This window comes from Papaver somniferum, chromosome 2 (assembly GCF_003573695.1).
Source record: "Papaver somniferum cultivar HN1 chromosome 2, ASM357369v1, whole genome shotgun sequence".
NCBI lineage: Eukaryota > Viridiplantae > Streptophyta > Magnoliopsida > Ranunculales > Papaveraceae > Papaver > Papaver somniferum.
In genome coordinates, this window is record NC_039359.1 from 121,262,911 (window position 1) to 121,334,999 (window position 72,089).

At 36.0% G+C, this 72,089-nt stretch overlaps 1 protein-coding gene and 2 long non-coding RNA genes across 4 annotated transcripts; 1 reads left to right on the top strand and 2 right to left on the bottom strand.

The window, feature by feature from the left end:
- Nucleotides 1-317: 317 nt before the first annotated feature.
- On the bottom strand, nucleotides 318-4,662 carry LOC113353871. 2 transcript variants are annotated; one of them, XR_003361586.1, is made up of 8 exons: nucleotides 4,444-4,662; nucleotides 2,872-2,931; nucleotides 2,552-2,613; nucleotides 1,859-1,906; nucleotides 1,662-1,776; nucleotides 1,454-1,525; nucleotides 910-1,025; nucleotides 318-619 (listed from the first exon to the last, which is right to left on the bottom strand). It is a non-coding gene; the product is annotated as an uncharacterized LOC113353871 (long non-coding RNA). The 2 variants fall into 2 exon arrangements; XR_003361585.1 differs by having other exon boundaries at nucleotides 1,859-2,110.
- Nucleotides 4,663-12,843: 8,181 nt separating this feature from the next.
- Nucleotides 12,844-13,521, bottom strand: LOC113353872. Its single transcript, XR_003361587.1, has 3 exons — nucleotides 13,498-13,521; nucleotides 13,275-13,396; nucleotides 12,844-12,896 (listed from the first exon to the last, which is right to left on the bottom strand). It is a non-coding gene; the product is annotated as an uncharacterized LOC113353872 (long non-coding RNA).
- Nucleotides 13,522-17,690: 4,169 nt separating this feature from the next.
- On the top strand, nucleotides 17,691-19,139 carry LOC113351860 (aspartic proteinase nepenthesin-1-like). The gene has a single exon (XM_026595776.1). The coding sequence runs from the start codon at nucleotides 17,691-17,693 to the stop codon at nucleotides 19,137-19,139; it is 1,449 nt and encodes a 482-aa protein (XP_026451561.1).
- Nucleotides 19,140-72,089: the final 52,950 nt, after the last annotated feature.

The following is a 72,089-nucleotide window of genomic DNA, read 5'->3' on the forward strand; positions in this document are numbered from 1 at the left end:
GGTTGAACAATATTCAAAAGTGTGTAGCAAAGAATCCATGCAACGCAGGTGCAAGGATGAACAGAATGCCGAATACAAATTTTACACCTGTAAGTTTTATTTAAATAATATACATAAATCTATTAAAGGTTGGTACACTGCAAATTTCTTTTTGAAAGTAGATAACACTTCAAGACTTGGTACACTGCAAGACTTGGGATTCACCAACTCCATGAATCTGAGTCATTCTCTTACATAAAGTTGCTACCATTGAACACCCTTAACAAAGATGACAACAATTTAATTCGTTTCTTTTTTTTAACCATCCAGTCCTTTTCATTCTGACACGCAACTGTCACATTAACAATATAAAAGTCAAAACTAATAGCTAATTTAGAGATAACCCAGTAACCCTCCAACCCAATATTCAAGTCCTTGATCTTCAATCAGGGGAGCGGTCATTTGTAAAACGACCATCTAGAAAGTGACTAACAGGTGAATGACTATAAGTGGAACAGAAAATAGTAGTGGATCGAAGAACAGCTGAACAGTTGAGCTGCCAGCATAGGAACGCGTACGGAAAACAGTTGAGCAGTGAATTGGTGAGAAGCTATTAGATGAGCGGTGAACTGGTGATCGACTGGTAAAAAACAAAGATTGTTATTTCAAATGAGAAAACCAAATTAGTAAGTAAGAATAAGGCCATAAACAATCGGAACTAAAAGACCCTCTCCAAGAAGTGGTAGCTAACGAAAAGTCAAAAAGTTATCATATTATATGTCTGCAGCCCATCATTGTTCTGAGAATGACAACAAAAAGTTTGTAGCTTGCCCTGACGTAGCGCCACAAATAGTGGTCTACAATTCCAAGGTGTCATGATTATCCTTGCTAAGTAAGCTAACGAAAAATCAAGAACAGAAAAAGCATCACCTGATTATACTTGGGTAATTGTCCACTTCTGCAGGGAGTTCCTGTGTTGATTTGTAAACGCAAGACAGTTCCTGAGTTGATATAATTAATTTAGTAACTGTGACTCTCATCCTATCCTGCAATGAGTAAAGACTTATTACTCAGAAGAGCATGAGTAAGTACCGAACAACGAAAAGGAAGTACATAATTACTGACAATAATTAAACTGTTGTCATCCAATACTCTTACCAAGTTTCGACATTCTTGCTTTCAATTAACTACCAATGTCATGACAACATAACCCATTTAATTAATTAAAACTCACCAATACTCATCCAAAGCTAAACCTGTAAATATTTGGTTCAACCACTTCCTTTTTTTTTCCAACTTCCAGTTCTTTTTCATGGTCCCAGTCATTCTCGAAATTTACACTACAGACCCTAGAGTATGAATGTCAGGAGTAGCTAAGGTAGGAGGCAAATTTAAATACGAAAAACCTTCAAGTAGAGACATCACCCCATGCACATCCTGGACTCAACCCTGACAATAATACCTCATACTTTACCTGTTTTCAAAGTTCTGCTGTGAGCTTTCCCCAACTCTAAAACCATATTTATTGAACATTCGCGCATTAATCCTGCACCAAGCCGACAATCAAAAAATGAAAAAGAATGCAGGCTTCATAGGCTAAGAAAAGGCCATATTTCAGAGGCTAATATTTCTAAGAGATAATAAAAAAAATTGTAGACTTATATGCCTATTTAAACTCTCACCGAATTTTTATTTGACTTTGTGGCAGCCTTCTTTCCTAAATGGCGTTCTTTTCAAATCCGCTTTCTTCTGCACTATATAATCCCTACTGTTAAAGGGCTTACCTAGCAACATGCACTGACAACAATCAAAAGTTAAATAAGGCTACCTGCACAATCCCATGAATTGCAAAGTCAAAATAGTAGGCCCACTCATGTACCTTTTTGGTTTCTCTTGCCGCAAAAGAAAAGGGATCGAGATCACAATCCTGCAATGAGACAAAGCAAAAATCAGTTATTCCAAATATAGGCTCTCAGGCAGAAGTAGATGATGATCATGTAGAAACCCTATATTAATAAAAAATTCTTGTTAATAACAAAAAAATCGTGGAGATGAAATAGAATGAAAAAATAGGGTTAGGATATGCCAAACGCCTTGATGCACAAAACTTAGATAAGAACCACACTGATCTCTGCAGCAATCAAAATAGAAAATTTAGTTACTTAGATCAGAAAACTCTCAACTATGATTCTGAAAAGAGAAAATAATTCCTGTACCACAAAACGGATCAACCTATTAAGATTTTAAAATAAACATTTAACAATTGGATTCATAAACTTTCATTTCTAGGCTACACAACTTAACAAAGGATACAAAAAGATCCTGATGATAACCTACTTCACATGGTACCATGGGATCCATCCCTAAACCTTTTAGTAGACCACAAAGGACAGTACTAACTTCCCTCCCAAGTACATCAACGAAAAGCACCATTCCACACAATTATATCTAAATATCATAAATTTAAGCTTGACCACAACTCAATTACGCAAGAACAAAATTTTCCAGCTTCTCCCAAAAATAGAAAAAAATCACGGCATCACATCAATCAGAAGAACATCAATTTACTTACCAACTTATTCGCATATGGCTGTACCTCCAGTCTGTAGTGTGGGCAAAAGAACCTTGATGCACCTGCATATAGGAAAAGAGTTGGTTATTATAGTACTGGTACATACCAGAATGTATGTTTAACGAATTTATCCAAGAACCCTAAACTACTACTACTTATTCTGAAGTCATTGAAGAGTGTATATGATCATAATCACTGCCTGAGAAAGTAGTACTACAAACACGAAAAATCAATTTATGACACAGAACTCCAGTTTCCATGAGTATTGTGAAATGGGTTTTTGTTATTTATCATTTATCAAGAGCAAAGAAAAATCGCACCTTAGGATTCGGGTTTACACACAAAATGGGTTTTTGTTGTTTATCAAAGAAAAATCGCACCTGCAAAATTAAACCAAACAAAGAAGAAAAAAATCTCTTTAGTTGATCAAAAAATCTCAATCTATGGCAACGGTAGAATGCTGAGCTTTAAATCCTAAAAAGCAAACTTAAAAACCTATTACCTGCAATAGATAAAAAACCTTGGTTAATCAAAATAATCGATTAAGATGAGATAGATGTGATACCGGTTCGATAGGAGAACACCGAGAGGAAGAGAGACGGAAATAATTTTAGATTTAAGTGTTTTTTTTATTTTTGTTAATTTCGTGAGGAAAAAAGGATTTAACCCCATGACCAATAGGGTCTCGCTAAGTGTCCTCTCCAAGTTTAACATGAGAACTCTTTTCTAAGCGACTGCGGCCCTCTTCTCTAAGCGATTGTAGGAATTCAAAGGTGACTCTCACCATTCAACATGGGGGCTCCATTGGCTTAGGATTTTAAAGGATTAGATGTTCACACTTTCCTGGATCTCAAAACAAAACAGGACCAAGTACTAAAACTTCATTAACTTAAACTCAAATTTTGATCAAAACAACATAATATCGATCGTATGTCTTGAAACAATCAGCAGTAACCACCATTCGGAGATTGAATATGCAACCATTTATTTCGGTGTGACAGTTCTTATCAAATGACCAAATGCGATTTATACATAATTTTATTTAATCCATATAATGTTTTCGATTCTTATCAGCTTCATGAACCAACACACAATACATACGAGCATGTACTAACCAGTGGCGGAACTAGCCTATTGCAAGGGTGTGCATTTGCACCCCCGCCCAGATAGCTCCAAAGCCAATGTTAGGCCTAATTAGATTTTTTTTAATACTTATAAGCCTATATTTGCTCTTTTGTACCCCTAAATATTTTTAGCACCCCATAGCAAATTTTTGCACCCCATCTCACAATTCTTGGCTCCGCCCCTGGTACTAACAATTAATGTTTAAAATGCCGGTCGAATCTAACCAACAAGGTCACCATACTGTTGATTTAAACCATCAGTACCACAAAATTTCTTTCATGCTTAAGTCGGTTAAGATTGATAGTTATTTGGTCCAACTAGTAACGTCATTATCATCTCTTAAACGGAAACAAATCAATCAGGGTACAATTAGAACACTAAAACTCATACATAAGTGTCTATCGTAAAAGACAATCTTAGACTTTTATGATTACAAACTTAGATCATGCCAACACTCTTAAACATCAGCACACCAAAACAACCCAAATGTGATTCTAGAATTTTATGGAACAATCGGCAGGATCATGATGATGCATATTTCCAATTATTAATCCAATTTGAAGATCCTCAATAAATCATCTAATCTCATCAATTCATATGAGCAAGCATGAATAATCCAACCGGCTCTGTTACCAACTGTTGGAATTTCATCATGCTAATAAAACAATATATAACATGAACAACATGATCTAGGATTATTCAAATTTACTACATTGAAATTCATCAAATACAAGTTGGAAAAACGTACTTGACAAAGCTGTGCTTACCTTTGAAAATTCCAATCACCAAAACCAGGAAGTTAAGTCCCTTGAAGTCTCCAATCAACAACACCAGGAAATGAATTCCATGTAGATGGGATTAGGAGAAAACTCTATTCCTCTCACCACTATCCTTATAGCTGTTTGCTTTCAGTGATGGTTGTTCTATCAACTCTCTAATATGACAAGAAATAGGTTTAACACCTCTGTTATGCTATTTACATTGGTTTCCTTTCTTTCCATCGAAGAAATTTAGTAATTAAGATAGCTACCACCCTGTAGCCGCCATTCTTGAATCTTCCTGCTCCTTTCACATTAATTTGCCGCCGTTGGAAGATTCTGTTGCAAACCGTGGGTACTGCTCTCCGGATCAAAACCCGAATGGTTATGGGTATATGGGCCACATAAAGTCCAACAGTTGTTGCTAAGAAGGAAAGTTAAACTAATTCATATTGATGGTTTAACTCCAAATGTTGGTGTTCATATTTTCACATACATGATACAGAGAGCTAGCTGTTGCAAATAAGTTCAAGAAAGATTGCGTTTCAGGTTAAGGAGAATGTGGACGTGTATATAAGGATTATCTTTAAAGCAGTGATCGGGTTAATCAAATTTTATCATTTTTGTTACGAAATAGAAAATAAATAAAAGGGATGATCAATAAACAAATTTCCGCATTATGGTTTAGATGTCCGGTGCGTAGCATGCTGTGAGAAACTAAAGCAAATCAACAACGACGATGAGTTTATAATGGGATTCTCTTTCTCCAAATTCTTCCACACTGGTAAGTCGATATCATCTCTCTCACTTTCTCCCATTCTCTCTTGATATGAATGACTGATTAGTTGTTTTGCCTTTGATGCATTTGGTAAAAGCTTTGGATGAGACGAATATGTACTAATTACTGTCACATTAATGGGCACGAGGCTACCATTGGCATATAACATACAATGCTCAGGTACTTCTATACTTTCATTACTTATGTTAACTTTGGTTTTCTTCTTTGTATAGAAGAGAAATCGAGATACAGAAGAGAAATCGAGAGCAACAATAGGTTTTGAGAGTAAACAATTTTAGCAGAGAGAAATCGAGAACCAAGAGAAACAAAAAGGTAGATGGTATGAAATAGTGATAGATCTAGTTCGTTGATGTGTTGTTAGATAGGATTATGTGTTATTGAAGGAAGAACAACTCCAATATCAGATTCGTTGCTTTCAAAGTTGCGAAATCTTCTCAAATCATGTAAGTTCTTCAAATGCAACTGTGATTTTCGTTCTATCTCACATCTAGTAATTCATTTTTCCTTTAATTGGAACTTTTGAATATATGGTTTAGGTAAAATTGATTTTAGGATTTCTGAAATTAGGGATTTTGTTTCAAACATCTAAGTTCTTCAAACCCAGTTGCAATTTCCGTTGTATATCACATGTAAGTAGGTTAATTGTTCTTTAATTGCAACTTTGAATTCAGGGTTTGTATAAAATCGATTTTAGGGTTTGTTAAATTGGGGCTATTTTTTTTAAACATGAATATATTGTATAAAATCGATTTAGGGTTTGTATAATTAGTCCTATATATAATGTATGATGATGATGGAACCCCCAACATACTCATCAAGGATCCGTCTCTTATATTTACTTCTTTGTTATCATGTGCTATGGCCGTTAGTTTTATTAGGTACATCAACTGTAATACTTCTGCTATTCTCAAAAAGAACCCAAGAAGGATCTTGTTTCATTTATTTTGCTAGTAGGTACATCAACTGCTATTCTTAAATAAACCATGTTTATTTCTTGACTGTATAGAGTCCAATCTTGATGCAGTCATACTTTTACTCTTTTAGTTGTTAGAACTAGTCTACATTTTCTGTCGTACCTTGTTTTCCAGCGCAGTAGTAAAAATGTAAGTGGGCGGTCCTAAAAAAAGTAATAATGTAGGATTAATTGCGCATGAAAACTGTGTGTATTTTGTGGCTCTATGCCAACCTAATAATCTAGGATTGATTGCTAAGTGAACAACGTTGTGCCGACACTCAGTGGTGGGTTCATATGTACAATTGGACTCATATGTTAACTTACCGTTTTTGTTGTTTAACTAAATTCTGTTAACTATTGTTTCAGGAAAGTGATACAAAGGAATTTTAGGTTGACGGTTCTAAATCAGACTGCTGGTATTGAAGCTGGTAAACCATTGTATGTGTTGAATGTCTTGGAAAATGATAGCGATAGATGAACATGTAAAGGTGGTGAGGTTGGATCCAACCCCAAGGGAAAGAAAGCTAGAGTTGAATGTGAGGTGAGTGGAAGTTCATTTACAACCACTACATCAAAACCAAAAAAGATGCCCACTGGAACCAAGATCAGAAGGAGCAGAGCAAGTGATTCTAGCAAAAAGACAACTTCAAGGACTGCTTCATCTTCTGAAACTGTTAGAAAAACTACATCAACTACAACTACTAAGCCAAAAGGGAAACAAAAAGACCCTAAGACTGCTGCTACATCAGCTGGTTTGAATGTGTCCATCAGAAACATCAACAAGGGACCTGTGAAGCAGACCATTAACAATTTCAACTATGATGCAGGTTCAACGAGGGAGAGGAAGCGTAAAATCCAGTTTGATGTGTAAGATTGATCAATGCTCATTTTGGTGTGTGATATCTGTGTGAGAAGCAAATGTGGAGATAGGTGTTGCTAGACCAATGTTTAATTATCTTTGGTTAAATGTTAGACAGTAGTACTAGAACTAGCCTAACTAGTCTGTTTGTTCTTTCTATGTTAACATCTCAAGACATACTACTAATTATTATATAAAAATAAAGAAAATCTTGATTTAATAATTTCTTTCATTTACATTGATAATTTTATTATGTTTATCATGTTTTATCATGAAGAAAAGTATTTATTATCTTAATTTTTTCCTTAACTTTCGATAAATAAGAATCATTATTTTTTTCTACTCATACAAGTAGCAGTAGCAATGGAAGAAGGATGACGAAGACGGTTTGTTCCGTATTTTTTCTATTAAATGAGGGTAAAAATGTCATTTCAAATATTAAGGTAAATAATTAACCGTCGGATTTCATAACGTGTGGCGCTCATCGACATAATAGGTGATGTGGCGCTCATTTATATGCTGGGTCGCTCATCTAAAGGTTGAGGGTAAAAAAGTGAATCTGTCAGTAAGCCCACACATGTGGGATATTAGCCACTTAACAATTTTTCTCTCTCTCTTGGATAGATTCCTTAATTTTTTCCGTTATGGGATAGATCCCCAAACGAATTAGTGAAAATGGGACATATTTCCAATTTTTCCGATGTTTCACCAGATATGTACAGATTAGACCAGGATTTGAATCCTGTCAATATTTTTGTTAAAAAAGAATTTAATGAATGAATGTTTTCGAGTTGTTTTTGGGAGAGGTAGTCTTTGTGGAGCTACCATAGAACTGATAGAGTTCATGGTTCTTCTTTTGCATCGCTTTTCGAATTCTTTGCCTGTAGGAAAGATATTATTATTTGTTGGAACGTTGTAGCACTGAAACTTTGACGAATTGTTGGAACCTATACATTAAATTTAATGAGTGAATGATTTTTTCTTAGCGCCCAAATTGTTTCATTAAATATTTCCGGCACAAATGCCATGTACTGTGTTTAGTTGTTGACTTATTAGTGCTTTTTTGTTATATATATTTAATGAAATACATGAAAAAAATAGTTTTCTTTATTGAGAAATTCCATGGCTTTTTGCATCTCTTATGAAATGCAGTGGTGATACTGGTACGTGCATGCCATTTACAGCGACTGAAATGTGGGAATTAGGCCATTTAGCATAGATCATTGTACTAAAGTTGGTGTAAGTTACATAACATCTTTGTGTTGGTAGGTTTATTACAGTAATGGGCTATTCTAGTTTGCTCCAATTAAATTGGATTGACTATTACTGTTTGATTTGTAGTGGTTATTTACAACTTCAATGTAGGCCAACAAAAAGATTGTCGATGCTAAAATTGCAAGGATTATGAATAAATCCAAAAAAAGTTTTAGGAAGCACGATGACTATGTACGGCTGCTGAAAGGGAAGTACACTGTGCCCCTTATCGGAAACAATCTGTTCAAGTAATATTTTGATATTATTTGAATTGTTCTACCCAGAGTTCCTTAACCAGTAAAGGGAAGTACACCGTCATTATAATTTGAAGGAACAAATACAACTATAAACAAACGAGCAGTGCTATTCCGCACGACCTTGCGGGAAGTTATTCCGCTCAAGCGGTTTCTTTACCGTTAGATCATGCTAAAACCCAAATCTAACAGCTTTGAAACCTTTAGGGAAAGTGATGGGTCCTTTCCTGAAAGTGGTGGTTCATTTCCTGAAAGTGGTGGGTCTTTCCTGAATGTGAATCTAACCGTTGATTTAATCATCCAACGGTAAAGAAACCGCTTTTGCGGGAAACCAATTAATTTAATTGTATCATTCTTACAAAAACAAATGTGTTTTTGCTAATTCGACGGTTCGGGAAAGGTGTTTTTTTTGTGATCGACGGCTGTCACTTGATCTCATTTTCGCTCAGACTGGAGAGAAAAATCGTAGTTCAGAATCAACCCAAGTTTTGCGCCCACATCCAACCGCTCAGATCAGCCCATCTTCGTCAGTTACAAATCATTATCATTCCAATAATATCAGCGCTAATTTACGCATCCCTCTTACGTTTCAAAATCCTCCCATAATCTTCTCTTCTTACCTCGCTCCTCTGATTTAAAGAAACAAAAACGATTTTCTTTAAAGACCCACTAATCATTTCTTCATACGTTACATGCAGCAGCATCCCTACATAAACCCTAGACGAGTTCATCATCACATCATGTTTCAGTCGCATTGTTGTATTCAGAAAATCATCGGAGTATTCGGTTGTTGTGTTCAGAAAATCATCTTAGGTCAGTCAATTTTGTTTATGACTATTTGCGGTTGATTTTTTTTTTTTGGGTACTCACTTTGGCAATTCAATTGTGTTTATGATTGTATTTGATTGATTGTTTTTTGGGTTTCTAACTTTATTGATTCCTTTCTACAATTGCCAAATCTGTGAATGAGTGGTTGCTACCAATTGAATTCCTAATAATTTTATTGTTTTATTGTAGGTTTCAATTGTTGTGTTCAGAACATCATTAGAGTACTAAACATCTTAGGTGACTGAATTTTGTTTATGACTATTTTCGGTTGATTTTTTGGGGTTTCTGGACTTCCGTGATTCAGTTGTGTTTATCACTGTATTCGATTGATTTTTTTTGGGTTTCTAACTTTGTTTATTCCTGTCTAGAATTCTAAATCTGTGAATGAGTGATTGTTACCAAATTAAGTGACAAATAAACATCTCATTTCTTATGCGTATTAGATTGTTCTGCATTATGGATGAATGGACGCGGTTTCTTATCTTGCTGACTTTACCGTAATGTGTTGTCAGAGATGTATGGATGAATTTCCAACCTATAAATGGCTTCTATTATTCTGAAATTTGTCGACACTTTCGAGTTGGATTATGGATGCTTGATTGATCCTCTGTGAATAAATTTTCCATTTTCTTTATATCATTGCTTTGGAATTTTGTTTTGCATAATGAAAAGAATATTTAGAATTTTTGTTTTGCATAAAGAAAATAATACTTTGTTTTGCATAATGAAAATCAGAATTTTTGTTTGTACAGTTGTTGATGTCAATCCATTTCATTGTAAAAGTGAAATGTTAAATGAGGGTCACCACTATTTAGATTGTGAATCCGTTTATACATCTTATACTGCAAGCGTCGTGTCCAATACTTACGGAGATTTTAGTGTGTATGCTTGCACATAACTATGTAAGAACTCTGAACATATAGATGTTAATACATAAATATTTATGAGTGAATTTCGACATCAGTACATCAGTCCTATATATACCCTTGATTTTAAGTTTTTAAGTCACTGATCTTTATAATGTTTGCACTTGCAGGTATCAGAATGCAAGACCACCTCTACATATTAGAGTACCTATTAAGAAAGACAAAACGCTTATATGATTTTGGATGCGGATAATCTAAAAACCATCTTCCGACTTATTTCCACCATATGGGATCCAACAGACCAGGTTAGTTTTACAACATTTGTCATTTTGATTACTCATTTTTTCACTGGAAAACATTTTCTTTTTCGGATTCCTTTTGAACCCCGTAAATGCAGGCGCCTAATGTGATCATGTGTAATGCCACCACCGCCCCCACTGAGAGACTCATTTAGAATGGTTGGCACTTGGTACTAACTTGCTTGCCCTTGATATATAACAAGAAATTTCTTGGTGACGGTGGTGACCTTTGGTGGGGTAAATGCAAAATTAAAGTTGATATGTCCATCGGTAGGTAAACACCATGCAGTATATTTTTTGATATTAGAGTTTTTAGAAAGCCGCCCATCAATTTTTTTAATTGACCGGCCATACGATCCTTTTTGGACCGCAAATTCATGCTCTGCTTTGAAGTCGAATAGAACCCTTCTCCACCAGCACCAATTGAATCCCTGGATACCGAGGTCCAGAAATTGGCGTGGCACACCTCATATGAGCTCATAGAAGGAAATAGGTAAGCTAGGTTTTTGGATATTCTTCGGTTATACTTGAACATTAGGTTATTTTTCAACCAGTTTATAGTAAAAAAAAATTGCACACTCCACCCTTTCTTAGGAAACTGCAAAAAATAACCCTGCTGTCTGGATAATGATATATGCTGCATCACCATCTTGCTTTGGATTTTGAAATTACTGTCAATTTGTTCCACATGAATGTTGAAACAGGAAGTTTCAACCAGCTATGCTGCCACTCGAGTTTAATGATCATATTCTTCATGTACCTCCAGTTTTGAACCAAGGTCTTTTTAGCCATGTAAAAGTTGAAGGAAGCTCGGACACTGATGAACATCATCATGTGACTAAGAAGCCTTACCATGATGAAATATGCCAACTGGATGAGAGTCCAATCGAACATGAGCACTGGCTTACCACCTTATAATTAGAATGAATAGGACATTCTTAGCATTTACTTATGACATTTCTTTGAAAGCACACTAATACGTATTACAATGAATCTATGATCATATCCAAAATTTGGTTCAATGTTATAGAGTTGGTTTTATTGCAATCATACCCAATATTCAAAAGAAACTGCAGAAAATTTAATTGTTAAGCTGCGTATTTATACATGGGATTGTTTGCTGTGCTAAAAGTTAGACTGCTATTAAAATTTAATTGGACCCATGGATACGTTATTGGCAGGAAAGCAAGAATGAGCTATCTATAACGTAAGCCGAGAAGAGTAATGGTTTCTATTAATTTTCTAAGCTTATATTCGTTAATTGTTGTTAAATTATGTTCTAAGCTGATGGAGGGGATATCAACCTTCATTATTGTTTGGGATACCGTTGGCATTTTTATTTTTTAGAGCTCACAGACAGTGGTGTACCAGCTGTACCACGATTCATCATCGTTATAACTTTTAGAACTAATGGACGTCCAATAGTATAATGCAAGGATCCGGATTCCATCATTTTGAGAAGAAAGACTTCTACTCTGGCTTGGCTTCACAAACTTAGTAACTTACAGTTTTAGTCCGTTTTTTTTTTAATTTTTGCTTCAGATAAATTCTTGAATTTTTGAAACTATAAATCTACTCAATGTAATGCTTGGTAAAGCCTTTGTATTTGAACTGATTAAAATTTACATCTCTTGGATTAATTTAATGGCAAACAGCACGAGAATATACAATTCAAACAACGAAGCTTCTGTTTGCACTTTTGGAAGCTGCCTTAGAGTTAGAATTAGGGCTGTCAACGGGTCCGGGTCCTCCCGGGTAGTACATGGCCCAGAACCGGACCCGACATATCAGCGTCGGTTCCGGGTCCTAGCGGTTCCGGGGCCGGTTCCATAATGTGTTGGCCCAGAACCGGACCCGGTAAAGGTCACGGGTAATCACCGGGTCCGGGTACCCATCGGGTAAAAACACAAACTTATATCAGATTATCAGTTATATGACTTCCCAAGTGACCATCTTTAACATACATACAAAAGTAGAGTACACTTGAGCTTAGAATCCTTAGATTAGGAAAATCAAAGTTACTTTCCTAGCTATAAGTAAGAATCTGCCATTATATATGATAAATACTAAATACAAAAGTTGGCAGACATGTTTTTATCCGATAACTGCTCCATCAGTAGATTCAGTACCTTCCTTAATGGCTATAGTCTGTCGTATTATAACCACAAAAGTTGACAGACATCATTCTATAAACTGTAGAAGCCCCAAAAGATAAATGCGTTTTTCCTTCACAAGTACATATACAAAAAAGAAGGATGTAGTTCGCGCACTTTGCATGTTCTTTGGCTATGCCTATATAATATATATATACCAAAAAGAAGTTCCAACCATCATATTTCCAATTGTTCCTGCAAGAGAAACAAAAACAGTTGATCATATTCCCAATTGACCAAACAGAAGCAACCATATCACAATCAAAGACCTTGCCTGTGATTTAGTAATTTGCTCCATAAATCTTCTCTATTAGTATTATTCATTAGGGTTATCTGATCATACGTATGCAAGAAAACTATGAAATGCTGAAGTAATTCAGAGGGTCATTGTAGCAAAATATGTAAGAGGATGATTGAAAATGAATATACATATATACACAGTAACAAGTTTCTTGTTTCTACTCTTTTCATGCACTTTATCTTGTTTTGTTTTTCTACCTTTATTTACTTTATCTCATCTAATTGGAGACCTGGGTACAGGGTGCATATTCCAAGGTTAGCTGGTTATTTTACCTTAAATTGATAGTCAGTCAGTTAGACAATGTGCGATGTTGCATCATCATCGTCTGACTCGAGCTCCTCCATTGCCTCCAAAAGAGTCTGAAGTGAAGTACTACCTAACCCATATCCCTCATCTAACACAATAAAATAGTTAGTTGACGTACAAGAACCATAGTAAATGAATCACTAACTAAAATTGATATAATAGCAAACATGAATTGAATATGTTACTTACTCTTCAGCGCACTTCTTATCCAATCTTATGTGCATATCAGAGCTTCAATTGTTTCTGGAAGCATTGAAGAACGAAATTTATCTACAACTCTACCACTGGTGCTGAAAACAGATTCAGAAGCCACCGATGACGCAGGAATTACTAATATATCACGAGCTATCACTGCTACAATTGGATACATTGGTCCATGAAATTTCCACCACCCCAAAACATCAAAACTAGAATCATTCAGATCAATACCACTTCCTTTTCTAATAGGGTGAACATCAGCTGATAGGTATTGCTCTTGATCTGTGCGAACAACGTCATGTTGTGAACTTTCTTCCAGAAATGCCGTCAAACCTTTCCTTCTAGAAGTAAAAGAACTTTGAGAAGATAAAGTACTACCACTACTATCAACTGAATCTTCCATGTTCACTTGATTTGTCGAAATGTTTGCTGAGTATACATGAGCTGAAGAAGCATAATGTGTTGCATATTCATTATACAATCTTTTCAAGACTTCCATAACTTCTAACTTCTTCTCCTCGCTGTTACCAGGATATATTAATGGGAAATCGTAATCCAATAATTTAATTTTAAACCGAGGATCTAAAATGGAAGCTATTGCAAATGTTTTACTAGTAAGTTGCCAATATCTTTCAAACTTTTTCATCATATTCACTGCCATTTTTGAGATTAATGCATCATCGGAATCACACCACTCACGAAGTTCTAAATACAAAGAACAAGCAGTATCAAAATAACGATTAACTGTCACGTATGACGTACCTGAAAAGAGAATGGTGACTTCATAAAAGACCTTCAAGCAGATTGAAAGACTACTTGCATTATTCCAGTCTTCACTCGTTGGAGCAACATTAAGAAAATCAGGTTCAATCTTCCCGAACCGGTTAAATGCTTCCCGAAATAGAAGTGCTGTTTCAAGCATCAGATAGGTAGAATTCCACCTTGTATCAACGTCTTGAATCAACTTTTTATCAGGAGCATTGACTTGCAAGCAAACTTCTTTAAATTTTTGTTGTCTTTGTGGTGAACCTCTAATAAATTTCACTGAATTTCTAATTTTCTGTATTTCTTCTTTAATTTGCAGCATCCCATGATCAACAATAATGGCAACTACATGAGCAGAACATCGAACATGGAATAATTCCCCATCCAAAAGTAATCCATTATCTGGTTTTAGCTGAGCAAGAAGTTCACTTACCACGACTTTGTTAGTTGAAGCATTATCCAGCGTAATTGAAGCTATCTTCCTATCTATATTCCACTTGTACAACTGCTCCATCAGTACCTTTGCAATGTTAACTCCTGTGTGTTGCACATCCACAGCGTTAAAAGATAAAATTCTCTTCTGAATCTTCCATTCTTCATCAACATAGTAAGCTGTCAAAGCCATATAACCTCTATTCTGAGTGGTACAAGTCCACATATCAGTAGTAAGGCTTATGCGACTCTGTACCTTACTAAAAATATCGTACAAATGCTTCTTTTCCATTTGATAAATCTTTATGCAGTCTGACTTCGTAGTGTTCCGCTTCACAAGTTTAATATTGGGTTGTAATGAAGTCAGCACCCTTCTAAAACCAATGTACTCTACAAATGAGAAAGGGAGTTCATGCAAGATAATCATTCTTGCAATACAATCACGAGTTACTTCTTGGTTAAACTTAAAGTTGTAAGCAGCTACTGACCCATCTTGTGTTTCACTAGCTTTCAAGAACATTTGGTTAATTTGCTGTTGTGCTCCTTTGTACGCCATACAACTATTTAGATGTTTCCTCAAACTGCTTGTCCCATTTTTGCTCTCCGCACCAATATTCCTCTTGCAGTGCTTGCATTCTCCGTGTGTTTTCCCTTTTATCAATACCTCTTGAAATTCAGCCCAATACTTTGAGGTTCTTTTGCGTTTACGTGTAGGTGACGGAACCACATCTGTTGTTGCCGCTTCTATATGATCAGAATCAGAATCACCAGTATCATTTGACTCACTGGCTACAGTTTCTACTTCTTTCGGCTCTGCTGAGTTTACAACTTTACTCTTCTTTGCAGCCTTCGAAACGGCAGCTTTAGGAGGCGGCATACACGGGGATTTCGAAACGGTAACTTTAGTCTTCTTTACAGGAACACAATGATCACCAACATTACTTCCTGTTTGACTTTTCATGTTGCCTCTGCAAGGAAAACCCAACAAACATCTGTATCAGCCTATCAGGTGTCATAAAGTAATCCATAACAAATTTTCAGAATCATAAAAAATTGCCCATTCACCAGTAATTCAAAATCACTAAAGTAACACCCAATACTGCAAATTAAAAAATTCTTTCCTCTTGAGTAAGAAGAAACAAAAGGGGTAAATTCAAAACATCCATTCACCATTCACAGATTCAATAATAACATAAAAAAACAAATTAAAACCTAAAATATCCAATTTCATAGACAAAATGTTACCATAATCATCATCATAATAATCCATGTTTTCAAAATCCCCAAATTCATGAAACCCTAAAACGAAAACATAACTCATAACAAAGAAACCCTAAAAACAATATAATAATAACCTGAAGAGAGGATCGATGAACCACCAATCAATCAATCAACGTTCTGCATAACATCATCAGTAGTAAACTTGGTACCCTTATCTTTATCAGCAGCAGCTCTACCTTTGGCCTTACGAGTTACGATCCAAGAGCGACTTCCTATCCTTATCAAGTCTGAGCTTAGTAATAACAGTATAACACACTTTGAATCTTTGATGGATTAAGTGATTAACGCCAACATTAACAGTAGATCGGATTCATCGGAATGGGTGGTGAAAGCTCTAACTACTTCTGCAGGCAGAGGCAGGAGAAGAAAGTAGATCGGAATGGGGGCGAGCTTCTCATCCTTTCCTTATATATGACCTAATTTCGCTGGGGATTTTACAAAATTAACCTTTATGAAATACCCGAATACCCGTGGGTACCCGACGGGTAGGATCCGGATGGACCCGTTCATAAACGGGTATATATGGGTAATTACCCGCCGGGTCCAAAATGGTTAATGGGTCCAATTTAAGGACCCGGAACCGGACCCGAATACGTCGGTTCCGGTTCCGGACCCGGGTAATGGGTACCCATTGACAGCCCTAGTTAGAATAGAGTAGAAATGAATAATGTACAAGAAATGACATCCTAATGTAACTTTTTATTAGCTAATGTACACTGATACCGCATTTAATTAATAGTAAAATCTACAAGAAATGTATTTGAACTAACATAGGTGTAAAAATATTTAGAACCGATCAACAGAAACAATATCAAACTTTTTTAAAAAAAAGTCAAAATAAATATAGGTAAAACACTGAATGAGCTAATAATAAAGTTACGTTAGGATGCAACAACATCAACTCGAATCCCAAGCCGTTACGTCACGGGTCATATGCTAGTTATGAAATAAAAACCAATCAATAGCATTATTAATATCTTTTGACCATGCAAGGTTTGGCAGTGATTGCTAGTATAATATTATATTTAAATTATTATAACCCGCCAATCAATAACTAGGATCAATAGCATTATTCTCCTAAATAACTTTATAAATATCTTTTGACCATGCAATGTTTGGCGGTGATTGCTAGTATAATATTGTAATATTTAAATTATTATAATCCCGCCAATCAATAACCAGGATCAATAATATTATTCTCTTAAATAGCATTATTAATATCTTTTGACCATGCAACGTTTGGCAGTGATTGCTAGTATAATATTGTAATATTTAAATTATTATAATTCCGCCAATCAATAACTAAGATCAATAGCATTATTCTCCTAAATAACTTTATTAATATCTTTTGACCATGCAATCGTTTGGGATTGCTAGTATAATATTGTAATATTTAAATTATTATAATCCCGCCAATCAATAATTAGGATCAATAGCATTATTCTCCTAAATAGCATTATTAATATCTTTTGACCATGCAACGTTTGGTAGTGATTGCTAGTATAATGCTGTAATAATATTTAAAATATTATAATGCCGCCAATCAACTTTACGCACGTTCTGCTATACGGAAACATTTTCAGAATCCAAAATATCTTTTAATTTCAGAAACTGTAGTAATTTTAAATGGAGCATTTTTCTTTATACTTATATGCCCAAGTACGATTCAGCATTTGCATACCAAAATTCTTGTTAGACGATCAAAAATGGGTGAAACTCTTTTGATTTTTCTTCTAACAATTACGCTTGCTCCATCTCTAGTGCTTATAAACTCTGTCATTGCAGTAAATTCAACTGGTGGGTTTTCAATAAGGTTGATTCATAGGGACTCCAAAGAATCACCTTTGTATCCAGGTGATCATTTGACACGGAAGGAAAGACTCGAGAGACTTATCGAACAATCCAAAGCTCGTTCTCGTTACATCGAGTCACAAATATTACTCCAAGGCAGTGCAACAAGCTCGATCAATCCCGACTTTGTACGCCTTCCTGTAAGTTACGAAGCACAAATGTGGTATGTTGCAGAAATAGGTTTAGGCACGTTTTCAAATGGTAGAGGAGGACGACCGTCGTTCATGACTTACTATTTGGTGGTTGATTCGGGTAGTGGATTTATTTGGCTTCAATGCGATGGTGCCAATCCAAGTTTCAATCAAGATGATCCTCTGTATCCTTATCGTCGTTCACTTACATTCCAGTTTCAGCCTTGTAGTACCCCCCCTGAACCTAATTGCAATAACGGCTTTCTTACTCATTCTCTAAATTATGGCAATGGAGCCGTTGCAGATATTACTCTTGCCTCGGAAAAATTCACTTTCAACTCGGTTGAGATTAATTTAGGCATGGGCTGTGGTTTTAGCCAACGAAATTGGGATGGTCTCTTCGGTACGAATTATCGAAGAGGAAAACCGGATTCTATTGCCGGAGTACTCGGTTTAGGATCAGGAGGATGGTCTTTGGTAACTCAATTAGGTCCACTTTCACAAAGTAAATTTTCATACTGCTTGGAGGAATTTAACGATGAATTAATTCCAGGACTAAACACATATTTAAGGTTCGGTAGCGACGCAACAATTCGAGGCGGAGGTCCAGTACATGTGACTTCCATCGTACTGCCTGGCATTGAGACACCGCTTTATTACTTGGTTCTAGAGGATATCAGTGTAGGTGAACAACCGGTGGGGTTCCATCCAGATGATTTTACGCTTCGGAGTGATAGAAGAAATCGTAGAATAGGTGGTACTATCATTGATTCGGGGTCTCCATTTTCCTATCTGCGCAGGGAACATTTTCTTAGAGTTGCTCAGTTGGTGGTGAACCATTTTGCAGCGCATGGATTTCCAGTTGCTCGACCCGAATATGCATACAGAGGAACTCTTCCACTTTGTTTCATTGGTGTCCCCCAGATGTGGGATTACTATCCTACCATAACATTTCATTTTCAGGGCGGCGCCGATTTTGAAGTGACAGATCCTTTTGCTCTTTTTGTGCGACATGATGAACATGATGCTGTGTGTTTAGGCATTGGTGTCGAGGAAGAGTCTAAATACGATTTCATCTTTGGAGCCATGCAACAAGTAAATAAGAAGATTTTGTATGATTTGAATGTTGCGCAACTCTCCTTCGCTAATCGGGTTTGCACACAAGATAGGTGAAGAGCACAATAATGTGTCATCATATAGCTAGTAGATAGCCAAGAATAAAACATGGAGTTTAATTCTGTCACCATTGTTTCTTACTGAATGAATTAAGTATTTCACCACTGCTTCTTCTTTTTTTTCTTCATTTTGTTCACATCTTCATATTCTAATTGTTTGCAAGTCATTTTCATAAAAACAAATAAATAGTTGTTTGCAAGTGCCAACTCTCACTCTCAAATGACGTCTTTCGCTTCCCGATTTAGGTCCAGCTGCTTGCATGTGTATCAATAGCTGATCTGCTGATGCCTTGGGAGTGGACATTAATTTACTAAAAACACAATCCCAACAAAATCCAGTTCTGCAAAAACAACTTACAAGATTACGTGCCAAGAGCACTTATACAAGAACCATTACAAAGACGAGTCTTACCAAGAACAGTTTATGTGAGCAAAAGAATCATTGCTTTAATTATTAGTGGAATTGTCATATCAGAAGAAAATAGACGAATGTTGATTGACGTACAATGCAATGATATATTGCAACGGATGGGAACATCAGCGATCCACATTGCTGTTGGTTGTTTGCCCTTTGTGAATAAGCTAGGAGTTAGTCAGGCGATCCACAAACCAGCTTAAGCATCAACAGTAACAGACACCTTCACAGTTGGTTTATCTGACCACTCCGTCTCTTCCATAAACCTGGTTGGTTTTGGACAAATTTGAGGTTAAAATCATAATTTACCGACCTAATGAAAAGGAAAGTCCATATAAAATTTTATTTAAGTGTTTGTTGATTGATAAAAAAGAAGAGCACAGTCTTTACCTTTTGACCACGTTATAGACAACTGATACCGCTTGTCTGAACTCTTACCACACCGGTGTAAGTGAACAATGAAGGATCCATGGAAGCAATAATAGTTGCTGGATCGTGAAGGTATACACCTGTATGCGATGCCAAGATAAATTTAATATCACATCTAGAAGACGACTATACTAGTCAATTTCGTGGATGGAGCCCAATTTACCATACAACCTCTTGTGTTATGGTGATAGGAGTAATAGATGCCTAAGATCTTGCTTAAATATTGCGCAAATTTCCCGGTCATCAAGCAAAATGAGAATATGGCGATGAGAATTATGAGAATGAGAGATTGTGAGAATCATACCAGTCAATTCATAATAACTTGATGAGTAACATGAGTTGCATTTAATCCTATATCTATGACGTCAGCTCCACTAGTGAATATATACTATCACCAAATATCTGGTACTCACAATTTAGAAACCAGGTAAAGAAGTTAAGAATAATGTAAGATCGAGCAAGAGAGAGGAGAGCACCCGCGGAAGAAAATAAAAAACTACATTGATAATCAAATTCGGTGTGTATTCTCTTATGGCTTAATAATCTACTTATAGTCTCACAAACTTTGACAATCACTTAAAGTACTTTCCTAATAAAGATAAAACTCTAAATAAAGCACAGTTTCCTAACATAAACCAAACTCTAAATAGAATTCTTCTAGAACCAAAAACACCATATCTTGGTTTAACTTCCAACATCCTCCCTTAAACCAAGATATCATTCAACAAGAATTCCATAACCCTCTTCCACTCCTCAGCTTCTCCCATTGATCGACGTCATCACGTCCTTGTCTTTTCTCATTTTCTATTCCTCTTCTTCCATCGATAAAGGTTAACACGTTCTTGTCTTTTCTCATCTTCAAAGAAACCACCAACAAACCCTTACTCCTTGATACTCAATTATAGCTTATACCAATTTCATGATCCACCGGAATTCCGTCAGTCAACAAACTTAATTCACAAAAAAACTTCTTCTTTTCCTTAATAGCAACCATCAATCATCACAAACTTCTTTTCTTATTTGTTTCAATCTTCTTTACTTCTTCAAGATTCTCTCACAATCTTGTCTTCTTTACAAAGTCTGCCGCACTTTGTAGGATATCCAAGTTTCTCACACAAACTCTTCAACCACACTTAAGCTTAACATGTTTGAGCTTAAGTTCAGCATCCTTCCTTAAGCTCAAACATAACTTCCCAACATTCCTTGTCATTCTAAGTTTCTGAATTCTAGTCAACTTAATCAAACCGTATTAGTCCTTTTTGACCTCGATACCTTTGATCCTACATCAAACTATACTAGTCCTTCTTGACTGCAATACCAGCTTTCATCCTCGATCCTCATTGATTTCGAATGCATGACTTAACCCTTCGAAACAACCACTCACCTTAAGATTCTTACCTCAAACAAAAAACTGATTTCTGCAACACCTCTGACAGAAACTGTCACACTTCTTTACTATTACAACTCTTTCGTCACGCTTACTGCCACAACTGTGACTCTTTCTTCTATTATGCTTATGTAACCGTTCTTCAGTAACACTTCTGTTCATCTGTAACAGTTCTTCTGCAACTGTAACATTAACCTTTGTAACACCCACACTGTTACTCACTTCCAATTACACTTTCTTCCAACTTCTTCTTCCCTTTTTTACGCTAAATCACACGCTTCCTCTTTTAGGGTTCTGACCTAAAACCCAAAAACCTTCTTCAATATCGACGGCAGCAACAGTAAAACAAAAACTCACCCATTCCGTCACCTTAAATTACCACTGGTATCTAGATCAATCACTATCTTCTTTGTTTATCTTTATCCAGTAAGAACAAACCTTCTCCATCATGACAATAATATTCACGAGCTCCATTCATCATCTTCTGCCAATACTAGCAGCAAATCACTATAACACAATAACAACGCCAATAGCTCCAAATCTCCTTGTCTGCGTTCTCTTCTCTTATCGTGTTTCATCACCATCTCGAGCTCTTTGATTTTCCGACCAGCAACCATCTCTCTATTCATCTCTGCCACATACTTTCGAGCACAATGATCAGAATCTATTCTTACCACCATCAATCAATGATAGCAGAATCGTCCTCCAACACCGACAGTCTTTTCACCATCACTGATCACTAACACACGACAACAGGATCATCTTTTGTTCCCTATTCTTCTCCCTGAGATGCAACACAACATACATGTTCTTCTTCGAACCTTCTCTTGTTAGGGTATCAGCGTCACCAACTTCATAACTAGCTTCGACTGCAATAAAATTATAGGATTCTTCGTGTACATGACGTACATGAGAATAACTTTCAGCTTCTTCTTCTCGGAACTCTTCAAAAAACTTTTGAGACAACCTCAAATTATGGACGACAACTCAGCTTTGACCTAGTTTCCTCCTTGGAACCAAAAAACTTCAAGAACAGCCTCGAACATGATGGCTTCAAATTCTTGAACAAAATCTTCTCGTTGAACCTTGTCCAACTCACCACAGGAAAACAACGATGTGACACCAGAACAGCACGGCAACACGGTTTAATCAACCCATAAATCCATTAACAACGGAAGCTACAAGCTCTTTCTCAGCTGATTTTTAGGTCATCTGGAAACCCTAATACTTAGAAACGTCACACCATTAATGGCTGTAATCTCCTGTTCAATACAGAACATGCAATCACACAATCAGAAGCATCTCCTTCCTTTATTCTTCTTGACCGAGACAAACTTTCGATCTGCAGCACAAAAAACTACGAACTACACCTTCTTCAAAAACAAAAAGAATTTTTATGATCACCAGAACTTTGCATAACCAACTTCTATAAACGAAAAACTTCTTTAACTTTCTCGAACTCTATCTTCTCCCCTCCCTCTTCCTCTCACCTTGCTTTGATACCAAATGTAGGATCGAGCAAGAGAGAGATGAGAGCACACGCGGAAGCAAATAAAAGACTACATTGATAATCAAATTCGGTGTATATTTTCTCATGGCTTAAATGCCTACTTATAGTCTCACAAACTTGACAATCACTCAAAATACTTTCCGAATAAAGATAAAACACTAAATAAAGCACACTTTCCTAACATAAACTAAATTTTAAATAGAACTCTTCTAGAACTCTCTAGAACCAAAAACACCATATCTTGGTTTAACATCCAACAACTAAGTATCTGGTACTCGCAATTAGAAATGAATTTGAACTACTTCATTTTGAAGAAAAGGTGATAACAGGTGGAGAGCACAAGGGAAAAAAAGCTTCATCATAGACGTTCACCATAAGATATGCAAACCTTCTCTTCTTCTTTTTTTTGACACAAAATTAAGAAAACAGTAGGCACTCATAGAGGGTATGATAGCCACTGTGTTAAAAAATACAAAAACAGAACCAAGGCATGAGAGCCTTGCTAACAAAGAAAGAAGAAAAACATTAAGTTACAATATAGCAGCATGCCAATTGTGAAGAACCATCTCCGGTGAGTAGTTTATAAACACTCCATCCTTCAAAAGCCAGTTGTAGAGCAACATCTTAGTATCATCTATCAACCTTTCAATAGAATGATACTTCTCTTGATAAAATCTTCTGTTTCTTTCTGGCCAAATAGTCCACCATATAGCAAATGGAATGAGTTCTCGAATTTTCCACTTTTTAGCTTTCTTCTTCCTCTTCTGCTTCCATTCCCATAAAGTGTTCTTGACACAGACATTAGAAACCCACTGAATCACTGAATATTGTAACAATCCAAAAAGAAATGCCACAATTTCCTTGTAATGTCACCGAATATTGCACCTTCTTTTATGCCTTCTTTATTTTTATTTTTATTTTTTTTGGAAAAAAGAAGGGTTAAGGAGACCTCGACCTACAAAGAGAAAAAAGGAAAAAAAAAAAGAACAAAGGAAAAAAAAACACGGCCTAAACAACAGACTAGAACCAAGGACAAAGTACTCTCTAATGTACACTTTCCCGACAACATATTCCCTAATAATCTTCTTCATTTCCTATGTAAATGAGTTCAGTTCTATTTCCAGAGATTCCCTTGCTGGGTATATGCTTGCAAGCATGTCCGTCGCTCTATTAGTTTCCTTATAAGAATGTTGAACTGTACAATTAGAAAACATTGCTCTCAGCCGCTTGATTGATTCCCAGACATGGTGGCAATGCCAAGGAGGTTTAGGACTGGGACTCAATAGGTAAGAGATTACAGTCATAGAATATGACCTTAGAGACACTCTAGTATGGTTCTTGATGACTGCTAGTTTGAAGCGAGCTTCCACTCCCTGAAGCTCATGATGAGTAATTGTAAGTGGCTTTGCACTTCCAGCAACTGCATCCAAAGGGGCGCCATCTTCATCCCTTATTATGGCACCAAAGCCAGCAGCACTATAGCCATCAGTATTGATTGCCACTTCTCCATTAAGAGGCTTCAACCAGGTGCATTCAACTTGAACAGATGTGATATCTTATGTCACAAATCCAGTTAGTAGATATAATTATGCTCTCAGTTGTAGCAGGCATTAAGATGGTATGTGAAAAAGCGGGGGTCTAACAACCTCACCCAATATTTCGATTATCAATCTGTATGGACTAACTCCAATATACTTTCTAGAGAATCAACTAGACAGTCAGACGCAATCTAGATAAAAGTATATCAAAGGGTTAATATATCAATCTCTCGAAAGTTGCGAATCTTTATCAAATACTGGAGAGATAAACTTGGATGGTGCCAAAGACCAACATCCAAGTGTCAATAAATTTAAATCAACAACCAAAGGTTGGATATTCTAATTGATTGATCCTAACGCACAACCTGTGATATTTCAATTATATAACAAAATATAATGCGAAATAGAAATAACACAGACACCAGAAATTTTGTTAACGAGGAAACCGCAGATGTAGAAAAACCCCGGGACCTAGTCCAGATTAAACACCATACTGTATTAAGCCGCTACAGACACTAGCCTACTACAAACTAACTTCGGTCTGGACTGTAGTTGAACCCTAATCAATATCACATTGATTCAAGGTACAGTTGCGCTCTTTACGTCTCTGATCCCAGCAGGATACTGTGCACTTGATTCCCTTAGCTGATCTCACCCACAACCAAGAGTTGCTACGACCCAAAGTCGAAGACTTTAATAAACAAATCTGTATCACACAAAAAATCTACGATGATAGATAAATCTGTCTCCCACAGATAGACCTAAGAGTTTTGTTCCTTCTTTTGATATAATCAAGATGAACATAAACCAATTGATAACCCGGACTTATATTCCTGAAGAAAAGCCTAGAATTATCAATCACCTCACAATAATCTAAATCGTATAGTAACGAAACTAGATATTGCGGAATCACAAACGATGAGACGAAGATGTTTGTGATTTCTTTTTATCTTGCCCTATCGGATATATAATCTCAAGTCAACTATTCAATTGAACTCGTACGATAGAAAATGGCAAGATCATATTGCTCGTCTGGATTCACAATCCCAATAAAAAGTCTTTCAGTCGTTAACCTGCAGGGTCTCGAGAAGAAACCTAAGGTTAAAGGAGAATCGAATATAGAAAAACCAACTAGTATCACACAGGATGTGTGGGGATTAGTTTTTCTAGTTGCTAGATGTCTCCTTTATATAGTTTTCAAAACAAGGTTTGCAATCCAAGTTACCTTGGTAACAAAGCATTCAATATTCACCGTTAGATAAAAAACCTGATTTAACCAAGCTAATATCAACCGTTAGATTGAAACTTAGCTTGTCACAAACAAATGAAATGTATTTCATTTAGGTTTGAGTAACCGTACCTAAACGTGTACACTTGGTTGGTTCACAAATAGTTAACCAATGGTTATCCATATGAGTACTTCCATATTAACCATATTCATCTTCTTCACATAACTAGTTCAAATGACTCATAAGAACTAGTTGAAGAGTTGTTAAATTTCTTAGATCTTTATAAATAGACATAATTGAAATAAAATCGGTTTGGTTCACTTGAATCAATTCATGAACAATATAGCCATGGTTTTCAAAGATTGCATTCCTTATTGATTTATTGTTTAAGTTCATGAACTTCCGATTTGAGGAATATAACCAGCTTGGGTACGCGTACGGGTACGTGCACCATAGCTATCGGAATTGGGTTTAGAAACTCAGCAGGAATTTTCGGTCGAAAAATTCCGTGGGTACGCATACGGGTATGCGTACCAAGGTGACTGGTTTAACAAGTTTGCAAACTTACAGACTCAGCAGAAATTTTCGGTTCGAAAACTTCCGCTGGTACGCGTACCCAATCTGTCTCCTTCACCAATACCGTATGCACACACTTGGTTTCCGGCACATGGATTTATACACTAATGTGCGAACACATTATATATGCTTATATCCATAGTTGGTTACATAATCTCAACTCTATATTTCAATCATTGAAACATTCTTCTATAATGTTATAACAATCGTTATTCACGACTATTGTCATCAAAGCTATTTTCAAGATTGAAACATCATCATGACTTCGTCACGGGTTAAGATGAAAAGTGTTAAAGTGAAATTTTACCAACACATATTTCGAGAAAGAGATAGGCGAGTAAACTCGGCTCGAAATAGCAAATGTGTATGTATGAAAACTATCATACTTATACGACTTTGTCTCAAGAGTAGGAGATGTAGGATCAGAATCTCGCAACGATAATATCTCAGCGAAATTATCAACAACACAACACAACAGCGTCGCAGAACAATTTCAGAAATGATACGATAAACGACGTCAGCTAGGATCACGAGAAAGATGTGATAATCCTGCGAAAATTAGAGAACTTGCGAAATTAACATTTGTAAGGTTGCGAGAATGTCGCAGACCATACCCAAAAATAAAGGACAGATTAGATGTCATCCACTATGTATTTCCTTATAAATAGTCGTTCAAGTTGTAAAGAAGAAGAGAGATCTTTTTTGAGTAAGAAACAAGTAAATAGGAGAGAGAAAGTCTAGAGCAGAGGTCATTCTTGATTTATTTATCTTTTCTTGTAAGAACATTCAAAGATTGATCAATAAAATTAAGAGTGTAAACATAAAAATGAGTTGATTAATAATGAAATCATACGAGGGGTGTAGTGTAGGATTTCCTGCAACTACATAATGGTGCTAGAAACAGGGATTATTGAAGATTATTCTAGAAAAAGCTGAAAATTAATATTGAGATTTGTGAAAATTTAGAGTGATTGATTAAGAATTTTCCATAATTTCTTGCAATATTGTTAACATTGAAGAAGTGGCTAGAAGAAGAAATGCATCCGAACAACCGACTACTATTAGAAGAAGCAAGATAATTGCTGGGAGAGAAAGAAGTGAAATGGGAGAATCTACTAGAACGAGAAATAATGGAGAAAATCAAATTCAACCACCAATTCAACAAACACTAGTACAAGGGAGGAATACAGATTATGATAGGGTGAGTATACACACTTGGCAATCAAATTCGACAGAAGAAGTAGAAGAAGAGCAACAAAACAGAAACCATGGACAGGTAGAGAGAAATCAAGAAGAAGATGAAGGAATAATTCATGGAGATGAGGAAATTGGAGCGTTAGAAACATTGAGACGAAGAATACATGAAGAAAGAAGAGCCGAAGCAGAAGAACGTGCAAATCTAACAAGGAAAAATCACGAATTAAGGATGGAGAATATAAGACTACAGAATAGAAGATCGAGAAGTATTACAAAATCATATTCAAGATCGACTAGAAGTGAAATGAGGCGAAACTCACCCACAATCAATGCTGGAAACAACATTCAAGAAGAAATATCAAATCCTAATGAAGAATATCGCGAAAATAGAGAAAGAGCTAATGATTGTTACGTTCCAAAAAATGAAACTTTTGAGGATGGGAAAAATGGTGGAAATCAAGAGAACGGACAACGTCAGGGACGAAATGACCAAGATGGCGAAGGAAATCGAGAGGAAGGAAGAAGAATTTTACATGAAAGAGAAAATCAAAGAAATCAACAGACAATTGAAGAAGAAATTGAAAGACATTATGCTGAACAAGCACGTTTAATCTGCGAACGTGAAAGATTGAGAGCGGAAATGGAAGAACAAGAGCTTCAGGAGACAATTAGCCAGAACAATCACGACAATCGAGAAAGAATGCATACACAAAACCGGAATAACGGTAATCTCAATGAGAAGTATGATAGAGTACATAGGATGGCTGAAAGACAGCAAATGGAATTGATAAGAAATGAACAAAATCATGGAAGGGAAAATGAAAGGCATCATCATATGCGAATTCAAGATAGAGATGAGGAAGATAATCGCAGAAGAAGACAAGATGAGGATAATGAAAAAGAAATGCAAAATTTCGCGAGAGAAGATAGACATGAACGCAGAAGAAGAGAGGTGAAATTAAAAAGACCAATGGATCAAGATTCAGGTGTAAATAAACAAATCTTGAAAGAATTAGAAGAAATGAGAGGAATGCTAAATAATAGAGGAGAAGTAGGTAGAAGACAATTGGATGAAGCAATAGAAGAAGCTGCGAAAACTCCATTTACAAGGGAAGTACAATTAGTAGGAATACCACCGAAATGCAATTTTCCCGCATTAACCAACATTTTTGATGGAACAACTTTTGCAATTCAACACATTAAATCCTATGTGAGGTGCATGTTACAATGGGAAAATCATGATGCCGTATTGTGCAAATATTTCGCATCCAGCTTAACAGGAGAGGCGTTAAAATGGTTTGAAGGTATACCAAAGAACAAAATAACATCCTTCAATCATTTGCAGACTACATTCTTAGGGGCATATATAAGTAATAATTCTTCGCGATCTGGTATAGAAGATGTGTTTGGATTAAAACAGAGGATTGGCGAAAGTTTGAAACACCTGACTAAAAGATGGAGAATTATGTGTAGCGAAATGGCTGGCCGTGTAGATGAGAGATATCTTATATTATCATTTATCAATGCTATGTTTGCAACAAACCCATTGTATGTCCAAATTTTCAGAGTCAAGAATACGATCACAATGACTGAATTGCGAGAACTTCAAGAAGAATACATTGCTCTAGAGGAAAGGCAAAATGAAATGGAATCATATCCAGTTGCGAACACCAGCTCACAAACAGCAAATGCAAGATTATTATCCAAGCTAATAAACACAGTAGCGAATACTTCGCAAGTACAACAAGAGAAGGTGACGAGTAAAAATCAACAGAAACTGGTGGCTATGGGAAGCCGAGATCAAGAAGAGTACTAAAGAGAAATAAATTTCTACAATCATGGTGGAAATAACAAGATTAAAAGACTCGATCAACCACAAGAAACTTATGGAGGTCAAAGACAAAACTATAATAGAGGACAAGGAGGTCACAAGGTAGTCTGGGAAGAAATCAAGATGCCACCTCTAAATGCAAGTGTGGAGAAGATATGGGAAGCTATAATCTTGATGGAGAATATACCAACACCATGGAACATGGGAACGAAACCACCTCCAAACCACAGAAGCCATGAGTTTTTTTCTTATCATCATTTTCATGGACATACAACAAATGATTGCAGAAATGTAAAAAGAATTATTTTAAGAATGATAGATCAAGGAAAACTAAACCACTTTTTGGTAGGGCATCCAAAATCTCAACCACTGCCACCACCACCAGAGCATCACAAAGTGAATACGATGAAAAATAAGGAAACATTCTTCATAGAAGTTGGTGCAGAAGCAAAAAATCTATTCTGTCACTCTATCGTACATTCATATAAGACAATTGAATATTTTCATGATAATGTTTTGAGTAAAGTGCTCGCAAGAGATAATGATGGTAGAGAAATTATGAATATTGCGAAAATCTCGCCACTAGAGGAATGGCAGAAACATATCATTTCTTTTACCGCAGAAGAAATTCCCGAAGGAGAAGAGGTGCATGACAATCCATTGGTAGTAAAATTATAAATTAATCCAAAACCGAAAGAAGATGATGATGATGAAGCTGAATATTTATGGGCAATTAATAGAATTCTAATCGATACTGGAAGCTCTGTGAACATCTTATTTTATCATACTTATAAAACCATGGGTGGAAGAGATGATGATCTTATACCATCAACATATAAGATATATGGTTTTAATGGTACTGCTAACAAGCCTAAAGGGGAGGTTACTATGCGAATTCCATTGAAGGGAATATCTTCCGAAATCTTATTCTGTGTCGTTAATGTAGAATCACCCTACAATGCGTTAATTGGTCGACCTTGGGTACATGGGATTTTAGGTGTAGCTTCAAATTTCCACCAGTGCATCAAATTCCGTCACTCAGTGGTGTAGGAATCATAAAGGGAGATTGGATTGGAGGAAAGAGGTGTTACGAAACTGAGATAAAATCTTGCGAAGGAAGAGCAAACAAGAAGGAAAACTGGTGAAACAAAATCAAAGATACACAAAGAAGTGAGAGGTTGATGGTGGATTCAATCGAAAGGAAAGGAGAAGAGATGTTGCGATACTAATGCTAGCTCAGAATAAAAATGATGAACATACCACTACCAAAGAAGCAGTAGCAGAAAATAATAAAGAAGCAGACTCAGTCCGTTGTTGATCAAGAGAAATCGGTAGGATTGTGGAATTGGCTTGCCAAGTCCGCGAACCCAGTCCGCAGAATCAGTCCGCGAACTGACGGAAGTTCTCGACCGAGAATTTCTACTGGGATTTCCAAAACTCCTTTGTGTGCTAAGTCTGCGAACTGGCAGAAGTTCTCGACCCGAGAATTTCTGCTGAGTTTGGAAAAATCAACCGATTAACTTAAGTCTGTGAACTTGTTTGTGAACTTAAGAGTTTATGATCTAAAGATGTGCTCTGAACATGAAACATTAATTATTAAGGAATGCTTTATGCAAACCGTGGATATAATATTCATGAGCCGATTCTAATCGAATCATCTTTGTTTCAATTGTGTCTAATGTAGTTACATAAGATCTCATAGCAATTGAACAACTCTTAACTAGTTCATTTGAGTCAATTGAACTAGTTATGGTGAAGGAGAAAATGATTAATATGAGATGGTCATATGGTTGTCCTTTTGGGTTATCATGTTGAACCAACATACGTGTACTCGTTTTGGCATGGTTTTCTCAAACCCAGTAAAAATGTACTCGAGTGTGTGTGACAAGCTATGTCTTTCGATCTAACGGCTGAGAGATATTGGATTGAATCTAAATCAGGTTTTCATCTAACGGGGGATAGAGTTTTCTTTGTACCTAAGGCAAAACCCTGATTTGAAAGGCTATATATAGGAGACATCTAGCTAGAGCAAAACTTAATCCCCACACGTCTGTGTGCTACTAGTGCGCTCGCTAGAGTCGATCTCCATTAACTCTTGAGTTTCTTCTCTAAACTCGAGTTAACGACTTAAAGACTTCATGGGGATTGTGAATCCAGACCGATACTACATTTATCGTATTTGTGTGATCTGATCTTGCATTTTCTATCGTACGAGTACAGCCGATTTATTGACTTGAGATCGTGAGAGTTCTCTGATAGACAAGATAAATAAGTCACAAACATATTCGTTTCACTGTTTGTGATTCCTCGACAATCTGCTCGTGTAGTCAGGAAGGATTATAGAGAGGTGATTGATTAATCTAGGTTGTTCTTCGGGAATATAAGTCTGTATTATCAATTGGTTCCTGTTACCTTGATTTTATATCTAAAGACGGAACAAAACCTAGGGTTTATCCGTGGGAGACAGATTTATCCTTTCGATAGACTTTTCTGTGTGAGACAAATTCGTTTATTATCAAGTCTGTGATTTTGGGTTGCAGTAACTCTTAGTTGTGGGTGAGATCAGCTAAGGGAATCAAGTACGCAGTGTCCTGCTGGGATCAGAGGCGTAGGAGTACAACTGTACCTTGTATCAGTGGGAGATTGGTAGGGGTTCAACTATAGATCATTCTGAAGTTAGTTTGCAGTAGGATAGTGTCTGTAGCGGCCTAATAAAATGTGTATTCAATCTGGACTAGGTCCCGGGGTTTTTCTACATTTGCGGTTTCCTCGTTAACAAAACTTCTGGTGTCTGTGTTATTTCTTTTCCGCATTATATTTTATATAATAGAAATAATATAGGTTGTGCGTTCGTGATCATCAATTAGAAATCCAACCTTTGGTTGTTGATTGATATTGATTGATCCTTGGACCATTGGTCTTTGGTATCGTCCAAGTTATCTCTCTTTGATAAAGACTCGCAGGTTTCTATTTGCTTGAGTAAAGATCAAATCGAGAGATTGAGATAATAACTCCTTGAGATAATTTTTTATCTATATTGAGTCTGACTGTCTAGTTGATTCTCTAGCAAAGTTTTTCGGAGTTAGTCCATACAGATTGCTAAGCGAAATATTGGGTGGTGTTGTTAGACCCCCGCTTTTTCAATTGGTATCAGAGCATGCAAACACTGTAAACCTAACTTTGTTTGATCGTTCCTTTTAAATTGTTCCAAGGGAAATTTATTAGGAAAGATTGCTCGTGGCATCTGTAACGCACACCAGAATTCCTTAAGGATTGTTCGAGAATTATTATGGCTAAAACCTCCTAGCTTTCATGATAATCTCTTTTCATCTAAAAAGGAATATTTAGATGATTAGAAGCAATCTAAAGGAAAAAATAAAAAGAAGGGTAAATGCTCATTACGCTCAAGGATATGGAAATTCTCTAGATTAACTCTTGATCTCTATGAGGAATATTATCGTGATGGATCAATTGACAAAGATCTGTTTAAGGCGTTCGAAGGCGTTTTTAAGTTCTTAGAAAAGCTTAATTCTCATAAGTCTAAGAATTATTCCGGAAATGGTGTTGATTTTGTTAAGTCGGTCAATATTGTACAACCCAGATATCGGAAATATCCTTCTTCTAGCCCGAACCAACGAAGGATAGAAAGCTCCATCTTCCCTGACTATCATCATTATTTTGATTATACTACTGGGACTGTTCATACTTATCAACCAGATGTGTCGTATGAGAATTCCTCTGCGCATTATGTCTCTTGGTAACAAGACTGGCTTTTCCCCATTTGTACATATCTTTATGTGGGGCAAGAAATGGTTTGAGTTGTGTACAGTTGGGTTGTTGATTGGTTGACTTTCTATTGCTTTTGTTTTTCTTCCACTTTTATGTTGATTGCTTACCTTTAATGTGGAAAGGGCTAAGATTTTTCTTATGAATCACGGTTCGTGTACAACCCAAGCCCATAAATGAGGGGTATTTATATGTTGTTGGTCCGCGAACCTTCTTCTCTCTCATCTTTCGTCCGCGTACGTGAACTAGGGTTTATGCTTCTCCACCGTTAAAGCTTCTTTGAAGAAATCAAAAGGAAGGGTGTTTGAGGTTCTCTTCAAGTAAGAAATTTCTTCTTGTAAATCTCATTATGATGATTTACAGAAGCATGAAAAGGAGTTTTAAAAGCTCAAAATCCTCTAGCTTGAATCCTCCTTGTGATCAAAATTCTCTTAGAATTAGGTTTGTGAATGATTCTTGTGCTAGAAATTTTAGATTGCTTCCAAAGGTTTTATTCTAGAAAAGAAATTGGAAACCTTTAGTGGACATGAATAGGATTTAGTTTGCTTCAAAGATTTCAATCTTGGGAATATCTTTGATGGTCTTGGTGAAGGTTTTGATTCTCTAACAAGGATTTTCTATGCCAACATTCATGATGTTGATTTTAAGAAGATGAATTCAAATCCATGATAAATAGAGAAAGGTTCCTTGTTAATAGAGACTTAATTTCAAGGATCACTAAAATACCGTTGGGCAACGTACGGTTACCTAGAACAAGTGATGAATGTCCTTATTGTGATGATATATCTATTGGACTTTGTGGAAAAAAGGTTGTTTGGAGTCAAGGAAAGTTTCCTACTAATGATATTAGTATTTCTTTAATGGCGTTTGGAAAACTTGGTATGTCTAACCTTTGTCCCTCCACAATTGAGAATTTTTGGTGGAGTTACGAGTTTGCGGAATTGGTTTTCTTCCTTGCATCCGGAAATTCAAATCTTGATATTTGTGGTTTTATCATCTTTTAAATGATGACGATGACTTCTTGCATCAAAATGTTGGGCTATCCTTGTTTGATTAGCCAAATTTGTCGTGACCGTGGACTTGAGCTTATTGGAAATTCTCTTGGGGTTCCAAAATTTTTTCGTCCATGTACCTTTCTTCGCATAAGGGAAAATCTTCGCAAGCGACAAACATGTACTCCTCTTGATGTTGAAGACCCTACCACCTTGAGGCTTATTCAAAAGGTTTACAAGGGAGTGTGCAAGGTAAATGCAAGAGTGAAGTGCTTAAAAGATCAAGTGTCGTTAATTGGAACAAAGTGTCCCGAGCTCAAGGAAGAGTTGGATTCAATTCAAGCTACTTGGAAATTGTCCGATGATGAAGATGATGAGTAATACACCTTCTTATTTTCCTAGTATGTCTTCTTTTGGATTAGTTGGAAGAATAACTAGTTCTTTGAATAGCGATGATTGTGACTACACATAGCTATTTTTGTTTCATCTTCTTATGTTTATTTTTTAGGTTTATTGTTTCGAATTCTAAAAATATTTGGAGGATGATGATTATTGCAGTATTTTCTTGGCTTGTTATATTGCAATATTCTTATGGGATATGTATTGTTTGCATCCGTGAACTTGAAGGTCCCAAATTTTGTCAAAAGTAAAGTCGTTCATGAATTGGTATTCGTATCGAGGAAAGGACGAATGAACTTTTGACGCACATATACAAAAGTTATGCCTTTGCAATCATGAATTTGATGGAAAATATGATTAAATCTTTTGTGTGACAAGGATAAAGTCTATTATGTTGTTATGCATATAATGATGCAAAAATAGAATAAATCCTTGTATGTTATCCACGGTATTGATCTTCATTGATCCATTTTATTATGTTTTACCGTGAAGGCTCCATTGTATGTCTTATGTTGAGAACCTTACAACTAAGTCGATTAACCTTGGCTTTGTTGGTTGTTCCGTAAGATGCTATATGTTGAGCATTATGAACTAAATTAATCAACCATGGTTATTTAGTTTTGTACTAAGTTTACTTTCTTATGTCGAGTACATGTACGGTTAAGGTTGTCATATTCCATGATAATCTTAGTCGGGGTTCCATAATCTCTTATGTTGAGCCCAAAATAATTAAATTGATTACTTCAGTGATTAGTTTGGTTGTTTACTTTTCGATTAGATTAATTATAGGCTCTCTTGTAATTAATCTAGTTGTGTTTTCATATATTCAACAAGCTCTTGTGTTGAGTATATGAACGTCTACGCTATCATGTTCTATTGGTTAATGTAGTCACGTATTCCGTAAGGTTTTCCTTATGTTGAGTACTTGAACGGTTAAGTTAGTCACCTCCATATGATTAACTTAGTCGTAGCCTGTTGCTCCGTGATTCTACTTATGTTGAGCACTTTCAATTAAATTGATCACTTTTGTGGTTTTGATTTAATTGCATATTCCAATTAGAATATTCATGGGTTTACTTGTGAGTATTTTGGTTGAGTTTTGGATATAAAAAATCATTCACATGGTTTTTGGTGTCCAAATAAAAATCCTTCTTTTCCTTCGAAATTAGGGTCGCTCTTGTTGTTCCTTTGGGAATGACATCAAATGGGGGAGAGTTTTTTTGACCTTCTGATTAATGGTAATATCTTGCGGGGAGTGCGGCAGTGGAATTTTATAGGGGTTATCTTGCATCTTAAAACTCCTTGATGAATGCTGTTAGCTTCGGCTATAAGATTGCATCTAAATTAAGATGATATGTTGTCTTTCTTTTGGTCATGAAATGTCTCTTGTGGAAATTTCATTATGAACCCGTTCTTGTACCTTTGCCAATTTTATTGACAAAAAGGGGGAGAAATATTATAGGTCACACTACAAATACATATGGTTTTTGGATCATTGTGTAAGGGGAAGTTGTTTCCATGATCGAGATGGAGTATTGACTAAGGGGGAGTGATACATATCACCATAGTATTATTGCTAAAGTCGTGATGCAATTGGACTTTGATGTTCATAATAATACTATGACAATGTATAATAATGATCGAGAATCTCGATTTCTCTCATTGTTTTAGCTACGGATCTTCAACAACGGTGTACTAAACTTACAACCTTTGGGATCATTTGAGTACTTGGAAGGACGAAGATTTCAAGGAACGTTGAAGATTGGACTATGGAATAGGAGCCACTAAAGTTTATCTTTTTTGTATTCCATATGTATTAATAGTTTTGTCACTAAAATTTACAAAGGGGGAGATTTTTAGAGCATAGCTTGGTCAACCTCGCATGCGTTGCTATATTAAGAACGTTTGTCAATGTTAGTGATCAAAACTATAAAGTCTTGATTTCTAGCCTATTAGCTAATTCTCGGACTAGGATAGGAAAAGTGTAGTTGAGCTCAAGGACTTCATGGTGATTCAACGACAATGACGAAGATCTACACCAAGGAACCGTGGAACTTCATCAACAAAAAGGTATGTGAAGACTTGAACTTATATATCACTCGAAAGTCTATCTATTCTTCTCTTACTTCTTATGAGACAAAAGTCGTATGCTATATAGACTAGATCATATACACTTGATATTTCGAGCTGAGTATTCAATGATTATCTTTTACTCGAAATCATGTGTTCGTAAAGCGTTTCGCTTTGATCAGGTTTATCTTCACCTAGTGACGAAAGTCATGAAAGTTCTAATCACTTTGGAAATTGCTCTGACGAGAAAGATTTGTTGTTCTTCACGACTGAATATCTCCCTCTGAGAATGTTTCAATGATTGAAATGAGATTTTAGATTATATAACCATGTATTCCTTGAACCGAAGTTTTCGAACTTTGTTGATCAAGAGAAATCAGTAGGATTGTGGAATTGGCTTGCCAAGTCCGCGAACTGACGAAAGTTATCGATCGAGAATTTCTGTTGGGATATCCAAAACTCGTTTGTATGCTAAGTCCGCGAACCCAATCCGCGAACTGGCGGAAGTTCTCGACCCGAGAATTTCTGCTGAGTTTGGAAAACTCAACCGATTAACTCAAGTCCGCGAACTTGTTTGTGAACTTAATAGGTTATGATCTAAAGATGTGCTCCGAACATGAAACATTAATTATTAAGGAATTCTTTATGCAAACTGTGGCTATAATGTTCATAAGCCGATTCTAATCGAATCGAATCATCTTTGTTTCAATTGTGTCTTGTGTAGTTACATAAGATCTCATAGCAATTGAACAACTCTTAACTAGTTCATTTGAGTCAATTAAACTAGTTATGGTGAAGGAGAACATGATTAATATGAGATGCTCATATGGTTGACCTTTTGGGTTATCATGTTGAACCAACATATGTGTACTCGTTTGGGCATGGTTTTCTCAAACCCAGTAAACATGTACTCAAGCGTGTGTGACAAGCTATGTCTTTCGATCTAACGGTTGAGAGATATTGGCTTGAATCTAAATCAGGTTTTCATCTAACGGCGGATAGAGTTTTCTTTGTACCTAAGGCAAAACCATGATTTGAAAGGCTATATATAGGAGACATCTAGCTAGAGCAAAACTTAATCCTCACACGTCTGTGTGCTACTAGTGCGCTCGCTAGAGTCGGTCTACATTAACTCTTGAGTTTCTTTGTAGGATCAGAATCTCGCACCAATAATATCTTAGCGAAATTATTAACAACACAACAACGTCACATAACAATTTCAGAAATGATATAATAAACGACGTCAGCTAAAATCATGAGAAAGATGTGATGGTCCTGCGAAAATCAGAGAGTTTGCGAGATTAAGATTTGTAAGGTTGCGAGAATTTCGCAAGTCATATCCGAAAATAATGGACATATTAGCTGTCATCTACTATGTATTTCCCTATAAATAGTCGTTCAGTTGTAAAGGAAAGAGGGAGATCTTTTTTGAGTAAAAAACAAGTAAATAGGAGAGAGAAAGTCTAGAGCAGCGGTCATTCTTGATTCCTTTATCTTTTTTTGTAAGAATATTCAAAGATTGATCAATAAAATTAAGAGTGTAAATTTAAAAATGAATTGAGTAATAATGAAATCATATGAGGGGTGTGGTGTAGGATTTCCTGCAACTACATAATGGCGCTAGAAACAGGAAGATATTGAAGATTATTCTAGAAAAAATTGAAGATTAATATTGAGATTTGTGAAGGTTTAAAGTGATTGATTAAGAATTTTACATAATTTCTTACAATATTATTAACGTTGAAGAAATGGGTAGAAGAAGAAATACATCTGAACAACCGACTACTGTTACAAGAAGCAAGAGAATTGCTGGGAGAGAAAGAAGTGAAATGGGAGAATCTACTAGAATGAGAAATAATAGAGAAAATCAAATTCAACCACCAATTCAACAAACACTAGTACAAGGGAGGAATACAGATTATGATAGGATGAGTATACACACTTGGCAATCAAATTCGGCAGAAGAAGTAGAAGAAGAGAAACAAACCAGAAACCATAGACAGGTATAGAGAAATCAAGAAGCAGATGAAGGAATAATTCATGGAGATGAGGAAATTGGAGCATCAGAAACGTTGCGACGAATAATACATGAAGAAAGAAGAGCTGGGGCAGAAGAACGTGCAAATCTAACAAGGCAAAATCACGAATTGAGGATGGAAAATATAAGACTACAGAATAAAATATCGAGAAGTATTACAAAATCATATTCAAGATCGAATAGAAGAGAAATGAGGCAAAAATCACCTACAATTAATGTTGGAAACAATATTCAAGAAGAAATATCAAATCCTAATGAAGAATATCGCGAAAATAGAGAAAGAGTTGATGATCGTTACGTTCCACAAAATGAAACTTTTGATGATGGGAAAAATGGTAGAAATCAAGAGGACGGACAACGTCGGTGACGAAATGACCAAGATGGCGAAGGAAATCGAGAGGAAGAAAGAAGAATTTTACATGAAAGAGAAACTCAAAGAAATCAACAGACGATTGAAGAAGGAATTGAAAGACATTATGCTGAACAAGCACGTTTAATTTGCGAACCTGAAAGATTGAAAGCGGAAATGTAAGAATAAGAGCTTCAGGAGACAATTCGCCAGAACAATCACGATAATCTAGAAAGAAGGCGTACACAAATCCGGAATAACGATAATATCAATGAAGAGTACGATAGATTAAATAGGATGGCTGAAAGGCAGGGAATGTAATTAATAAGAAATGAACAAAATCATGAAGGGGAAAATGAAAGACATAATCATTTGCAAATTCAAGATAGATATGAAGAAGAAACTCTAATGAAAAAGAAATGCAAAATTTCGCGAGAGAAGAAAGACATGAACGCAGAAGAAGAGAGGCGAAATTTAAAAGACCAATGAATCAAAATTCAGGTGTAAATAAACAAATCTTGAAAGAGTTAGAAGAAATGAGAGGAATGCTAAATAATAGAGGAGAAGTAGGAAGAAGACAATTGGATGAAGCTATAGAAGAAGCTGCGAAAACCCCATTTACAAGGGAAGTACAATTAGGAGGAATACCACCGAAATTCAATTTTCCCGCATTAACCAGCATTTTTGATGGAACAACTTGTGCAATTCAACACATTAAAGCCTACGTGAGGTTCATGTTGGAAATATTTCGCATCCAGCTTAATAGGAGAGGCGTTAAAATGGTTTGAAGGTCTACCAAAGAATACAATAACATCCTTCAATCATCTGCATACTACATTCCTAGGGGCATATATAAGTAATAATTTTTCGCGACCTAGTATAGAAGATGTTTTTGGATTAAAACAGAGGATTGGCGAAAGTTTGAAACACCTGACTAAAAGATAGAGAACTATGTGTAGCGAAATGGCTGGCCGTGTAAATGAGAGATATCTTATATTATCATTTATCAATGCTATGTTTGCAACAAACCTATTGTATGTCCAAATTTTCAGAGTCAAGAATACGATCACAATGACTGAATTGCGAGAACTTCAAGAAGAATACATTGCTCTAGAGGAAAGGCAAAATGAAATGGAATCATATCCAGTTGCGAACACCAACTCACAAACAGTGAATGCAAGCTTATTACCCAAGCTAATAAACACAATAGCGAATACTTCGCAAGTACAACAAGAGAAGGTGACGGGTAACAATCAACAGAAACTGGTGGCTATGGGAAGCCGAGATCAAGAGGAGTATGAAAGAGAAAGAAATTTCTACAATCGTGGTGGAAATAATAAGATTCAAAGACTCGATCAACCACAAGAAATTTATGGAGGTCAAAGACAAAACTATAATAGAGGACAAGGAGGTCACAAGGTAGTATGGGAAGAAATCAAGATGCCACCTATAAATGAAAGTGTGGAGAAAATATTGGAAGCTATAATTTTGATGGAGAATATACCAACACCATGGAACATGGGAACTCAACCACCTCCAAACCACAGAAGCCATGAGTTTTGTTCTTACCATCATTTTCATGGACATACAACAAATGATTGCAGAAATGTGAAAAGAATTATTTTGAGAATGATAGATCAAGGAAAACTAAACCACTTTTTGGTAGGGCACCCACAATCTCAACCATTGCCACCACTACCAGAGCATCACAAAGTAAACACGATGAAAAAGAAGGAAACATTCTTCATAGAAGTTGGTGCAAAAGCAAAGAATCTATTCTGTCACTCTATCGTACATTTTCATATAATACAATCCAAGATTTTCATGACAATGTTTTGAGTAGAGTGTTCGTAAGAGATAACGATGGAAGAGAAATTATGAATATTGCAAAAATCTCACCACTAGAGGAATGGAAGAAACAAACCATTTATTTTACCGCAGAAGAGATTTCCGAAGGTGAAGAAGTGCATGATAATCCATTGGTAGTAAAATTAGAAATTAATCCAAAACCGAAAGAAGATGAGGATGATGAAGCTGATCACGGGCAATTAATATAATTCTAATCGATACTGGAAGCTCTGTGAACATCTTATTTTATCATACTTATAAAACTATGGGAGGAAGAGATGATGATCTTATACCATCAGGATATAAGATATATGGTTTTAATGGTACTGCTAACAAGCCTAAAGGGGAGGTTACTATGCGAATTCCATTGAAGGGAATGTCTTCCGAAATCTTATTCTGTGTCGTTGATGTAGAATCACCCTACAATGCGTTAATTGGTCGACCTTGGATACATGGGATTCTAGGTGTAGCTTCAACTTTCCACCAATGCATCAACTTCCCTCACCCCAGTGGTGTAGGAATCATAAAGGGAGATTGGATTGAAGGAAAGAGGTGTTACGAAACTGAGATAGAATCTTGTGAAGGAAGAGCAAACAAGAAGGAAAAGTGGCGACACAAAATCAAACATACACAGAGAATTGAGAGGTTGATGGTGGATCTAATCGAAAGAAAAGAAGAAGAGATGTTGCGAAACTAATGCTAGCTCAGAATAAAAATAATGAACATACCACTACCAAGGAAGCAGTAGTAGAAAATAATAAAGAAGCATAGGATGGCAAAGGTAATAAAAACAGGAAATTGTATGAATGATTAAGTTGCGAGACTCTCGCAATAAGAAAAATTCTCAAGAATACATTTTATTGAATGACAAAATTGAGATTGTGAAATGCAAATACAAAATGATGATGTACGAGACTCTCGCAGAGATAATGAATTTTACAAGAAGATAATCAGAGAAAAATGACAAAAGAGAAAGAGGCGAACCTTTATGGCGTACACCCTAGTTCGCGAATACAATTTCGCAAGAGGCAAATGTAAGACCTAAAGTACGTCATATAAGGGGATACCTGTTGCATGGCTCAGGGAAAGGCTACACCGCCACCGGAACCTGAGTCATAGAGATTTGGGGTCAATAAAGCCTATCCGGGAGAGGCACCTTGGATTCTCATCTTAAGCATATGACGGGTTGGGCGACTAAGGTAATAAGGACTCTCCCAAGGAGTGCAGATCTGATCAAGGCGCCGAGGTACACGGTTGAGTCAATAGTTCCAGGGACGTTTGAAGCGTACCTTGCCATTCTTGACAAGTCTTGGCTTATACTGCACTCGGCCCGAAGAAAACCCCACTTAGGGTGCAGTCTCGTAACCATAAGCCCTATAAGTAAAAGGGATAAGAGGCTGCGAAAACAACTAGTTGTTTTTAAGGCTGGATGGGAGGAGCTAACCTTGTATGGTACGCCTCCTTGAAGGAGCAACCAGTGGGAGATAAGGGAGGCACCCTCCATTAGGGAGCTGATAAGTGTCTTAAGACGCAAATGTCATGAGGCTTTTTATTCGCAAGGGTATTAAGGCTTGTCATATTTGTGCAACAATCCTGAAGAGTCCATAATACAAAAGAAAAAATTAAGGCAAGATCAATGGGTTTTTGCATGAAAGTGCAAGGACATCCTGCGATTTTGTCGCAATGACAAGAGGTGGCATAATAAGACCATAAAATTAGGAAGGCAAAATAAGACCACATGATAATACAAAATATTTATAAATATTCATAACATATTATTTTTTGCAAGAAAGATAATGAGACGCAAGTATGGGAATCATAAACAAGAAGCATTATCTTTCTCATCAGCAAAATACTAAAAGGAAAAATTGATTCCAAAGTTGGTTGAAGAATATTATTCGCAAAAGTGATAAAAGTAAGGAAATTCAAGAAGATAAAACTAGATAAGAAGCTCAAGCTTCAGTATTAATTCCAGTAGCAGGAGATAACAGACGTTCTTCGCCAATATTCTCATTATCGCAAGCCTCTCCTTCATTTCGGTTCTGATCTTCGCCTTGACTAGCACCTTGATTATCGCCAGCAATTACTTCTTCAGGAGAGATTTCTTTCTCATTTTGATTAACACCAGCAGATGCTTCCTTAGAAGGAATTTCTTCTTCACCTTCCAAGAGATCATCCTCTGCACCACTTTCATAATCATAATCACTATCAGCAGGACGAGGAACTTCATCATCATCTACTTCCAAAGGTTCAATTGATGTATGAGGAAGATATTTGGACAATAAAATATCATTTACAAGGACTTCATCCCGGAGATGAACTTTACGAAGAAGTGCTCTCTGATGATTCCTATCTTGAATATCCTTAAAATAAGCAAGATAGTCAAGTCTTCTTTCTGCTCGGTCGCGAGAACCAGTAAGGGCAGAGACGAGCAATGCATTTTCTTTGCGAATTTTGGCATATTTAGCCTCCAAAACAGAAATGAAGGAATGAAGATTCTTCTCAGACTCTGCGAAAGATATAATACAAAATTTCAATAAGATGAAGAACTCAGAAAAATATGACAAAGAAAAGATAGTTAAGGAACTCAAATTATTATGACTACCTTCCTTTTGCGAAATAAGGTGTTGAATCAAGGACAGACAACTATTCTCCCAACGGTCCATTGCGTCATCAAATTTATCTCCAACTAAACCTTTAAGTCGACACTGAAGATTTTTCTCTTTAGAAATAAGAAAGGCATCTTTCTTCGCAAGAGAAGAATAAGATTCTTCTAATTTGGAATATTGTTTTTTAAGTTGATTCTCCTTTACACTTAAAGTTATTCTACCTTGAATGAGTGCATCTCTTTCAGCGATAGATGACTATGTTACTTCTTTAAGTTCATTTCTCAAAGAGCGAAGAGATTTCTCTTAGTCATTACATATTTTCTGAAGAATGCTAAGTTGTTGCGAAGATATCGCCATCTTGTTTAAACAAGTTCGCTTCTCTTGAGATAAGATTTTATTCTCATCTGATAAAGTTTCCATCCCTAAATTAGCTTTAGTTAAATAATAAGAAAGACGAGATACTTCATTACTTAATAAATCTTGTCTCTGAACGAATTGGGTATTTTCATTAGTAAGATTATTTATATGATCAAGAGAATATGAATAGAGGTTATCTAATTGGTTATATTGATCCATCAAAATTTCTTTATCAACACGGGCTTCTTCAACAGCAGATTCAAATTGATATCTCTCCATTATTCGTTTCTGGTTTAAGGCTTAACATGCGAAAGAGGGATTTCAAGGATAATTAAATATGGGAAGGATAAAATCATTAAAAAGGAAAATTGAAGACATGGATAAGAAAACCATACCTCTCAATTCATGATTCTTCTTGCGAAGATTATCACGATCCAACAAAACATTCTGAAGCTTTTGATTTTCGAGAAGAAGAGCATTACGCTCTTTTTCCAAAGCTGTCTGCGAAGCAGCTCTGTCAGAACCTAAATGCTTGCTCAGAATTTCGGAAACATTAGACTTGATAGGATCAATATAATACTTCTTGCCATCATCCAGGACTTCAGATAAAACTTTGAAAGCAATATCTATTCCTTCCATGGTTTCTTTCGAAAGAGGAAGAGACTCAGGTAGAGAACTGGCAGTGATAGAAGGTTGAGAAACATTCTCAATAGGAAGAGAAGAAGTTTCATTCACAGAAGGATCAAAAAGGGGGGTTTCAATCATTGAAAGGTCAGCTGAAGAAATAAAGTCTGAGACAGCCTTTTCGCGAATTGGAGATAACGGTTTATCTTGCGAAGATGTCGCATGAGATTTAGAAGAGATAAGTAAGTGGAATGGAACAGAAGTTTGAACAGTTTTAAGGTGGCGAGATTTCTTGAGAGGTTTATTGACATCCTTATCACCCTGCGAATTATAATCCAGATAAGAAACAGAGGCAACGATATTGTTATTAGAAAAGGATAATGTTTCTTTCTACCTTCTCATTCGCAGACTTTCTTTTATGCGCAACAACCTTATGCTGCGGTTTGGGAATGTTAGGGTTCTAAACTGTAAATTTAGTATTGGAGGCGCTTTTGATAAAATAACAATAGTATGGGAATCACATAAACAACACCAAATAAGGCAGTAAACAAGATCAATTTCAGCAAAACCCATAAAGAAGAAAAAATAAAACTAACCTTGATGAATCCATGGAAAACACTAGAAGGAAGATTATTTCGAAGAAAATTACGAACGATGAAGATCTAAAGAAGAAATAGTATGAAGATGAAGAAGAACTTAAAAAGATTGAAGAAGAAAGAAGAAAAGTTGCAATAATGGAATTTGCAGAAGAACGATGAAGTTGCAGATAAAATAAAAAGAAAGAAGAAGATAGTGAGAAAGAATATATATATATATATAGAGGGAATTTTTCCTCGAAAAGATAAAGACGATTAATACGGAAAGATATAAGCGGTTAAAAAGCAGCGGTTACAAAAGACGTGTCAAGAAACAGATGGAAGAAAGAGTACGTGTGATAAATGCAGAATATGAAGAAATGAACAGCTGCGGCATTTCTCACATCATTCTCTACTTTGAAGAAAAGATATGAGAAGAGGCAAGATGTAGGATCAGAATCTCGCAACAATAATATTTTAGCGAAATTATCAACAACACAACACAACAACATCGCAGAACAATTTCAGAAATGATATAATAAACGACGTTAGCTAAAATCATGAGAAAGATGTGATGGTCCTGCAAAAATCAGAGAGTTTGCGAGATTAAGATTTGTAAGGTTGCGAGAATTTCGCAAGTCATATCCGAAAATAAAGGACAGATTAGCTGTCATCCACTATGTATTTCCCTATAAATAGTCGTTCAGTTGTAAAGGAAAGAGGGAGATCTTTTTTGAGTAAGAAACAAGTCAATAGGAGAGAGAAAGTCTAGAGCATAGGTCATTCTTGATTCCTTTATCTTTTCTTGTAAGAATATTCAAAGATTGATCAATAAAATTAAGAGTGTAAATTTAAAAATAAATTGAGTAATAATGAAATCATATGAGGGGTGTAGTGTAGGATTTCCTGTAACTACATTCTTCTCTAAACTCAAGTTAACGACTTAAAGACTTCATTGGGATTGTGAAGCCAGAACGATACTACTTTTATCGTAGTTGTGTGATCTGATCTTGCATCTTCTATTGTACGAGTACAATCGATTGATTGACTTGAGATCGTGAGAGTTCTCCGATAGGAAAGATAAATAAGTCACGAACATCTTCGTCTCACTGTTTGTGATTCCTCGACAATCCGCTTGTGTAGTCCGGAAGGATTGTAGAGAGGTGATTGATTAATCTAGGTTGTTCTTTGGGAATATAAGTCTGGATTATCAATAGGTTCATGTTACCTAGGGTTTATCTGTGGGAGACGGATTTATCCTTTCGATAGACTATTCTGTATGAGACAGATTCTGTATGAGACAGATTCGTTTATTATCAAGTCTGTGATTTTGGGTTGCAGCAACTCTTAGTTGTGGGTGAGATCAGCTAAGGGAATCAAGTACGCAGTGTCCTGCTGGGATCAGAGGCGTAGGAGTACAACTGTACCTTGTATCAGTGGGAGATTGGTATGGGTTCAACTATAGATCAGTCCGAAGTTAGTTTGTAGTAGGCTAGTGTATGTAGCGGCTTAATACAGTGTGTATTCAATCTGGACTAGGTCCCGGGGTTTTTCTGCATTTGCGGTTTCCTCGTTAACAAAAATTCTGGTGTCTGTGTTATTTCTTTTCCACATTATATTTTATATAATAGAAATAATACAGGTTGTGCGTTCGTGATCATCAATTGGAAATCCAACCTTTGATTGTTGATTGATATTGATTGATCCTTGGACATTGGTCTTTGGTACCGTCCAAGTTATCTCTCTTTGATAAAGACTCGCAGGTTTCTATTTGCTTGAGTAAATATCAAATTGAGAGATTGAGATAATAACTCCTTGAGATACTTTTTGTTTAGATTGAGGCTGACCGTCTAGTTAATTCTCTAGCAAAGTATTTCGGAGTTAGTCCATACAGATTGCTAAGCGAAATATTGGGTGGTGTTTTTAGACCCCCGCTTTTTCACTATAAGATCTAAGCAATTGAAAAACTCTCTAACTAGTTCATTTGAGTCATTTGAACTAGTTGTGGTAAAAAAGAATATGGTTGATATATCAGTGCTAATATGGTTAACCATTTGGACTACTGTTGAACCAACTAAGTGTACATGATTGGGTACGGTTACACAAACCTAAATAAACGTGCATTTCATTTGTGTGTAACAAGCTAAGTTCTATCTAACAGTTGAAAGATATTATCTTGAATCTAATCGGGTTTTCATCTAACGGTGAATATTGAATGCTTTGTTACCAAGATAACTTAGATTCCAAACCCTGATTTGAAAGTATATGTAAAGGAGAACTCTAGAAATTGGGAAACCTAATCCTCACACCTTCAGTGTGATACTAGTCGTATTAGCTAGGGTCGATTCTCCTTTAACCTTAGGTTTCTTCTCGAGACCCTATAGGTTAACGACTTGAAGACTTCATTGGGATTCTGAAGCCATACTCAACTGTTAGAACATAGCTCGGTCGACCTCGCATGCGTTGTTATATCAAGCAAGTTTGTCAATGTTAGTGATCAAAACTATGAGTCTTGATTTCTAGTCTACATAGCTAAGTCTCGGACTAGGATAGAAAAGTGTAGTTGAGCTCAAAGACTTCATGGCGATTCATCATACAACGACGAAAATCTACTCAAGGAACCGTGGAACTTCATCAACAAAAAGGTATGTGGAGACTTGAACTTATCTATCACTCAAAAGTCTATCTCCTACTTTTTATGAGACAAAAGTCGTATGCTATATAGACTGGATCATACACATTTGATATTTCGAGCCGAGTATATCTCGCCTATCTATATCTCGAAATCATGTGTTGGTAAAGCGTTTCGCTTTGATCGAGTTTATCTTCACCTAATGACGAAAGTCATAATGTTTCAATCACTTTGAAAATCGCTTTGACGAGAAATAGTGTAACAACTATATAACGTCCTCTAAGAATGTTTCAATGGTTGGAATGAGAGTTTAGGTATGATGGATATAAGCATTGTGTGGTAACACATATGTGCATAAGTCCTATTCCTTAATCTGAAGTTTGTGAACTTTGTTGATTGAGAGAACCGGAGGAATTGGATTTGCCAAGTCCACAAACTCAGTTTGCGAACTCAGTCCGCGAATTGACGGAAGTTCTCTTGCCGAGAATTTCTACTGGAATTTTACAAAAACTCGTTTGCGTGTTTAGTCCGCGAACCTAGTCCGCGAACTGGCGGAAGTCTCCTTGCCGAGATTTTCTGCTAAGTTTGGAAAACTCTGCCGGTTGCCTTAAGTCCGCGAACTTGTTTGCGTACTTGAGTGGGTTATGATCTAAAGATGTGCTCTGGACATGAAATTTAAATTACTAAGGAATGCAGTATGCAAACCGTGGCTATAAAGTTCATAAGCCGATTCAAATCGAACTGAATCATCTTTGTTTCAATTGTGTCTTGTGTAGTTACATAAGATCTCATAGAAATTGAACAACTCTCTAACTAGTTCATTTGAGTCAATTGAACTAGTTATGGTGAAGAAGAACAAGGTTAATATGAAATTCTCATATGGTTAACCTTTTGGGTTACTATGTTGAACCAACATACACGTACACGTTTGGACACGGTTTCACAAACCCATTAAACGTATATCTCAAGTGTGTGTGAGAAGCTAAGTTTTCGATCTAACGGTTGAGAAATATTAGCTTGAATCTAAATCAGTTTTTCATCTAACAGTGAATATTGATTGCTTTGTACCTAAGGAAAAACCCTGATTTGAAGACTATATATATGAGACATCTAGCATTGGGCAAAACTAATCCCCACACGTCTGTGTGATACTAGTGCGCTCGTTAGAGTCGATTCTCCTCTAACCTTTGGTTTTCTTCTCTAAAACCAGGTTAACGACTTAAAGACTTCATTGGGATTGTGAAGCCATACCGATACTAATTTTATTGTAGTTGTGTGATCTGATCTTGCATCTTCTATCTATTGGTTGGCTTGAGATCGTGAGAGTTCTCCAATAGGCAAGATAAAGAAGTCACAAACATCTTCGTCTCAGTGTTTGTGATTCCTCGACATCCTCTTAGCAATCTGTATGGACTAACTCCGAAATACTTTGCTAGAGAATAAACTAGACAGTCATACTCAATATAGATAAAAGTATCTCAAGGAGTTAATATCTCTCTATTGATTTGATTTTTACTCAAGCTAAAAACAATAGCGAGTCTTTATCAAATACAAGGAATACTTGGACGGTACCAAAAACTAATGTCCAAGGATCAATCAATATCAATCAACAACCAAAGGTTGGATTTCCAATTGATGATGCGGAAAACAAATAACACAGACACAAGAAATTTTGTTAACGAGGAAACCGCAAATGCAGGAAAGCCACGGGACCTAGTCCAGATTGAATACACACTGCATTAAGCCAATACAGACAATATCCTACTCCGATCTAACTTCGGACTGGACTATAGTTGAACCCCTATCAATATCCCACAGATACAAGGTACAGTTGTACTCCTACGCATCTGATCCCAGCATGACACTACGCACTTGATTCCCTTAGCTGATCTCACCCACAACCAAGAGTTGTTGTAACCCAAAATCACAGACTTGATAATAAACAGATCTGTCTCACACGGAAAAGTCTATCAAAGGATAAATCTGTCTCCCACAGATAAACCCTAGGTTTTGTTCCGTCTTAAGATATAAAATCAAGGTGAACATGAACCAATTGATAATCTGGTCTTATATTCCCGAAGAACAGCCTAGATTAATCAATCAGCTCTCTACAATCCTTCCTGACTACACAAACAGATTGTCAAGGAATCACAAACAGTGAGACGAAGATGTTTGTGACTTCTTTATCTTTTCTATTGGAGAACTCTCACGATCTCAAGCCAATCAATCGATTGTACTCGTACGATAAAAGATGCAAGATCAGATCACACAACTACGATAAAAGTAGTATCGGTCTGGCTTCAAAGGTTAATAGAAATCAACTCTAGCGAGCGCACTAGTAGCATACAGACGTGTGGGGATTAGGTTTTCTCAATGCTAGATGTCACCTTTATATAGCCTTCAAATCAGGGTTTTTCCTTAGGTACAAAGCAATCCTTATTCACCGTTAGATGAAAACCTGATTTATATTCAAGCTAATACTTCTCAACCGTTAGATCGAAAACTTCGCTTGTCACACACACTTGGGTAAACGTTTACTGGGTTCGTGAAAACCATGCCCAAACGTGTACGTTCATGTTGGTTCAACATAGTAACCCAAAAGGTCAACCATATGAGCATTTCATATTAACCTTGTTCTTCTTCACCATAACTAGTTCAATTGACTCAAATGAAATAGTTAGAGAGTTGTTCAATTGCTATGAGATCTTATGTAACTACACAAGTCACAATTGAAACAAAGATGATTCGATTGAATCGGCTCATGAACATTATAGCCACGGTTTGCATGAAGCATTCCTTAGTAATTTAATGTTTCTTGTTCAGAGCACATCTTTAGATAATAACCTCTTAAGTTCACAAACAAGTTCGCGGACTTAAGTTAATCGTTCGAGTTTTCCAAACTCAACAGAAATTCTCGGTTCGAGAACTTCCGCCAGTTCGCTGACTGGGTTTGCGGAATGAGTTCACGGACTAAGCACACAAACGAGTTTTGGAAAATCCAGCAAAAATTCTCGGTCGAGAACTTCGGTTCAAGGAATACATGGTTATGTAATCTAAACTCTAATTTCAATCATTGAGACATTCTTAGAGGACGCTATGTAGCCGTTATTCACAGACCGATTCACGTCAGAGCAATTCTCAAAGTGATTGAAACTTTCATGACTTTCGTCACTAGGTGAAGATAAACTTGATCAAAGCGAAACGCTTGACCAACACACGATTTCAAGATAAAAGATAAGCAATGAATGCTCATCTCGAAATGTCAAGTGTGTATGATCTAGTCTATATAGCATACGAATTTTGTCTCATAAGAAGTAGGAGATAGAATATATAGACTTTTGAGTGATAGATAAGTTCAAGTCTCCACATACCTTTTTGTTGATGAAGTTCCACAGTTGCTTGTATAGATCTTTGTTGTTGTATGATGAATCGCTATGAAGTCCTTGAGCTTAACTACACTTTTCCTATCCTAGTCCGAGACTTAGCTATGTAGGCTAGAAATCAAGACTCATAGTTCTGATCACTAACATTGACATACATGCTTGAGATAACAATGCATGCGAGCTTGACCGAGTTATGCTCTAACAGTTGGAAATAAACTCTTTCTTGGTGCCATGGTGACCAAGCCATTGTTCACCTCAACACAACTTGTTTATGTTGAAAGGTGCATCCTCACTAAGAAATGCCTTGTTATGTATACGGTGAGGGAAGCACAAGAACTGGGGCATACATATTAAGTTGGGTATGATGATTTGGAATGTTTGGTAACGCTGTAGAATTCGATTGGATTCTTCTAAAAAGGTATGTATATAAACTTGAGAAATATTTGTATTTTTATTTGCTTAGATTAATTATAATGATCCATGTACCTTGCTTATCGTTCATTTCTACCTAACTTGATCTATGTCCAAGGTTCTTATATGTGTAGGTTTGAAAATAATAGTTCGGGATGTTTGGACTTCATGGTAGACATACCAAGTATACATAACATATTTTAAAATCAAATCCAGGGGTTTAAGTTCGCAAACCCAGTTTGCAAACTGCTCAAAGTCATGAAAATTCGTTTGTAAACCCGTATGCATACTTGCCTGTAGACGTCAATATTCGGTAAACTTGTTTTGGACGTAATTTCTTCATCTGAACTCGGAATGACCTCATTCTTTTTGCATTCTCTTTATTTTTGAATTATCTTCAAATTGGAGATGATAAACCTTGAATTTGGATGAGTTAAGATTGGTATTTGTCCTGTCTCTTGTTTTTGAGTGTTTTGCTCCATTTCGTTGCACTTGTTCCACTTCTCTTGGACTTGGGCACTTGGATTCATGGAGTAGTACTCTTCTAAGATCATTTGTAGATTTTAAAAGAATATTGTTGGTGAATCACAAAGAAGGAAGTTCAAGAATGGGCTGTAGTACGCATTACTATGGGATTCTTGAATGTTCACAATCATTTTATGTGAACTATGGTGCATGGTCGTTAATAAATTTGTATGTTATTCTCTGAAAATATTTTTATACGCCTTTGGTAGCTATTCTTGGTATAAATCCGGGCGAAAAAGATTGATTCTACTCTCTAAGGACAAATCATCTTATATGTGCATTACGAGTTTGTCTTGGTTCTTAGGAAACTTATGAGAATTTATTCTTGTTTTTGAGAAGGATTACTAGAGTTTGGAATAAAGACGATTGTGACTACACCTAGCTATTATTTGTTTTCATCTTCTTATGTTTATTTTTTAGGTTTATTGATATTAAATTCTAAAAATATTTGGAGGATGATGTTATTGCAGTATTAATCAGTTTGATTTTGAAGTATTGCAATATTTTTATGGGATATATATTTTTTGCGTCCGTGAACTTGAAGGTCCCATATGTTGTCAAAAGTAAAGTCGTTCATAAATTGATATTCGTATTGATGAAAGAACGAATGGACTTTTGACAAATACAAAATTTCTGCCTATGCAGTCATTTATTTGACGGAAAATAGGATAAAACCTTTTGTGTGACAAGGATAAATTATATTATGTCGTTATGCAAATAGTGATGGAAAAATAGAATAGATCCTTGTATGTATTCCACGGTATTGATTTTCATTGATCCATTCTTTTTGTATTACCGTGAGGCTCCATAATGTATCTTATGTCGAGCACGATACAACTAAGTTGATTAATTTGTGATTAGCTTTGTTGGTTGTTCCATAAGGTACTATATGTTGAGCATTTTGGACTAAATTAATCATCTTGATTGGTTATTTAGTTATTTGATCCTAAAGTTTTCTTTTATCGATCAAAACAATTGACAATTAAATTGATTACTTTCGTGATTAGTTTGGTTGTTTGTATTCTAATTATATTAATTATGGGTTCTCTTGTAATTAGTCTAGTTGAGTATTCATATATTCCACAAGTCCTTGTGTTGAGTATATGAACGGCTATACTAATCATGTTCTATTGGTTAATGTAGTCTTATATTCCGTAAGGTTTTCCTTATGTTGAGTATGTGAACGATTAAGTTAGTCCATCTCCGTATGATTACCTTAGTCATAGCTCCGTAAGTTTACATATGTTGAGCACAATCAATTAAACTGATCACTTTTGTGGTTTGATTTAGTTACGTATTCCAATTAAATTAATCATGGGTATACTTGTGATTAATTTGATTGAGTTTTGGATATAGAAAATCATTCATATGGTTTCTGGTGTCCAATTAAATATCCTTATTTTCTTTCGAAATTAAGGTCGCTCTTGTTGTTCTTTCGGGAATGACATCAAATGGGGGAGAGTTCTTTTGAACTTGTGCTTAATGGTAATATCTTGCGGGGTGTGCGGCTGTGGAATTTTATAGGGGTTATCTTGTATCTTAAAACTCCTTGATGAATGCATTTAGCTTCGGCTTTATGATTGCATCTAAATTAAGTTGGTATGTATTTTTTTTCTTTTAGTCTATGAAACGTCTCTTCTCGGAAATTTCATTAGGATCCCGTTCTTGTACCTATGCCAATTTTATTGACAAAAAGGGGGAAAATTAATTTGTAGTTCTACTACATATACATATGGTTTTCAGATCATTGTGTAAGGGGGAGTGGTTTCCATATGAGATGGAGTATTGACTAAGGGGGAGTGATACATATCACCGTAGTATTATTGTTAAAGTCGTGATGCAATTGGACCTTGATGTTACATAATAATACTATGTCACTGTATAATGATGATCGTGAATCTCGATTTCTCTTATTGTTATTGAAAAAGCGGGGGTCTAACAACACCACCAAATTTTTCGCTTAGCAATCTGTATGGACTAACTACGAAATACTTTGCTAGAGAGTCAACTAGACAATCAGACTCAATCTAGATAAAAGTATCTCAAGGAGTTATTATCTCTCTCTTGATTTGATTTCTACTCAAGCTAAAATAAATAGCGAGTCTTTATCAAATACAAGGAATAACTTGGACGGTACCAAAGACCAATGCCAAAGGATCAATCAATATCAATCAACAATCAAAGGTTGGATTTCCAATTGATGATCACGAACGCACAACCTGTATTATTTCAATCATGTAAAATATAATGCGGAAAATAAATAACACAAACACCAGAAATTTTGTTAACGAGGAAACTGAAAATGCAGAAAAACCCCGGGACCTAGTCCAGATTGAATACACATTGTATTAAGCCGCTACAGACACTAGCCTACTGCAAACTAACTTCGGACTGGACTATAGTTGAACCCCTATCAATCTCCCACTGATACAAGGTACAGTTGTACTCCTACTCCTCTGATCCCAGCAGGATACTGCGCACTTGATTCCCTTAGCTGATCTCAACCACAACCAAGAGTTGTCGTAACCCAAAATCATAGACTTGATAATAAACAGATCTGTCTCACACAGAAAAGTCTATCAAAGGATAAATTTGTCTCCCACAGATAAACCCTAGGTTTTGTTCCGTCTTAAGATATAAAATCAAGGTGAAAAGGAACCAATTGATAATCTGGTCTTATATTCCCGAAGAACATCCTAGATTAATCAATCACCTCTCTACAATTCTTCCTGACTACACAAGCGGATTGTCGAGGAATCACAAATAGTGAGACGAAGATGTTTGTGACTTCTTTATCTTGCCTATCGGACAACTCTCATGATCTCAAGCCAATCAATCGATTGTACTCGTACGATAGAAGATGCAAGATCAGATCACAAAACTACGATAAAGTAGTATCGTCTGGCTTCACAATCCCAATGAAGTCTTTAAGTCGTTAACCTGATTTTAGAGAAGAAAATCAATGGTTAATGGAGATCGACTCTAGCGAGCGCACTAGTAGCACACAGACGTGTGGGGATTAGGCTTGCTCAATTCTATATGTCTCCTTTATATAACCTTCAAATCAGGGTTTTTCCTTAGTTACAAAGCAATCCTTATTCACCGTTAGATGAAAACCTGATTTAGATTCAAGCTAATATTTCTCAACTGTTAGATCAAAAACTTATCTTGTCACACACACTTGTGTAAACGTTTACTGGGTTCGTGAAAAACCATGCCCAAACGTGTACGTTCATATTGGTTCAACATAGTAACCCAGAAGGTCAACCATATGAGCATTTCATATTAACCTTGTTCTTCTTCACCATAACTAGTTCAATTGACTCAAATGAACTATTTAAAGAGTTGTTCAATTGCTATGAGATCTTATGTAACTACACAAGACACAATTGAAACAAAGATGATTCGATTCGATTGAATCGTCTCATGAACATTATAGCCACGGTTTGCATAAAGCATTCCTTAGTAATTTACTGTTTCTTCTTCAGAGCACATCTTTAGAACATAACCTCTTAAGTTCACAAACAAGTTCGCGGACTTAATTTAATCGGTTGAGTTTTCCAAACTCAACAGAAATTCTTGGAAAGAGAACTACCGCCAGTTCGCGGACTGGATTCGGGGACTGAATTCACGGACTAAGCACACAAACGATTTTTGGAAAATCCAGCAGAAATTCTCGGTCGAGAACTTCTGACAGTTCGCGGACTGAGTCTGCGGACTGGGTTCGCGGACTTGGCAAGCCAATTCCACAATCCTCCCGATTTCTATTGATCAACAAAGTTCGAAAACTTCGGTTCAAGGAATACATGATTATGTAAATCTAAACTCTCATTTCAATTATTGGGATATTCTCAGAGGACGCTATGTAGCCGTTATTCACAGACCGATTCACGTCAGAGCAATTCTCAAAGTGATTGAAACTTTTCATGACTTTCGTCACTAGGTGAAGATAAACTTGATCAAAGCGAAACGTTTTACCAACAGACGATTTCGAGATAAAAGATAAGCAATGAATGCTCAGCTCAAAATGTCAAGTATGTATGATACAGTCTATATAGCATACGACTTTTGTCTCATAAGAAGTAGGAGATAGAATAGATAGACTTTTGAGTGATAGATAAGTTCAAGTCTCCACATACCTTTTTGTTAATGAAGTTCCACGGTTCCTTGTATAGATCTTCGTCGTTGTATGATCAATCTCCATGAAGTCCTTGAGCTTAACTACACTTTTCATATCCTAGTCCGAGACTTAGCCATGTAGGCTAGAAATCAAGACTCATAGTTATGATCACTAACATTGACAAACATGCTTGAGATAGCAACGCATGCGAGGTTGACCGAGCTATGCTCTAACAATCTCTCCCTTTTTCAATTTTAGTGACAAAACTTTTAATACATATGGAATACAAAAAAGATAAACTTTAGTGGCTCCTTTTCCATAGTCTAATCTTCAACGTTCCCTGAAATCTTCGTCCTTCCAAGTACTCCAATGATCCCAAAGGTTGTAAGTTTAGCATCACCGTTGTTGAAATCCATAACTATAACAATGAGAGAAATCGAGATTCTCGATCATTATTATACAGTGTCATAGTACTATTATGTAACATCAAATTCCAATTGTATCACGACTTTAACAATAATACTACGGTGATATTTATCCCCCCCCCCCCCCCTAGTCAATACTCCATCTCGATCATGGAAACCACTCCCCCTTACACAATGATCCGAAAACCATATGTATTTGTAGTGTGAACTACAATATTTCTGTAGTGGTCTACACTACAAAGAATCTCAAATAACACTTACAGGATCTACTCTTCAAGTATGGAAAGGAGAACCTCAAATAGGCAGAGAAAAACACACAACACAATTCTATTTCGATTACTTCAGAAGAGAAAATCAGTCTCTAAGGTTAAACGAGAATCGACTATAGCAAAACCAACTAGTATCACACAGGATGTGTGGGGATTAGTTTTTCTAGTTGCTAGATGTCTCCTTTATATGGTTTTCAAAACAAGGTTTGCAATCCAAGTTACCTTGGTATTCAATATTCACCGTTAGATAAAAAACCTGATTTAACCAAGCTAATATCTTTCAACCGTTAGATTGAAACTTAGCTTGTCACAAACAAATGAAATGTATTTCATTTAGGTTTGAGTAACCGTACCTACACGTGTACACTTGGTTGGTTCACAAATAGTTAACCAATGGTTATCCATATGAGTACTTCCATATTAACCATATTCATCTTCTTCACATAACTAGTTCAAATGACTCATAAAAACTAGTTGAAGAGTTGTTCAATTTCTTAGATCTTTATAAATAGACACCATTGAAACAAAATCAGTTTGATTCACTTGAATCAATTCATGAACAATATTGCCATGGTTTGCAAAGATTGCATTCCTTATTGATTTATTGTTTAAGTTCATGAACTTCTGATTTGAGGAATATAACCAGCTTGGGTACGCGTACGGGTACGTGTACCATAGCTACCAGAATTGAGTTTAGAAAATCAGCAGGAATTTTCGGTCGAAAACTTCCGTGGGTACGTGTACGGGTGCGTACCCAAGGTGACTGGTTTAACAAGTTTGCAAACTTACAGACTCAGCAGAAATTTTCGGTTCGAAAACTTTTGCCGGTACGCGTACCCAACCTGTCTCCTTCACCAATACCGTGTGCACACATATGCACACACTTGGTTTCCGGCACATGGATTTATACACTAATGTGCGAACACATTATATATGCTTATATCCATAGTTGGTTACATAATCTCAACTCTACATTTCAATCATTGAAACATTCTTCTATAATGTTATAACAATCGTTATTCACGACTATTGTCATCAAAGAAACATCATCATGACTTTCGTCACGGATGAAGATGAAAAGTGGTTAAAGTGAAATTTTACCAACACATATTTCGAGAAAGAGATAGGCGACTAAACTCGGCTCGAAATAACAGATGTGTATGTATGAAAACTATCATACTTATACGACTTTGTCTCAAGAGTAGGAGATGGAGTAGATAGACTTTTGAGTGATAGATAAGTTCAAGTCTCCACATACCTTTTAGTCGGATGAAGTTCCACTGGTTCCTTAAGTAGTTATTCGTCTTCGTAAGATGATCGCATTCAGTCTGGATCTCAATTACACTAAACTGTCCTAAACCGAGACTTAGCTATAAGTATTATAGAAATCAAGACATATAGTTTTGACAACTAATCTTGACAAACATGCTTGAGATAGAAACACATGCGAGTTCGACCGAGCAATGCTCTAACAGTATGCGCAACCATTTTTAGCTGAACCTCTGCAGTAATTCTGTGATAGACATCCTCGTGAGTGCAACTTTTTTGAGAAAAAATCCTTTGGTTCCTCTCACACCATATATGATGGATAAAGGTATTGAAGCATAATTTCCCAATGGTGCCAACATCATTTTTTCCATTGAGGTTCCCAATGCACCAGATGATAATTTCTTTCCAAGTAGAATGCATGCTCCCTCTTAAACCCATGCACATGTATTTACAAACCGTGGCTATAAAGTTCATGAATTGATTTGAGTGAATCAAATCTTTTTTGCTTCGATTGTGTCTTGTATACTTCTATAAAATCTAAGCAATTGAACAACTCTGTAGCTAGTTCATTTGAGTCATTTGAATTAGTTGTGGTAAAGAAGAATATGGTTGATATGGAAGTGCTCATATGGTTAACCATTTCGTTAACTACTGTTGAACCGACTAAGTGTACATGTTTGGGTACGGTTACACAAACCAAAATAAACGTTCATTTCATTTGTGTGTAACAAGCTAAGTTCAATCTAACGGTTGAAAGATATTAGCTTGAATCTAATCAGGTTTTCATCTAACGGTGAATATTGAATGCTTTGTTACTAGGTAACTTAGATTGCAAAGGAAACCTAATCCCCACACCTTCTGTGTGATACTAGTTGTATTAGCTAGAGTCGATTCTCCTTTAACCTTAGGTTTCTTCTCGAGACCCTGTAGGTTAACGACTTGAAAACTTCATTGGATTATGAAGCCAAACCCAACTATTTTCTCTGTAGTTGCGTGATCGGATCTTGTTGTTTCAATCATATTTGAGTAAAATTGTAAAATTGGCTTGAGATTGATTTCTCCGATAGGCAAGATATAAAAAAAAGTCACAAGCACCTTCGTCTCATAGTTTGTGATTCTACAATATCTTCTTTTGCTAGTCGATTAAGATTATTGTGAGGTGATTGATAATTCTAGGTTGTTCTTCGGGAATATAAGTCCGAGTTATCAATGGGTTCCTGTTCACCTTGATTTATCAAAAGACGAAACAAAAACTCGTAGGTATTTCTGTGGGAGACATATTTATCTATTACTGTAAACTTTTCTGTGTGATACAGATTTTTTTATTAAAGTCTTCGACTTTGGGTCGTAGCAACTATTAGTTGTGGGTGAGATCAGCTAAGGGAATCAAGTGTGTAGTATTCTACTGGGATCATAGACGTAAAGAGCACAACTGTATCTTCGATCAGTGTGAGATTGATTGGGGTTCAAATACAGTCTAGACCGAAGTTAGTTTGTAGTAGGCTAATGTCTGTAGCGGCTTAATACAATGTGTGTTCAATCTAGACTAGGTCCCGAGGTTTTTCTGCATTTGCGGTTTCCTCGTTAAAAAAACTTATGGTGTATGTGTTATTTCTTTTCTGCATTATATTTTGTTATATAATTGAAATATCACAGGTTGTGCGTTGAATTGATCAATTGGGAAATCCAACCTTTGGTTGTTGATTGAAATTGATTGATCCTTGAACATTGGTCTTTGGTACCGTTCAAGTATTTTCTCTTGTATTCAATTAGACTCGCAGATTTCTATTTGCTTGAGTAAGTATTGAATCGAGAAAGTGAGATATAATTCTTTGATATACTTTTATTAAGATTGAGTCTGACTGTCTAGTTGATTCTCTAAAAAGTATATTGGAGTTTGTCCATACAGATTGCTAAGCGAAATATTGGGTGTGGTTGTTAGACCCCCGCCTTTTCAATTGGTATCAGAGCAGGAAAACACGTCTAAAGTCCTTATAAGTCTGTGTTTGTAACGATCTGACTCTATGGACAAGAGCAATATCTCTGATTAACGCATCACCAAAAATAAAATTTCTGTCTCAATTGTATCTATTAAATAGAAATATTATTCAATCTCAAATATAGGCGGACTGAGTGTTCTGACGAGACAGTCAAACACTGACATGTGTTATTACGATTACCCTTCAAAAAAGTCTATCTCTACTGATGAAAGGGAGACAACTGAAGAGAGTAAACTGATTCTAAATCTTGTTAGAATCCAGGCTGATAGATTTAATCGGTTGAAAAACCATGTCAATGTTCTTCTTGGTGTAGTAAAAGACCGTGACTCCAAGAATACTGAAGTTGATTCTTCACGTATCCTAATCGAGGAAAGCCTCAAAAAAGATGCATTGGAAATTGGACATCGCTTGAGTAAACTCTCGATTCAAGGATGTTCCAGAAAGTCCTCTATACCATCTACTTCTACCATAACTGATAGATTCCCAGTTTCAGAAGTAAAACCAGAATCCCTTCATATCTGAAAAAAAATGTGTTTGGCACCTCCTCTAATCAAGGATGTTCCACATCGCATGTAAGGAAGAAATCTCCAAACAAAGTTGTTAAGACTGCACTATCTAATCACTCTTGTGATCAGAAATTATGTTTCTTCTGCAAGGCAAAAGGTCCTGTTAAACAAAAGGGAAACTCTAAGTTGAATAAAAATTCCTTTGTGAAACTTCAACACACCTTAGACTTAATTCTCATAGGCATAACTTACATTCATATGTCTAAACCAATTGGTTTTTGTACTTACCCTGTGTATTCCACCAGGAAAGTCAGTTCAATGAGTTCCTCGAATACTCAGAAGCAGGACAGACGTCTTAACAAAAATCGTCTAAGGAAATATCAAGTCTTTTCTTCTATTAAAAGAGGAGATAATGTTACCTTTGATGTGAACAAAATTCCAGGAGAAATGAGCAAAAATGATGATATGAGAAATAACCTGAAGGAGATAATTGAAGGCTATAAAGAAATTGTCAACAGGTTGCCAACCTCTTCAAGTCAAAATTCTTTTGGTAAGAACCCGAACTATGTCTCATAATTTGATGACAGTAAGTTTTATGATAATTTCTCACATCAAAAAGAATTCTTTCCTAGATCTGAAAGGAAAAAGAGACCCAATTGTAAACGTTGTTCATTTAATGAGCTTAGTGCTCATACTTGTACCAATTAATCACAAGGATTGAAAACTTACTCATAAAAATCATGTTGAGTAAGATGTGCTATTAATCAGGTATACTGTTGGCAAAATTGCTTTATGTTTAGTTGAACTATTTTCTTATCGTCTATAGCTAAACTATTGTTTGCGAACAACTTTTCCTAAAGTTTTGGTTGTGTCTAATGTTGTTCTTATTTTGTTTTTGACTTGTTTTTTTTTTTTTAAAAAAAGGTATTCGTTGCAACCATGTTGCCTGATACGTTTGTGCTCTAAATTGTTTCTCTATGAAGATAGAAAATTTATTGAGCCATAAATATTTGTGAAAATTCTTCACGTTGCAAAAATTCCTTGTGTCAAAAAAATTTGACCTGCTTTTGTGTTCTTAATTTTCGTAGGTCGAGTTGTGTTCGTACGAGTACCCATGTTGCTGTTACGAATCAATTTTGGAAACCCTAAAAATTAACTTCCCTAAGAAACCATATAAATACCAAACCCCTGAGTATCATACGCATACTCTGGGTTATTTTGTGGTTTGTCAAGAATGTCGTCCTCTTCATTTTCACATTCTGGTGGTTTTGCAAGAGGCTTTCTTGATAAAGGTATTGGTTTTGAGTCCAAAGGGAGGAAGAAAAGAACCATAGTAGAAGATGATCATCCTAATGCCTCATGTTACTATGCATATACAAATCAGGATATTGAGAATGAGGATATGGTTTCTGTTGAAGTGGTTCATGATTTTCTTAAATATTTTGAGGAAGCAAAAATGCAGCTCATTGATACCTTGAAGAGTCTTGATGTGTTAAGAACTGAGTTGAAAAGGGTTACTTATGACCTTGGTCTCATAAAGAGTCATGTTAGAGATCTTCTCAATGAGGATATACTCTCTAAGGATGCAGTGGATGTTGTCAATCACAAGCTCAAGGACCTCAAGGCTCGTGAGGATTCTAAAACGCCTATGTGATTTTAGTTCGTGTTCGGTTTTGATGGTTTAAGAGTCTGTCATTCTTCATTAGCTTGTTGATTTTATTTTGTCTAGTAAATCTTCTTATGAGAATTTTATTTCTTGTGTTTTAGGAAGAATAACTAGTTTTTTGAATAGCCATTATTGTGATTACACATAGCTATGTCCAATGTTTTCATCTTCATTGTATTAGGTTTATTTGTATAAATTCTAAAATTGTTTGGAAGATGATTTTTGCAGTATTAACCTTTATGGTTTTACATATTGCAATATGTTATGGAATATGTGTGTTTGCATCCGTGAACTATGATTGTCCCATACTTTGTCAAAAGTTAAGTCTTTCGTATGTCGATATGCATGTATTGGTAAAAGAATGAATGAACTTTTGACATTACAAACGTTAAAAGCCTTTTATGACATTTTTTGATGAAAGAAAGGATAAAACTTTTGTTTACGAGGATTTTGTCTATTGTATGTCATTGTGAAATAGTGATGGAAAATAGGACGAATCCTTGTCTATTCCGCAGTATTGATCTTCCCTGATCCATAATTTTTTATGTATATATTGTGCGGCTCCGTGATTTATATTATGTTGAGCACTTCCGATTAAATTAATCATGGGTTTTCTTGTGGTTAATTTAATTGAGTATTTTTGGATTTAAATTTGTATTCGTATGTGATTTGTTATGTCCAAAGAAATCCTTTTTTACTTGTGAAAGTAAGGTCGCTCTTGTTGTTCTTTCGGGAATGACATATTATGGGGGAGAGTTCTTACTTGAACTTGTGCTTAATTGCTAAATCTGTGTGGGGAGTGCGGCTGTGGAATATTATAGGGGTTATCTTGTATCTTTATAAACTCCTTGATGAAAGCATTTAGCTTCGGCTATATGATTGCATCTAAAAAGTTGATATGTGCTTTCTTTTGGTAATGAAATGTCTCTATGGAAATTTCATTAGGATCCCACTAGTTTTCCTACCTTTGCCAATTTTATTGACAAAAAGGGGGAGAATTAATGTGTAGTTCACACTACAAATACATATGGTTTTCAGATCATTATGTAAGGGGGAGTGGTTTCCATATGAGATGGAGTATTGACTAAGGGGGAGTGATACATATCACAATAGTATTTTTGTCGAATTTGTGATACAATTGAACTTTGATGCTGTGTAATAATACTATGACACTGTTAACAATGATTGAGAATTCTTGTTTTCTCATTGTTATAGCTACGGATTTTCAACAACGATGATACTAAACTTACAACCTTTGGAATCATTGGAGTACTTGGAAGTGACGAAGATTTCGAGTAATGTTGAAGAACCAATGAGATCAGACATGTGGAAGAGAAACTACAAAGTTTATTTATTTATTTTGTATTCCATATGTATTGATATCTTTGTCACTAAAATTGACAAAGGGGGAGATTTTTAGAGCACTGCTCGGTCGAACTCGCATGGGTTTCTATCTCAAGCATGTTTTTCAATGTTAGTGATCAAAACTATAAGTCTTGATTTCTAGTCTACTTATAGCTAAGTCTCGGACTAGGATAGAAAGTGTAGTTGAGCTCAAGACTCCATGGCGATCATCATAAAAAAACAAAGAACTACTCAAGGAACTTGTGGAACTTCATCGTCTAAAACGTATGTGGAGACTTGAACTTATCAATCACTCAAAAGTCTATCTACTCTATCTCCTATCTTGAGACAAAAGTCGTATTGCTATATATGGACTTTGATTATACACATTTGCTATTTCGATCCGAGTTTATCTCGTGTATCTATTTCTCGATATATGTGTTGGAAAGCTTTCTCTTTGGCCAAGTTCATCTTTACTAATGACGAAAGTCATATTAAGTTTCAATTACTTGAAAATGGCTTTGACGAAAAATGGTTTGTGAATAACAATCATATAACGTCCTCCAAAAATGTTTCAATGATTGAAATGAGAGTTTAGAATAGATAACCTTGGAAGGATATAAACATTGTGTGGTAATACATATGTGGGTAAGTCCTTATTCCTTTAACCAAAGTATGCGTACTTTGCTGCTCAGGAAAACCGGAACTAAAGTCCGTATACCAGTACGCACACCATTGGAAGTTCACGTCCCGTGAAAATCTGCTGGAGTTTGTGAACTGAAAACAAACTCATTCTGGGTACTTAAGTCCGCATACCAATATGCGTACTTAAGTTGGTTATTTTCTAAAAACGATTATTTGTGAACTTAAACTTATATAAACTAAGGAATGCATATTTGCAAAGCGTGGCTATAAAGTTCATGAATTGATTCGAGTGATCAAATAGTTTTTGCTTTGATTGTGTCTTGTATACTTCTATATGTTAGAGCATATCTCGGTCAACCTCGCATGCGTTGCTATATCAAGCATGTTTTTCAATGTTAGTGATCAAACTATAAATTCTTGATTTCTAGCCTATTAGCTAAGTCTCGGACTAGGATAGGAAAAGTGTATTTTAGCTCAAGTACTTCATGGTGATTCAACGACAATGACGAAGATCTACACCAAGGAACCGTGGAACTTCATCAACAAAAAGGTATGTGAAGGCTTGAACTTATTTATCACTCGAAAGTCTATCTATTCTTCTCCTACTTCTTATGAGACAAAAGTCGTATGCTATATAGACTAGATCATATACACTTGATATTTCGAGTTGAGTATTCATTGCTTATCTTTTACTTAAAATCATGTGTTAGTAAACCGTTTCCCTTTGATCAGGTTTATCTTCATCTAGTGACGAAAGTCATGAAAGTTCCAATCACTTTGGAAATTGCTCTGACGCGAAAGATTTGTTGTTCTTCACGACTGAATATCGCCAAGTCCACAAACTTTGTTGATTGAGAGAAACCGGAGGAATTGGCTTTGCCAAGTCCACAAACTCAGTTTGCGAACTCAGTCCGTGAATTGACGGAAGTTCTCTTGCCAAGAATTTCTACTGGAATTTTACAAAAACTCGTTTGCGTGTTTAGTCTGCGAACCTAGTCCGGGAAAATAGTTTTTGGAAAATCCCAGTAAAAATTCTCGGCAAGAGAACTTTCGTCAGTTCTTATGAGACAAAATTCGTATGTTATATAGACTAGATCATATACACTTGATATTTAGAGTTGAGTATTCAATGCTTATCTTTTACTCGAAATCATGTGTTGGTAAAGCGTTTAGCTTTGATCAGGTTTATCTTCACCTAGTGACGAAAGTCATGAAAGTCTCAATCACCTTGGAAATTGCTCTGACGAGAAAGGTATGTTGTTCTTCACGACTGAATATCTCCCTCTGAGAATGTTTCAATAATTGAAATAAGAGTTTAGATTATATAACCATGTATTCCTTGAACCGAAGTTTTCGAACTTTATTGATCAAGAGAAATCGGTAGGATTGTGGAATTGGCTTTCCAAGTCCGCGAACCCAGTCCACATAGTCAGTTCTCGACCGAGAATTTCTGCTGGGATTTCCAAAACTCGTTTGTGTGCTGAGCCCGCGAACTGGCGAAAATTCTCGACTCGAGAATTTCGGCTGAGTTTGGAAAACTCAACCGATTAACTTAAGTCCGTGAACTTGTTTGTGAACTTAAGAGGTTATGATCTAAAGATATACTCTGAACATGAAACATTAATTATTAAATAATGCTTTATGCAAACCGTGGCTATAATGTTCATGAGCCGATTCTAATCTAATCGATCATCTTTGTTTCAATTGTGTCTAGTGTAGTTACATAAGATCTCATAGCAATTGAACAACTCTTAACTAGTTCATTTGAGTCAATTGAACTAGTTATGGTGAAGGAGAACATGATTAATATGAGATGCTCATATGGTTGACCTTTTTGGGTTATCATGTTGAACCAACATACGTGTACTCGTTTGGGCATGGTTTTCTCAAACCCAGTAAACGTTTACTCGAGTGCGTGTGAAAAGCTATGTCTTTCTATCTAACGGTTGAGAGATATTGGCTTGAATCTAAATCAGGTTTTCATCTAACGGTGGATAGAGTTTGCTTTATACCTAAGGCAAAACCTTGATTTGAAAGGATATATATAGGAGACATCTAGCTAGAGCAAAACTTAATACCCACACGTCTGTGTGCTACTAGTGTGCTCGCTAGAGTCGATCTTCATTAACTCTTGAGTTTCTTTTCTAAACTCGAGTTAACGACTTAAAGACTTCATTGGGATTGTGAAGCCAGACCGATACTACTTTTATCGTAGTTGTGTGATCTGATCTTGCATCTTATATCGTACGAGCACAACCGATTGATTGACTTGAGATCGTGAGAGTTCTTTGATAGGCAAGATAAATAAGTCACAAACATCTTCGTCTCACTGTTTGTGATTCCTCGACAATCTGCTTGTGTAGTCAGGAAGGATTGTAGAGAGGTGATTGATTAATCTAGGCTGTTCTTCGGGAATATAAGTCCGGATTATCAATTGGTTCCTGTTACCTTGATTTTATATCTAAAGACAGAACAAAACCTAGGGTTTATCTGTGGGAGACAAATTTATCCTTTCGGTAGACTTTTCTGTGTAAGACAGATTCGTTTATTATCAAGTATGTGATTTTGGGTTGCAGTAACTCTTAGTTGTGGGTGAGATCAGCTAAGGGAATCAAGTACGCAGTGTCCTGCTGGGATCAAAGGCGTAGGAGTACAACTGTACCTTGTATCAGTGGGAGATTGGTAGGGGTTCAACTATAGATCAGTCCGAAGTTAGTTTGCAGTAGGCTAGTGTCTGCAACGGCTTAATACAATTTGTATTCAATGGACTAGGTCCCGGGGTTTTTCTACATTTGCGGTTTCCTCGTTAACAAAACTTCTGGTGTCTGTGTTATTTCTTTTCCGCATTATATTTTATATAATAGAAATAATATAGGTTGTGCGTTCGTGATCATCAATTGGAAATCCAAACTTTGGTTGTTGATTGATATTGATTGATCCTTGGAAATTGGTCTTTGGTACCGTCCAAGTTATCTCTCTTTGATAAAGACTCGTAGGTTTCTATTTGCTTGAGTAAAGATCAAATCGAGAGATTGAGATAATAACTCCTTGAGATACTTTTTATCTAGACTGAGTCTGACTGTCTAGTTGATTCTCTAGCAAAGTTTTTCGGAGTTAGTCCATACAGATTGCTAAGCGAAATATTGGGAGGTGTTGTTAGACCCCCGCTTTTTCAATTGGTATCAGAGCAGGCAAACACTGTAAACCTAACAAGTTTGTGTTTGATCGTTCCTTTTAAATTGTTCCAAGGGAAATTTATTAGGAAAGATTGCTCCTGGCATCTGTAACGCACACCAGAATTCCTTAAGGATTGTTCGAGAATTATTATGGCTAAAACCTCCTAGCTTTCATGATAATCTCTTTTCATCTAAAAGGGAAGATTTAGATGATTAGAAGCAATCTAAAGGAAAAAATAAAAATAAGGGTAAATGCTCAATACGCTCAAGGATATGGAAATTCTGTAGATTAACTCTTGATCTCTATGAGGAATACTATCGTGATGGATAAATTGACAAAGATTTGTTTAAGGCGTTTGAAGGCGTTTTTAAGTTCTTAGAAAAACTTAATTCTCATAAGTCTAAGAATTATTCCGGAAAGGGTGTTGATTGTGTTAAGTCGGTCAATATTGTACAACCCATATATCGGAAATATTCTTCTTCTAGCCCGAACCAACGAAGGATAGAAAGCTCCAGCTGCCCTGACTATCATCATTAATTTGATTATACTACTGGGACTGTTCACACTTATCAACCAGATGTGTCGTATGAGAATTCCTCTGCGCATTATGCCTCTTGGTAACAAGACTGGATTTTCCCCATTTGTACATATCTTGATGTGGGGCAAGAAATGGTTTGACTTATGTACAGTTGTGTTGTTGATTGGTTGACTTTCTATTGCTTCTGTTTTTCTTCCACTTTTATGTTGATTGCTTACCTCTAATGTGGAAAGGGATAAGATTTTTCTTATGAATCACGGTTCGTGTACAACCCAAGCCCATGAATGAGGGATATTTATATGTTGGTGGTCCGCGAACCTTCTTCTCTCTCATCTTTCGTCCGCGTACGTGAACTAGGGTTTGTGTTTATCCATCATTAAAAATTCTTTGAAGAAATCAAAAGGAAGGGTGTTTGAGGTTCTCTTCAAGTAAGAAATTTCTTCTTGTAAATATCTTTATGATGATTTACAGAAGCATGAAAAGGAGTTCTAAAATCTCAAAATCCTCTAGCTTGAATCCTCCTTGTGATCAAAATTCTCTTAGAATTAGGTTTGTGAATGATTCTTGTGCTAGAAATTTTGATAGGATTTCTTACAAAGGTTTTATTCTAGAAAAGAAATTGGAAACCTTTAGTGGAGATGAATAGGATTTAGTTTGCTTCAAAGATTTCAATCTTGGGAATATCTTTGATGGTCTTGGTGAAGGTTTTGATTCTCTAACAAGGATTTTCTATGCCAACATTCATGATGTTGATTTTAAGAAGATGGAATTCAAATCCATGATAAATAGAGAAAGGTTCCTTGTTAATAGAGACTTAATTTCAAGGATCACCGAAATACCGTTGGGCAACGTACGGTTACCTAGACCAAGTGATTGACGTCCTTCTTGTGATGATATCTCTATTGGACTTTGTGGAAAAAAGGTTGTTTGGAGTCAAGGAAAGTTTCCTACTAATGATATTAGTATTGCTTTAATGGAGTTTGGAAAACCTGGTATCTCTAACCTTTGTCCCTCCACAATTGAGAATGGTTGGTGTTGTTACGAGTTTGCGGAATTGGTTTTCTTCCTTGCATCCGGAAATTCAAATCTTGATATTTGTGGTTTTATCATCTTTCAAATGATGACGATGACTTCTTGCATCAAGATGCTGGGCTATCCTTGTTTGATTAGCCAAATTTGTCGTGACCGTGGACTTGACTTATTGGAAATTCTCTTGGGGTTCCCAAATTTGTTCGTCCATATACCTTTCGGCGCATAAGGGAAAATGTTCGCAAGAGACAAAGAGGTACTCCTCTTGATGTTGAAGACCCTACCACCTTGAGGCTTATTCAAAAGGTTTACAAGGGAGTGTGCAAGGTAAATGCAAGAGTGAAGTGCTTAAAAGATCAAGTGTCGTTAATTGGAACAAAGTGTCCCGAGATCAAGGAAGAGTTGGATTCAATTCAAGCTACTTGGAAATTTTCCTATGATGAAGATGATGAGTAATACACCTTCTTATTTTCCTAGTATGTCTTCTTTTGGAATAGTTGGAAGAATAACTAGTGCTTTGAATAGCGATGATTGTGACTACACATAGATATTTTTGTTTCATCTTCTTATTTTCTTTTTTAGGTTTATTGTTTTGAATTCTAAAAATATTTGGAGGATGATGATTATTGCAGTATTTTCTTGGCTTGTTATATTGCAATATTCTTATGGGATATGTATTGTTTGCATCTGTGAACTTGAAGGTCCCAAATTTTTTCAAAAGTAAAGTCGTTCATGAATTGGTATTCGTATTGATGAACGTATGAATGAACTTTTGACGTACATATACAAAAGTTATTCCTATGCAATCATGAATTTGATGGAAAATATGATTAAATCTTTTATGTGACAAGGATAAAGTCTATTATGTTGTTATGCATATAATGATGCAAAAATAGAATAGATCCTTGTATGTTATCCACGGTATTGATCTTCATTGATCCATTTTATTATGTTTTACCATGAAGGCTCCATTGTTTGTCTTATGTTGAGCACCTTACAACTAAGTCGATTAACCTTGGCTTTGTTGGTTGTTCCGTAAGATGCTATATGTTGAGCATTATGAACTAAATTAATCAACCATAGTTGTTTAGTTTTGTACTCCATAAATTTACTTTCTTATGTCGAGTACATGAACGGTTAAGGTTGTCATATTCCATGATAATATTAGTAGGGGTTCCATAATCTCTTATGTTGAGCCCAAAATAATTAAATTGATTACTTCGGTGATTAGTTTGGTTGTTTGATTTTCGATTAGATTAATTATAGGCTCTCTTGTAATTAATCTAGTTGTGTTTTCATATATTCCACAAGCTCTTGGGTTGAGTATATGAACGGATACGCTATCACGTTTTATTGGTTAATGTAGTCACGTATTCCGTGAGGTTTTCCTTATGTTGAGTACTTGAACAGTTTAGTTAGTGACCTCCATATGATTAACTTAGTCGTAGCATGTTGCTCCGTGAGTTTACTTATGTTGAGCAATTTCAATTAAATTGATCACTTTTGTGGTTTTGATTTAATTGCGTATTCCAATTAGAATATTCATGGGTTTACTTGTGAGTATTTTGGTTAAGTTTTGGATATAAAAAATCATTCACATGGTTTTTGGTGTCCAAATAAAAATCCTTCTTTTCCTTCGAAATTAAGTTCACTCTTGTTGTTCCTTTGGGAATGACATCAAATGGGGGAGAATTTTTTTGACCTTGTGCTTAATGGTAATATCTTGTGGGGAGTGCACTGTGGAATTTCATAGGGGTTATCTTGCGTCTTAAAACTCCTTGATGAATGTTGTTAGATTCGGCTATAAGATTGCATCTAAATTAAGATGATATGTTGTCTTTCTTTTGGTCATGGAATGTATCTTGTGGAAATTTCATTACGAACCCGTTCTTGTACCTTTGACAATTTTATTGACAAAAAGGGGGAGAAATATTGTAGGTCACACTACAAATACATATGGTTTTTTGGATCATTGTGTAAGGGGAAGTGATTTCCATGATCGAGATGGAGTATTGACTAAGGGGGAGTGATACATATCACCATAGTATTATTTTTAAAGTCGTGATGCAATTGGACTTTGATGTTCATAATAATACTATGACATTGTATAATAATGATCGATAATCTCGATTTCTCTCATTATTTTTGCTACGGATCTTCAACAACGGTGATACTAAACTTACAACCTTTGGGATCATTGGAGTACTTGGAAGGACGAATATTTCAAGGAACGTTGAAGATTGGACAATGAAATAGGAGCCACTAAAGTTTATCTTTTTTGTATTCCATATGTATTAATAGTTTTGTCACTAAAAGTGACAAAGGGGGAGATTTTTAGAGCATAGCTTGGTCAACCTCGCATGTGTTGCTATATTAAGAATGTTTGTCAATGTTAGTGATCAAAACTATAAAGTCTTGATTTCTAGCCTATTAGCTAAGTCTCGGACTAGGATAGGAAAAGTGTAGTTGAGCTCAAGGACTTCATGGTGATTCAACAACAATGACGAAAATCTACACCAAGGAACCGTGGAACTTCATCAACAAAAAGATATGTGAAGACTTGAACTTATATATCACTCGAAAGTCTATCATTCTTCTCTTACTTCTTATGAGACAAAAGTCGTATGCTATATAGACTAGATCATATACACTTGATATTTCGAGCTGAGTATTCAATGATTATCTTTTACTCGAAATCATGTGTTGGTAAAGCGTTTCGCTTTGATCAGGTTTATCTTCACCTAGTGACGAAAGTCATGAAAGTTCCAATCACTTTGGAAATTGCTCTGACGCGAAAGATTTGTTGTTCTTCACGACTGAATATCGCCAAGTCCACAAACTTTGTTGATTGAGAGAAACCGGAGGAATTGGCTTTGCCAAGTCCACAAACTCAGTTTGCGAACTCAGTCCGTGAATTGACGGAAGTTCTCTTGCCGAGAATTTCTACTGGAATTTTACAAAAACTCGTTTGCGTGTTTAGTCTGCGAACCTAGTCCGGGAAAATAGTTTTTGGAAAATCCCAGTAAAAATTCTCGGCAAGAGAACTTGGCAAAGCCAATTCCTCTGGTTTCACTCAATCAACAAAGTTTGCAAACTTCAGATTAAGGAATAATACTTATGCACATATGTGTTACCACACAATGCTTATATCCATCATACCTAAACTCTCATTCCAACCATTGAAAGATTCTTAGAGGACGTTATATAGTTGTTACACTATTTCTCGTCAAAGCGATTTTCAAAGTGATTG

Coding starts and splice junctions, on each gene's coding strand:
- LOC113351860 (XM_026595776.1), top strand. CDS start 17,691: ATGGGTGAAACTCTTTTGATTTTTCTTCTAACAATTACGCTTGCTCCA.